Source organism: Dendropsophus ebraccatus, chromosome 2, assembly GCF_027789765.1.
Source record: "Dendropsophus ebraccatus isolate aDenEbr1 chromosome 2, aDenEbr1.pat, whole genome shotgun sequence".
Classification (NCBI taxonomy): domain Eukaryota; kingdom Metazoa; phylum Chordata; class Amphibia; order Anura; family Hylidae; genus Dendropsophus; species Dendropsophus ebraccatus.
In genome coordinates this window covers 88,050,433-88,122,521 of record NC_091455.1, presented here as the reverse complement: position 1 = coordinate 88,122,521, position 72,089 = coordinate 88,050,433, and the positions used below count along the sequence as shown (strand labels likewise).

The 72,089-nt window shown below is 43.3% G+C and overlaps 1 pseudogene; it reads left to right on the top strand.

Annotated features, from left to right (window-relative positions):
• Positions 1 to 38,119: 38,119 nt before the first annotated feature.
• LOC138785029 (U6 spliceosomal RNA) lies at positions 38,120 to 38,184 on the top strand (annotated as a pseudogene).
• Positions 38,185 to 72,089: the final 33,905 nt, after the last annotated feature.

Below are 72,089 nucleotides of genomic sequence, written 5' to 3'. Positions count from 1 at the left end.
GTTTATCTCCCCCTCGGTCAGTCTAACCTATTGATGCCTGTATTGCTTACCCCAGGGTGTTTGATGCTATTTGCTCTGTAATTGCAATAATTGCTACTAAAAAATTGCATGACAAGTCCTGAAACATTTTATTACATCAGACATAAAATTATTGACAATGGTACAAGAATATATTCCTATGGTAATAGTGATATATCTTCCACAGGATATGTGAATGCAGTATGTATGAAATAACTAATTTAACATGAGCATCCCTGGCTTGTGTAAATCTCTCTCTCTCTCTACATAAAGTTGCAGCCTGTGTTAGCTGTGCACACTCCTATACAAATGGTTACGGAACAGACAGTGTTAAACATGTTTCTTTCATTAGAAAGGGTCCGGCATGCATCGCTGTATTAAACTTTAAGACTGCTGTGATATACTTCTATTCCCTGCAGCTGTTCTCCTGCATTTTATGAGGGGATTTAGGAATAGGCTGGCTCAAGCAGTTGGTCTAGACAGTGTTGATTTTGTTCTGATGAAATATGAGAGCTTATCTTTCAACCTATCCTTTTCTATTTGTGAAAGCTACCAGCATGGTTCATTTTGGGGCAAATGTTTTCTAGTCAGGCACAGTTTTGTGGGACTCAAGATTTGTAGATTACTTTATGATTTTAATTTCCTTTGAAGTGGTTTCACGTTGAAAACTTTTCATGCCTTTTTCATGTTTGTTACTTTAGAGACTAGGAGAAAATCAAGTTTTACAATATCATCAATGCCTTACTTCAGAGGTAATCAGCAGTATATCAGTGCACGTCTTACATCTGGAATCCGTAATGTCTGTTTAAAGAAACAGCAATCTTATATACACTGGTGAAGACCGCAGGGATAAAACTGAGGCTCTGACAAAAACAGCTTTCTTATCCATCTAAAAATAGGAAAGTGAAGGCAGAATCTATCATATAAATGATCATATATTATTTTTACAAAGGAGAGATACAAATGTATTGTATAACAGAGACAACTTTTTCATGCGATTATTCTAATATTTATACATAAAAACCAAAGCCTATACTAGTCTGTGTCTGCATTTACATTAGAAATACAAATCACCAATATACACTTATTACGGGAAATGCTTATAAAGTGCTTTTTTCCTTGCACTTACTACTGCATCAAGGCTTCACTTCCTGAATAACATGGTAATGCCACAACCCGACTCCCAGAGCTGTGCGGGCTGTGGCTGCTGAAGAGGATGATGTCAGGGGGATGCTCAGTGTCCCTCCAGTGCCCTGTGTCCCTCAGTGCCCCCCCTGTCATCATCCTCTCCAGCAGCCACAGCCCACACAGCTCTGGGAGTCGGGTCGTGACATCACCATTTTGTCCAGGAAGTGAAGCCTTGATGCAGTAGTAAATGCATGGGAAAAAAAAAACACTTTATGTGCATTTCCTGTAATAAGTGTATATTGGGGATTTGTATAACTTTTGGGGGGCAATACAATACTTTAACCTCTTAAGGACGCATAATGTACCGGTACGCCATGTGCCCGTAAGAGGTGTTCAGAGCAGGGCCGCGCGGTTCCGGGTGCCGCTTGTAGCCCTGGACCGCGGGTATTAGCGGGCACGGTTCGATCGCCGTGTTCACTAATACAGTAATCAGATGCAGCAGATCCGATTACCGGATGCAGCACTTCCCTGGTGTCTAGTGGGGGAGATCGCTCCTCCGGGACGTTGTCCCAGTGGAGTGATCTCCGTTACTGCTGCCGGCCGGGGACCGCTCCAAGATGGCGCCGTCCCTGGCTCGGCACTCGTTTGTTTTCGGCTGCAGCAGCTGAAAGCAAACGAGTGCCGATCTCATTGATCTTTGCAGCAAAGATCTCAATGAGAGATCAAAGTGTATATACTAGAAGTCCCCCAGGGGGGCTTCTGGTATATGAGTAAAAAAAATAAATAAAAGTGTTGTTATTAGTAAAAAGCCCCCTCCCCTAATAAAAGTTTGAATCACATTCCTGATCTCGTTCGGTAAACGGCGTAAGCGCAAAAAAATCCAATGCAAAAGTGCAAAATTGCGCATTTTTGGTCGCATCAAAAAATTTTATAAAAAGTGATCAAAAAGTTGTATATGCGCAATCAAGGTACCGATAGAAAGTAAACATCATGGCGCAAAAAAATTACACCTGACACAGCCCCATAGACCAAAGGATAAAAGTGGTATAAGCATGGGAATGGAGCGATTTTAAGGAACGTATGTTTGTTAACAATGGTTTGAATTTTTTACAGGCCATCAGATACAAGAAAAGTTATACATGTTATGTATCGTTTTAATCGTAATGACTTGAGGAACATGCACAACAAGTCAGTTTTACCAGGGCGAATGGCATAAAAACACAATCCCCCCAAATAAAAGAAATGCATTTTTTTTTCAATTTCACCACACTTTGAATTTTTTTCTGGTTTTGTAGCGTACTTTATGCAAAAATTCAGCCTGTCATTGCAAAGTACAATTAGTGACGCAAAAAATAAGGGCTCATGTGGGTTTCTAGGTGTAAAAATGCAAGTGCTATGGCCTTTTAAACACAAGCAGGAAAAACCGAAAACGCAAAAACGAAAATTGTCCCCGTCCTTAAAGGGTTAATAAAAACTTTCGCTGGGCTTCTCCTTTAACAAAAGATAGACGGACAGTTAAAACCCTTTGAAATGTAGGTCTTTCCTATAGAGCATTTTCCAGGAAAGCCAACGTGGTAGTCTGTACAGTTTTCTATACCATTAAAATTTGCTTGGTCTGCCAAACTTTTTACTATCAGAGTTTCCTCCAGTTAGCAACAAGTTTTAGAGAGTCAACAGTTTGTGTGATAGGTGCTGTGAAAAGAAGACTTCTCTCTGCAGATTTGACAGGTGGGTATCAGTTAAAAAGCTAAAGCTGAAAAAAAAGAAAAAAAGACTTGCCTGTGTCAACACCTCCAATGGAGTACTGAAAAAGGGAAGAAGGTCTTATAGAGTAAAAGGATGGTTTCTAAGTATGCATCACCAACTGTCAAACATGGAGGACAAAGCATGATGGTCTGGATGGTCTTTTAAAGGATCCAAAGTAGGCAACTTGTAAAGGGTAGCTGCCAAACTAAACAAAAAGCTAGCACAACATTTTGATACAATCTTAGGCTATGTTCAAACTACTTTAAAAAAAATGAGAGAAAAGGCATGCAATTTTTTTTTAATGATGTCTGTTATTACTGCATTTTAATTGACCTCAACGAAACACATTGAAGTCTAATGAATGATAAACGTACACAGTATATTAAATAATGAACATTGTTTAACCCACTCAAGACCGAGCCCTTTGATGTCCGGATGTCGGGGTCAAATTAATGCAATGTTCCTCACCGCCTTCTAAGAGCCATAGTGCTTTTATTTTTCCACCTACAGGGCTGGTTGGGGTGTCATTTTTTTCGCCATGATCTCTAGTTTTTAGTAATATCATATTGGTGTAACAGAAAAATTTTGATAGCTTTTTATTAACTTTTTTCTGATATATAATTTAAAAAAAATCAGCAATCTTGTTTTTTTTTTTTTCTTTTCCATTTACGCAATTCACTATGTGGGAACAATAATGTTATATTTTAATTAGGGATGGTCCAAACCTGCCGAGGTTCTGTTTCGTACGAACCTGAACTCTCAGCAATGATTCCTGCTGTCTGCTCGCTCCGTGGAGAGGGTGGATACAGCCGGAGGACCGCTTGGAAAACTGGGATACAGCCTATGGCTATGGCTGTATCCCAGTTTTCCAAGCGGTCCTCCGGCTGTATCCACCCGCTGCACGGAGCGGGCAGACAGCGGGAATCATTGCCGAGAGTTCAGGTTCGCACGAACCCGAACCTCGGCAGGTTCGGACCATCCCTAATTTTAATAGATCAGACAATTACGCATGCTACAATATATAATATGTTTATGTATTTTTAAAAAATAATATTTTTATTTTTATAATGGGCAAGGTGGTATTTAAACTTTTATTGGGAGGGGTTTATAAGGTTTTTTTATAGTTTTAAAAAACTTTTTTTAGGGTACAAACCCACTAGCCGGATCCGCAACGAGTCCCCTTGCTGCGTATTTGCGGCGAGACTCGCTGCAGACCTGGCCCCTATTCTTTCAATGGAAGACAAAATCACTTGTCCAAATCACTGGCGTCCAAATCACTTGTGCCGACGGGCGGGGTTAAGTCACTTATCTCCATCCTGTCGGAGTCTGCTCTAAGGCAGGCTCTATGCATAGATTGCCGATAACAATGATCTATGCTATGGCATAGCATAGATCAGTATATAAAATCTAATAATTGCATGTTTAAAGTGAAAAAAAAAGTGTAAGGGTACAAACCCACTTGCCGGATCTGCAGCGAGTCCCCTTGCTGCGTATTTGCAGCGAGATTCGCTGCTGATCCGGACCCTATTCTTTCAATGGAAGACAAAATCGCAGCAGGGATGTATATCCCTGCTGCGATTTTGTCTGCAGCCCGCCCCATTAACCCCCCGGCCGCCAGCCATTATACATTACCAGGTCCCCATTCCTGTTGGCTTCGGGGCAACCAGTGTCTTCACGGCCCGCCCGGCCAATCAGTGCGCTGCCGCGGCCCGCCCTCCTGTAGCCCCGATCGCCCCCAGCGCCCGGCCGCACCATTGCCCCCATCCCCCGGCCGCACCATTGCCCCCAGCCCCCGGACGCACCACTGCCCCCAGCCCCCGGCCGCACGATTGCCCGCAGCCGCACGATCGCCTGGCGGGGGGGGCGGCCGGGGGCTGCGGGTGATCGTGCGGCCGGGGGCTGCGGGGCTGGGGGCAATCGTGCGGCCAGGGGCTGCGGGCAATCGTGTGGGTGGGGGCTGCGGGGCTGGGGCGATCATGCGGCCGGGGGCTGGGGGCGATCGTGTGGCTGGGGGCGATAGCGCGGCCAGGGGCGATCATGCAGCTGGGGGCTGGTGGCAATGGTGCGGCTGGGGGCAATGGTGTGGCCGGGGCTGCGGGCGATCGGCGCTGCAGGGGGGCGGGCAGGATACAGTATACATTACCTGATCCTGGCTCCTGCTTGCTTCGGCGGCTCCCGGAACGTCCCGCCCGGCCAATCAGTGCGCTGCCCTGCCGCAGCACACTGATTGGCCGGGCGGGCCGTGAAGACACCGGGAGCCCCGAAGCAAGCAGGAGCAGGGACCCGGTAATGTATAATATCTGGCGGCCGGGAGGTTAATGGGGCCGGCTGCAGACAAAATCGCAGCAGGGATTTACATCCCTGCTGCGATTTTGTCTTCCATTGAAAGAATAGGGTCCGGATCCGCAGCGAATCTCGCTGCAAATACACAGCAAGGGGACTCGCTGCAGATCCGGCAAGTGGGTTTGTACCCTTACACTTTTTTTTTTCACTTTAAACATGCAATCATTAGATTTTATATACTGATCTATGCTATGCCATAGCATAAATCATTGTTATCGGCAATCTATGCATAGAGCCTGCCTTAGAGCAGACTCCGACAGGATGGAGATAAGTGACTTAACCCCGCCCGTTGGCACAAGTGATTTGGACGCCCGCAGCATGGCTGCGGGGGTCCCGATCACTCAGTGATAGGAGCTTCTCCTGTCACTGAGTACCTTACACGCCGCGATCTAAAGCAACTGCGATGTCTAAGGGGTTAATGGCAAGCAGCTGTGGGATCGCAGCTGCCTGTCATTACCATCGGCTCCCTGGACTCCGATGTGTGCGGGGCCGCTCTCACTACAGCAGTCCTGCACACATCAAACCTTCTGAAGTCAGGAACGTATATGTACATTCCTACCTCATGGGGTATGTGCGGTAGGAACTTATAAATATATATTACTGATGTGAAGGGGTTAAGTAGATGTCAAAATAATGATCATGACACTTATTCGCAGATTTCCTTTGCAAATTACTTTTTAGTTGTTGACACACATTTTTTTCTTCTTTCACCGTCCTTTCACCATCTTTACTATTAAATTCAATGGTCTTTTCAATTAAAGACACACCCAAAGGCCAATCAGTCCACCTGAACTACAATAATGGAATAATGCACCAAGAGCCGCTGGAACATGTTAAACCACTGACGTTATTTAAAACTCAAAACAATGGCCGTTGTTTTAAGTATCAAACAGCCACAAAAAAATTCATACATCAGTAGAGAATAACCCAAAAAGGTTTTAGAAATACATTTCTTGACACATTAGCTAGTTTGGTACTAGAAAGTAAATATGATCCATACCAAATCAACGTCCCCCGATCTATTTAAAAACATTACTCTAGCCATGTCTCCCCATGATTTGGATATTACACAATTGAGATTCATGAAGGGATACATGTTGTGTTATTTATTAAGGGCATGCCAAGGGTTAATTTGCAGAATATCTTTTTTTTTTATGATAGCGTCTACCATGACCAGAGCTAGTGGAATGTTTGAGCCATTTCCCCTGGCCCTACAATAAAGCTTACAGGCATTTTTGGAATGTTTACATTGCTAAAAGTGTTTAAAGAGGATAACATGTCTCGCAGATATGTATTCCAATATTGTATGGAAAGTAAGCCTTTACTGCAGAGCATGATTCCAGCAACTGGATCTTATGCAATCCTTTTGTCCATAGCAAAAGTTCAGTATAAAAACATACTCAGTTTTAAGAAAATAAGGAAGATATAAAATCTATATAGTACAATAAGTAAATCAAGATGCAAATATGGCACTACTGTGAATGCTAGACGTATTTCTAAGGAGATAAGCAGCATATGCTTTCACTTAATATAATTCAATTTAATAGATTTACTTTTAAAATAAACATTTTGTGACATTGTTTGAAAAGAAATATAAACTTTTAGTATTTAACTAAACTTTAGCCCAAACGTTTGATATTATAAAAGCCTGTCTGATGTAGAGATTTTGCAATGGAACTATGGTTTTAAAAACACAAAGCATAAAGTATATGAAGATGAGTGCTCTAGATAAATAGATTTGCCCCTGTAATCAGCAATGTAAAATTTAGTTGTCACGGAAGACTCCTCTTTCTGCCACTGTGACATGACATTAACTATAAGAGTTAAACACTACTCTATAGTTCATTTCACACACAAACGCCAGGAACACCAATGCTGCCACTACTAAGACGATGATTCTTAACGCCACACAACATACTCATTGGCATCAACAGCTTTCCAGCAGTACACAGGGGACATGTACAAGAAACAACTTATCGTCTATAGGAACCAATCCTTGGTAATGCTTTGGCCTCACTGTAATTATGCTGATGGATCTCTAGACTGCAGAACCTTACTTCAACCCTAAGAATGGATCTGGGCACTCTGACACCGTAGGACCGATGGCAGAGCAGAGGAGTTTGACCCATCAGCAGTCATTGTTAAATACAGTACACTGCCCAGGACCCGTGTCAGAACCTGTGTCAGGACCCGGTCAGGACCCGTGTATTTGTAAGACCACTTGTTACAATATCAGTTCACAGAAGAGGGTGTCTGTACATATAAAACAGTGGCATAGCTACCATAGAGGCAGGATAGACAGCTGCTATGGGGCCCGTGCAGCAGGGGGGTCTGAAGGAAAAGGTAAGAGCTGTTCTGTGTCCTTCGGCTTAACCCTCTATGCACTGCAGTTTGTAAGTGACCCAATGTTTACTTACATGCTGCAACACAAATAAGGGTTAACAAGCAGAAGACAAATAGATCTCTGCTTCACTGCACTGATAACCCCTGACCTCTGTTCTGGCTGCCAGCCGCAATTCAGTAGGAAAATGTGCAAAGGTCAGGGGTTATCAGTGCACCAGCAGTAAAGCAGATATATTATTGTCTTCTGAACTTACACACTGCAGTACATAAGGGGTTAAATTTTTACTGTTGTTACAACTTTCAAAATCCAAATCAACAGTAGATGTGAAATAAAGCAAGTTTGCAATTTACATTCATATTTTTTTCTGTTATCATGCTGTAAAACAAAGCTGAACTCACCAGAAATCCAGGTCCAGTCTCCTGAAAGCAGATTTTCTGACTTGTGCTGGTTGTAAAAAAGGAGACTAAACACAGGAATTCCGGCCGGTACAGAGAGTCACGGCTCAATGTGTCCATCAGTCACATTACTACCATCTCTGTGAGCACTTTGAAAAATACAGTCAGAAAACAGAAAGTCTTGTTTTTCCTGTCATAACAAAAAAAAAGAAAAAAAGAATATAAATTGCAAACTTGCTTTATATCACATCTACTGTTGATTTAGATTTTGAAAGTTATTCTGGCAGTGACACTTAAGCAAAAGGTAGTCTGCTCCTGCACCTATGTATTTAACTATAAGGGCTCTTAATGGGCCCTTATAGTTAAAAATACTGGACTGACAGAGCAAACAGCCATTGGCTCTTTGGCCTCATCACCAGTTTTTTGGCCACATCACAGAGCCTATTTATATATTATAGTGCTTTGTGTTGTGCATAGGAAAAGGGGGAAGCATACAGTTTTTTGCTATGGGCCCCCAGTGAAACATAGCTACGCCCCTGATAGAAAGGTTAACTTTTATTCAAATGACTTAAAAAAAACCTACAAAAACACCACAAAAGCAACAGTACAAAAGCTACAGTAGAGCCACATCAACAGTGACTTGATGCTAGCAGAAAAAAAACCTTATTCACTGTAACACAAGAATCGAGGATAATCTTGATTGTTGTAACTATCCTGTCATGATCACAGATGTACAACAAAAACTGTTGGTCCTGTAAGGCATAGGGGTTTCTCTCATTCTGGGTATGGGACCTCGATGCCCCATTATACCTTATAAGGGACGAGTAAGGGGTTTACCCCGTCTCGAACCTGGGGGAGCTGGGCACTCGTCTGGTGGTATGATCGGGCCCTGTGGGGTGTAACCAATGGCTGCTGTAGTGGCAGAATGCTGTCTTGTTCTATGTGTTGGTATACACACAAAGTATGACTTAGAGCAGTAAACAGCAATGGCTATGTAGCAACTGCTCTGAGTCATACGCTGTGTGTGGAGCTAGCAGTTTTCATATCACCCCCACTGTTGTTCCGTTATTGTTATTATAAATAATAACTTCATTAACTTTTCTTTATTAACTTTGTTAACTTTACTTTACCAGACCTAACCGTATGTGTGCTTTTCACGTTTTAGTGTTTGTGCAGAATAAGAGCATGTTTTGTTGAAAAAATAAATAAATAAATAAATAAATAATAATAATAATAATAATAATAATAATAATAATAATAATAATAATGTGTGGAACACTACAAATATGCATTGCTAGGTAAAAACAAATGATAAAGAAAAACAGATCATTCAACAGCTTGTTGATAGTTTCCATAATTTATTTTACATTTGCTGCCTATATTGTCATGAAATATAGAAGACATGAATGTATTGTTGGGCTTACATTTGCCAGTATTTTCTTCTCTCCCCCCTTCTCTATTCTATATACCATGTAACCAAAATTTACTTACCCAAATTTGTAGATTAAGTACTGATGCATTTGTACAGTGAGACCAGTAAATATCTAGAAAGACATTTCCAAAGGGGTTGACTCCAAAGTCTGTGGTTGAATGGACCTTGGATCCTTGGATCTACAGGTTTTGCTCTATGTAAAATGTAGATTATTGCCAGGTTTACACTTTGTAAAAATGATGGCCATCTTTCATAACAATGACTGTCATTGTGCAAATAACGTCCATTATTTAAAAGATAATGGATGTTATTTGCACAATGATGGCCGTTATTGTGAAAAAAGACGGTCATCTTTGCATAGTGTGAACCCTAGCCTATATTTGAGAGCCACTATTAGTAGGATTTTACCATTCAATGTAAATAGCATATATGTGCTAAGTTAAAGGGCAACTCCACCTAGTGTTAGAACGTGCCAGAGATTTATAATGTACTTCTTTTAAAAAATCTCAAGCTAGAGTTGCCCTTTAATGGCCTAATGCAATATGTATGTTATTTTTTTTTTTTATAGCTGATTCATGTATACATTGCATTTTCATGAACTAATCTGATAAAAATGCAAAACAAGAGTCCGTGGAGCCTCGTTTGCGAGTCTCAAAACACGGGATAGCCAGATATCTCAAGTCTGTTGCCATGGGGTGTCTCCATGATGGGAAGAGCACCACAACACCCTGATAGATAGCCCCTTAAGTCCCACTCAGTTGCGAGTATTAGAACATAAATAGGGAAACAACAGGGTGGCCTCTTTTTTATCAATGTCTAACTCAAGGTGCGAGTATTGCGATCATGACAAGGGCTTGCCAAGGCAGGCATCCATCCACAGACAGCTGTTTCGGGGTATTTGCCCCTCATCAGTGTGAAGCAGAATTCTGGCTAGTTGGGGCAATGACAAATCAAGCAACAAAACACAGTAATCACTGAACTTAAGGAGATCAGTGAAAAAACTTCCAATGAAGTACTCAATCAAGAGTCTCCACTGATGCCCCCAAAAATTTAAATATGCCAAACAAAAGTCTGTGGAGCGTCGGTTGGGAGTCTCAAAACACGGGATAGCCAGATATCTCTAGCCTGTTGCCACGGGGTGCCTCCATGATAGGGGGAGCACCACACCACCCTGATAGATAGCCCCTTAAGTCCCACTCGGTTGCGAGTGTTAGAATATAAATAGGGAAACAACAGGGTGGCCCCTTTTTGTCAATGTCTAACTCAAGGTGCGAGTATTGCGATCATGACAAGGGCTTGCCAAGGCAGGCATCCATTCACAGACAGCCATTTCGGGGTATTTGCCCCTCGTCAGTGTGAAGCAGGAGTCTGGCTAGTTGGGGCAATGACAAATCAAGCAACAAAACACAGTAATCACTGAACTCATGGAGATCAGTGAAAAAATTCCAATAAAGTACTCAATCAAGAGTCTCCACGGATGCCCCCCAAAATTTAAACATGCCAAACAAGAGTCTGTGGAGCCTCGGTTGCGAGTCTCAAAACACGGGATAGCCAGATATCTCTAACCTGTTGCCACGGGGTGCCTCCATGATGGAGAGAGCACCACACCACCTTGATAGATAGCCCTTTAAGTCCCACTTGACCCTTGTCATGATCGCAATACTCGCATCATGAGTTAGACATTGACAAAAATGGGCCACCCTGTTGTTCCCCTATTTATGTTCCAATATTCACAACCGAGTGGGACTTAAAGGGCTATCTATCAGGGTGGTGTGGTGCTCACCCCCTCATGGAGGCACCCCGTGGCAACAGGCTAGAGATATCTGGCTATCCTGTGTTTTGAGACTCCAAACCAAGGCTCCACGGACTCTTGTTTTGCATATTTACATTTTTGGGGGCATCAGTGGAGACTGTTGATTGAGTACTTCATTGGAATTTTTTCACTGATCTCCTTCAGTTCAGTGATTACTGGCTTTTGTTGGCTAATCTGATTTACTTTGTCTATTACAGCTTTATCATGGCTTTAATGCTGCTGTTGTCTTTTCATACTGTATACTGACATTAAAGTGCAGGATCTCCTACTCTGTGGCTGCAAACCCCACAGAGCCCCCCCCCCCCCCCCCCAGTTCTAGGAGAACTGTAAATAACAATATAGCTGAGTGAAATAGGTTTCACTGGCATTTTCCAGCCAAAAAAACCCTAAATGCGGTACACTCAGAGAGGGCTTTTGAAGACCAGAAGATGCATTTCTATGGGATCGTTCTCATAGAGATGCATTGAAGGTGATGACTTCTGGCCTCTTTAGATGCGGAACAGCTGTAGAAGAGGTCCTGTGGGTGCCAGTGGGATTTGAAGGATGTGTAGCACCAGAAAGCGATTGCGATTGAGTATATCAGAAATAGAAATAGAAACAGATTAGAAAAACAAATAATAATAGTGCTTGAAAAGCACTATATTGTAATCCGTATTCTTCTTCTTCTTCTTCCGTTACTTCTTCCTCCAGCCATTTTTCTGCGCGTAATACAGCCCGAACCGCTTTGCGCACACACTCCATTCAAACTGCGTTTCGAAGCCCTCGGCGGTGTGAGGTGTGCTATCTATTTTTCATTTCTATCGGATTTGTCGTTTTTAAGAAATTTACGTTAAACGACCCCAAATTTCCCATAGAAAATAATGGCCCATTACAAATAATGGCCACACTCTAACCGCTAACAGCCAATCACAGCACATATGCAAATAGCTGAAAAATAGCAGCCAATAGGAACTCTAAGGTTTTGTCAGGCAATGTATCACACCATCCACAGTCACATGTCCACTATTGGCCAATAGAAGATGTAATATATGGAAGGTCCTTAATAAATTTTGTCTCACTGACATGAGGAAGATTGTCATGGTAACCGAGCAATGATCTTTACCATTATAAGTACCCAGATCGCTCTTAAAGGGACCCAGGTCGCCCTTGAAGGAACGCAAGTCGCTCTTAAAGGGACCCAAGTCGCTCTTAAAGGGACCCAAGTCGCTCTTAAAAGGACGGGACCCAAGTCACTCTTAAAGGGTCCCATGTAGCTCTTAAAGGGATCCAAGTCGCTCTTGAACTGACGGGACCCAAGTTGCTCTTAAACGGACGGGACGCATGTTGCTCTTAAAGGGACCCAAGTCACTCCAAAAGGTATGGGGCCCATGTCGCTCTTAAAGAGACACATGTCGCTAGAGCGACCTGGGTCCTTTTAATAGCGACCCGGATCCCTTTAAGAGCGAACTGGGTCCCTTTAAGAGCCACCTGGGTCCCTTTAAGAGCGTCCTGGGTCCCTTTAAGAGCGTCTTGGGTCCCTTTAAGAGCAAAATATGTCCCTTTAAGTGTGAAATTGGTCCCTTTAAGAGTGAAATTGGTCCCTTTAAGAGCGACCTGGGTCCCTTGAAGAGCGACCTGGGTCCCTTTAAGAGCAAAATATGTCCCTTTAAGAGCGAAATATGTCAATTTAAGAGCGACCTGGGTCCCTTTAAGAGCGAAATGGGCCCCTTTAAGAGTGACCTGGGTCCCTTTAAGAGCAAAATATATCCCTTTAAGCCTGAAATTGGTCCCTTTAAGAGCGACCTGGGTCCCTTTAAGAGCGAAATATGTCCCTTTAAGAGCATAATGGGTCCCTTTAAGAGCAAAGTGGGTCCCTTTAAGAGCGACCTGGGTCCCTTTAAGAACAAAATATGTCCCTTTAAGAGCGAAATATGTCCCTTTAAGAGCAAAATGGGTCCCTTTAAGAGGGACCTGGGTCCCTTAAGCGTGAAATTGGTCCCTTTAAGAGTGAAATTGGTCCCTTTATGAGCGATCTGGGTCCCTTTAAGAGCAAACTGGGTCCCTTTAAGAGCGACCTGGGTCCAATTAAGAGTGTCCTGGGTCCCTTTAAGAGCGACCTGGGTCCCTTTAAGAGCAAAACATATCCCTTTAAGAGTGAAATATGTCACTGGTAAAGGGGCGCTCTGGAAGTCACTGGTATCTATTTTCGGTTTCGATCGGATTTGTCATTTTAAAGAAATTTACGTTTAAAGAACCCTAATTTCCCATAGAAAATAACGGCCCATTGGAAATAATGGCCACACTGTAAACACTGACAGCCAATCACAGCACATATATGCAAATTGCTGAAATATAGCAGCCAATAGGAACTCTAAGGTCTTGTCAGGCAATGTATCACAACATTCACACAGTCACATGTCCACTATTGGCCAATAGAAGACGTAGAAGATGGAAGGTCCTTAATGATTTTGTCTCATTGACATGAGTAAGATTGTCATGGTAACCGAGCAATGATCTTTACCATTATAAGTAGCAGAGTTCAGTCAGTAAAATAGCAGAGCTGAGGGGACGGTACCCAAGCTGCTCTTAAAGGGACTGTACCCAAGCCAATCTTAAAGGGACGGTACCCGAGTCGCTCTTAAAGGGACGGTACCCAAGTCGCTCTTAAAGGGACAGTACCCGAGTCGCCCTTAAAGGGACGGTACCAGAGTGTCTCTTAACGGGACGGTATCCGAGTCGCTCTTAAAGGCACAGTACCCAAGTCGCTCTTAAAGTGACGGTACCCAATTCGCTCTTAAAGGGAGGGTACGTAAGTTGCTCTTAAAGGGGCATTACATAAGTGGCTCTTAAAGGGGCATTACATAAGGAGCTCTTAAAGGGACGTTACCAAGTCCCTCTTAAAGGGACGGTACCCAAGTCACTCTTTAAGGGGTATTACATGAGTCGCCCCCTTAAGGGACATTACCCAAGCCACTCCTTAAGGGACGGTACCCAAGCCGCTCTTAAAGGGACGGTACCCAAGCTGCTCTTAAAGGGTCAGTACTTAAGCTGGTCTTCAAAGGGTTGTACCTAAGTCACTTTTAAAGGGAGAGTACTTAAGCTGGTCTTAAAGGGACAGTATATAGGTCACTCAAAGTGTTGTCACCAAAGTCCCTCCTTAAGGAACTGTACCAGAGTTGCTCTTAAATGTACTATACCAAAGTTGCTCTTAAAGGGATTGTACCAAAGTCGCTCTAAAAGGGAGGGTATCAAGGGTTAAAGTTTCTCTTAAAGGGAAGTCACTAGTAAAGGGGCGCTCTGGAAGTTACTGGTAAAGGGGCGCTCTGGAAGTCACTGGTAAAGGGGCGCTCTGGAAGTCGCTGGTAAAGGAGCGCTCTGGAAGTCACTGGTAAAGGGGCGCTCTTTTCAAGCACTATGTATTTCCCTGGAAATGCAAATCTACTTATCTAAGTGATTTATAAAAATTGGGATATTTCACACTATTTACTTTTACTAAAGTCTGAAATTAAATATGAAAAATATGGAATTTGCTTTTGGTTGAAAATCTTTTAAAAGGACAAAAGCCAAAAATGTTTTCAGCTGCTTACGGCCTTTGACAGCAATGAAATGCAGCAGGTTACAAGTGTTGAATATGTTTTCTCTCCCTTACTGAATAAAGTTGATTAGTAGATAAATACAAAGATGTTCTTCTGCTATTCGGATGTAATGTAGACATCCAGAGCTGTACAAGCCAATTCTTTTATAATTTAGCTCTTGACCCTGTGTGTCAGATCTCTATTGTTACCAAAACATATGATTTATAAATTGAACATCATTGTGTTTGTATAAAATGCAATAATAGCAATGCTAATGATAGCAGGAAATAGCTCCAGCATTCATATTCAGAACACAAAATTACAACGTTTCAAATGTTTATGTTCAAGTATTTTCAACATGTTATTACATTTTAGAGTAGCACAAAAAAAAAAAAATCTAATTGTTGACCAACTGTCCTTGGGATAACAATACCATTTACATGGGATTGAATGTTGAGGGTGCTTAACATACCATAACTAATCTGTATTTTGTCGTATTAATGACCTACATAAATAGTCTATAAATGCTGGCCAATGGAAATCAGCATAGAAGAGGGAAATTACTGGTAACAAACTGGTAATCAAAATATTTCGATTACTACAGATCAAAAGGATATTCGGATTTGTCAACAATATCTTAAGGTGGCATATACCTTAGAAAGTTGTTAACTAAAAACTTGAACCCTCAATTCACTGTCCCCCTATGCATACATATCCCAAGAATTAAGCAAGTTTAGATTAATTTAGGGTCATAATACACGGGCGATTATCTGCCCAATCAGGCAGATCGGGCAGATATCTCCCCATGTAATAAAGACAACAATCAACTGAGGAGCCGATCATCAGCTTATTGTGTTCTTTCAGCTAGTTTAAAAATAATTGGCTGCCATCTATGCCTTGTTACTTGTAATAGGAGGTGAGTGGTCGGCATTTGATGAAAGTATATCGAAAATAATAAAGTTATTACTTACCTCTCCAGGCTTCGTTGTTGTTCTGTCTCTTCCCCGTTCACCATGGCCATCACTGCTTTTAAAGCAGTCTCTGAAGAGAGGGGTGTTGTTCTGTCTAGGCCAGTGATTTCCTGAGCAGCCTGTCACTACACAGATGGGTTTAGAAGTTATAGCGGTAGCCGCAGTGAGCAGGGTGAAGTCAGGAGGACACAGGGGAGAGTGGAGAGGTAAGTAAAACGTAATTATTTTCTATATACACAGCAAGGGCTGCATGGACACCCCCAGGGCCGCCATCAGGAATTTCGGGGCCCCATACAACCAAAGTGTCTGGGCCCCCCACATTAATAAAAAAAAAATTGTGTGTTCGACCCACGCCTTGCTGAGAGGTATAATTTGGTTCCGATCAATTCTAGAGAACTGGCTCATATACCCCATTTTCCCCAGTGGCTTAAAATGTAACCTCTGTTATACAGTTATAAAATTGTAGAAACTAAATGTGAACAAGGTGCAATTTAAATGTCACCATACAGACACTTACTTGTATAGCTGCCTCTTGTGCTCTGTATGCAGTGCATTATATTCACCCCTGCAACGTACAATTTATAGCGTGTCTACAAGCCCAGCGGGGCTCATTATGATGGAGACTAAAACTTATACAAGAGTGGGGTAGGGGTTCCCCTGTATTACGAATGCTGTTGAGTACTAGGCAATGCCCCGTTTGGGGCTATTGAATTTCGAGGGTCTGGGGGGCTGTTTGATTTGTATATGTTCACCAATATCCCCCCCCCCCCGGTATGCTCACTAACATAAAATATGTTGATAAGGCTAATATAATGAGGCTGTTCCATGTTAGTGAGCATATACAAATCACCCCCCCCCCCAGGCAGACTAGTTTAGCTCACCCAAGACAGTGATAGCGAATACATGGCGGTGAGAACGCTTTCTAGGAGATCCTGTTTGTGCAGCAGAGGTGTCTTTATCCTGCTCTGCATAGACCCTCAAAATTCAATAATCCCAGACGGGGCATTCTAGCACTCAACAGCATTCTGAATACAGGGGAACCCCTACCCCACTCTTGTATAAGTTTTAGTCTCCATCATAATGAGCCCCGCTGGGCTTGTAGACACGCTATAAATTGTACGTTACAAGGGTGAATATAATGCACTGCATATAGAGCACAAGAGACAGCTATACAATTAAGTGTCTATTTGAATTGCACCTTGTTCACATTTAGGTTCTACAATTTTATAACTGTATAACAGAGGTTACATTTTAAGCCACAGGGGAAAATGGGGTATATGAGCCAGTTCTCTAGAATTTATCTCACACACAGACACCAGCACACATGTATACAGACACCAGCACACATGTATACACACATACAGACACCAGCACACATGTATACAGACACCAGCACACATGTATACAGACATACAGACACCAGCACACATGTATACAGACACCAGCACACATGTACACAGACACCAGCACACATGTATACAGACACCAGCACACATGTACACAGACACTAGCACACATGTATACAGACATACAGAAACCAGCACACATGTATACAGACACCAGCACACATGTATACACACATACAGACACCAGCACACATGTATACAGACACCAGCACACATGAATACAGCACAGATAACACAGTGATATCTCTGAGTACAGATAATGTAGATGTCACCTGCAGTCCTATGTAACACCACAGATAACACAGTGATATCTCTGAGTACAGATAATGTAGTAGCTGTCACCTGCAGTCCTATGTAACACCACAGATAACACAGCAATATCTCTGAGTACAGATAATGTAGTAGTCACCTGCAGTCCTATGTAACACAACAGATTACACAGTGATATCCCTCTGAGTACAGATAATGTAGATGTCACCTGCAGTCCTATGTAACAGCACAGATAACACAGTGATATCTCTGAGTACAGATAATGTAGTAGCTGTCACCTCGGGGCACCCCTACTAAATGATGTTCTACAAAAAAGAAAACCGTCATACAGGGACTCACAGGTGACGTCTTCTTGGATCTGAGGCGTCACTTTCCCTTTTCCTCTCCATCCGGCCCAGACCTCCATGATGATTCCTTCAAAATATGTTTAATCTTTTCAAAACCTGCGAGACAAACAATTTAGGCTCCGCACATTTCTAGCAGCTTCCTTTCCTTTCTCCCCCCTGTAGGCTCCCATAGTAACTACGCTGTGTGGGATGCCCCCTCTATGTAGGATCCCCTGCTGTGCCCCCTGTATGTAGGATTCGCTGCTGTGCCCCTATGAGCTAATAATGCCCCCAGAGGTACCCCCATACACTAATAATGCCCCCAGAGATGCCCCCATGAGTTAATAATGCCCACAAAAGTGCCCCCATGAACTAATAATGCCCCCAGAGGTGCCCCCATATACTAATAATGCCCCCAGAGGTACCCCCATGAACTAATAATGCCCCCAGAGGTGCCCCCATACACTATTAATGCCCCCAGAGGTGCCCCCATATACTAATAATGCCCCCAGAGGTGCCCCCATTTACCAATAATGCCCCCAGAGGTGCCCCCATACACTAATTATGCCCCCAGAGGTGCCCCCATACACTAATAATGCCCCCAGAGGTGCCCCATACACTAATAATGCCCCAGAGGTGCCCCCATATACTAATAATGCCCCCAGAGGTGCCCCCCATGAGCTAATAATGCCCCCAGAGGTACCCCCATACACTAATAATGCCCCCAGAGGTGCCCCCATACACTAATAATGCCCCCAGAGGTGCTTCATGAGCTAATAATGCCCCCAGAGGTGCCCCCATACACTAATAATGCCCCCAGAGGTGCCCCCATACACTAATAATGCCCCCAGAGGTGCCCCCATGAGCTAATAATGCCCCCAGAGGTGCCCCCATACACTAATAATGCCCCCAGAGGTGCCCCCATACACTAATAATGCCCCCAGAGGTGCCCCCATATACTAATAATGCCCCCAGAGGTGCCCCCATACACTAATAATGCCCCAGAGGTGCCCCCATATACTAATAATGCCCCCAGAGGTGCCCCCATATACTAATAATGCCCCCAGAGGTGCCCCCCATGAGCTAATAATGGCCCCAGAGGTGCCTTCATACACTAATAATGCCCCCAGAGGTACCCCCATACACTAATAATGCCCCCAGAGGTGCCCCCATACACTAATAATGCCCCAGAGGTGCCCCCATACACTAATAATGCCCCCAGAGGTGCCCCCATGAGCTAATAATGCCCCCAGAGGTGCCCCCATACACTAATAATGCCCCCAGAGGTGCCCCCATATACTAATAATGCCCCCAGAGGTGCCCCCATGAGCTAATAATGCCCCCAGAGGTGCCCCCATACACTAATAATGCCCCCAGAGGTGCCCCCATAGGTACCCCCATACACTAATAATGCCCCCAGAGATGCCCCCATATACTAATAATGCCCCCAGAGGTGCCCCCATACACTAATCATGCCCCCAGAGGTGCCCCCATATACTAATAATGCCCCCAGAGGTGCCCCCATGAGCTAATAATGCCCCCAGAGGTGCCCCCATACACTAATAATGCCCCCAGAGGTGCCCCCATGAGCTAATAATGCCCCCAGAGGTGCCCCCATACACTAATAATGCCCCAGAGGTGCCCCCATATACTAATAATGTCCCCAGAGGTGCCCCCATACACTAATAATGCCCCCAGAGGTGCCCCCATATACTAATAATGCCCTCAGAGGTGCCCCCCATGAGCTAATTATGCCCCCAGAGGTGCCCCCATACACTAATAATGCCCCCAGAGGTGCCCCCCATACACTAATAATGCCCCCAGAGGTGCCCCCCATGAGCTAATAATGCCCCCAGAGGTGCCCCGCATGAGCTAATAATGCCCCCAGAGGTGCCCCCATACACTAATAATGCCCCCAGAGGTGCCCCCCATACACTAATAATGCCCCCAGAGGTGCCCCCCATGAGCTAATAATGCCCCCAGAGGTGCCCCCCCATGAGCTAATAATGCCCCCAGAGGTGCCCCCATACTATAATAATGCCCCCAGAGGTGCCCCCCATACACTAATAATGCCCCCAGAGGTGCCCCCCATGAGCTAATAATGCCCCCAGAGGTGCCCCTTAAAAAAACAAACATCCTACTCACCTAAGCCGCGCTGTGGCTGCAGGCAGCAGCTCTTCCTCCTCTTCGGGCTCCATCTTGCGAGCCGCAGGGACGGGACTTCCGGCAGGCGTGATGACGTCACATGATCACGCCTGCCGGAGAGGTCACGGCCCGACCTCCCATAGGCTGCTAGTATAAAGTGCCGGCAGCCTATGGGAGGGAATACAGGAGGAGGACACTGACAGGTCCTGCTCCTGTATTCTGATCGCTTTAATGTTCCGCCCGCTCATTGTGCTCACTGTGCGGGCGGAACATCAAAGCGATCTGTGCATCCCGAGAAGCTGCGCGGCCGCAGCTTCTCGGGATGCTCAAAAACAAGTGGCAAGGGGGGCCGTGCGGGCCCCCCTAGAGTAGCGGACGGGGGGTGGCGGCCGGCGGGCCCCCCCCCCATGTCTCTTAGGGTCCGGGCCCCATACGGCAGTACCACTTGTACTGACCTATCGGCGGCCCTGGACACCCCTAACAATAATCGATCTATGTAATAGGCTCAGTATGCGAGTGCCGCATAGGCTAAAATGCAGAGATAGGCTTCCTATCGCCTTAGAGAAAAAAGCCTTAGGCTTTTTTTCTGATAAAACCTTTTATCAAGGGAGTGTCCTATTTTACAAACCAATGTTAACGTAGTATGAAAAAATAGCTTTACTGTTATGTATTGTATAAAAAATTTGACTTAGTTGAATGGGCTCATTTGGTGTAGGAATTTCACTTCAGTGGGCCTGAACCAGGCACAAACTGATTTGGATGAGTTGCTGTGCCTTTGTGAATAATCAATGTGATACTCTGTATTCTGCTGATTGGTAAGGATGTCAGGGGTTGGACATCCCCATGTACTAATTAGCTACCCTAAAAATGGGTAATTGGTGTTTAAGTCCTAAACAGTTCAAGACTATGTCCACACAACTTAGATTTAAGATGTATGTGAAGAGAAAAATAGGACCATAATTTTCAAAATATAAATATCAAATTGTGCCAGTATTTTTGCTTCAAAATGATTGGTGTCCAAAAGTATGATCAATAAACTACATTACATGAACATATTGCTAGGAGAAATTAAGCACCTGTTTATCTGGTTTCAGGGAAACCAGGGAAAAGGAAAGACATCTATTTGTCTAATATTGTATTAAACTATGAGTGTTATATTGTGAATGTAAATAAAATATTTTGAGCACCAAAGATATTTTTGCATGTAGCATTTGAAAATCTTTTCTATAGCAAATACTTTGTATATGCACTTGGGAGGACTTGAGTATAGATTAAGCATACTCTTTGACATTTCCATATGTGTTATTCAATCCATCACAGTACATCTGTGTAGAAAATATTTGGCACCATTTGCTTTAAAAATATAGTAAAAATTCATTAATTGCAGGTCATTCAAGTAACACATTAATTTTAAAATCATTGCACATACACCTACAAAAACATTTAGGGGGAAAGTACAGGAAAGTTTAACTATTATCATACAGGCCTGCAATTAATGGAGGAAATCCACTTTATTTTGTTTAAGAGACTGAGTATTCATAGAGCTTAAACTTTTATACACTGCATATACAGTACACTGCATATACAGTACAGTCACAACAGTATCAATTACATTGATATATCTAGGTGTAGATTCTTTTTGCATGCTACTGGTGGTAATCACATAACACACTGGCCCATATTTATAAAAACTGTGCAAACTTAGACTAGACAATCTTTAACCCCTTAAGGACAGAGCCAGTTTGCATTTTTTCACCTAGAAACCCACATGAGCCCTTATTTTTTGCGCCACTAACTGTACTTTGCAATGACAGGCTGTATTTTCATAAAGCACAGTGAAAAACAAAACAAAACAAAAAGTAAAGTGTGGTGAAAAAACAAACAAAACAAAAACTCATTTCTTTTATTGGGGGGGGGGGTATTTGTTTTTACGCCGTTAACCCTGGGGTAAAACTGAGTTGTTATATATGTTCCTCAAGTTGTTATGATTACAATGATATGTAACATGTATAACTTTAATTTTATCTGATGGCTTGTAAAAAATTCAAACCAGTGATAACAAATATATGTTCCTTAAAATCGCTCGATTCCCAGGCTTTTAGCGCTTTTATCCTTTGGTCTATGGGGCTGTGTGAGGTGTCATTTTTGGCGACATAATGTGTTTTTTCTATCGATACCTTGATTGTGCAAATGAGACTTTTTGATCGCTTTTTATTACAATTTTTCTGGATTTGATGTGACCAAAAATGCGCAATTTGGCACTTTGGGATTTTGGGCGCTTACGCCGTTTACCGTGCGAGTTCAGGAATGTGAAAATTTAATAGTTTGGGCGTTTATGCACGCGGCAATACCAAACATGTTTATTTATTTATTTTTATTTATAACATGGGAAAAGGGGGTGATTCAAACTTTTATTAGGTGAGGGGGCTTTTTATTAATAATAACCCTTTTTTAACACATATAATAGAAGCCCCCCTGGGAGACATATGCACACTGATCTCTCATTGAGATCTATGCTGTATAGTTATACAGCATAGATCAATGAGATTGGCACTTGATTGCTTCCAACTGCTGCAGCCAGAAGCAAATTGAGTGCCGAGCCGGGATCTGCGCCATTACGGCGCAGACCCCCGGAGGTAATGGATGTGTGGATCGCTCCTCCGGGACAATGTCCTGAGGGGGGCGATCCGCCCCACTAGACACCAGGGATGTGGACAGCCCGCATTTTAAATGCAGCTGTCAACTTCTGACAGCTGCATTTAAAATGCTGATTAGCAGGCACGGCGATCGGACCGTGCCTGCTAATAGCCGCGGTCGCGTGCTACATGCTGCACCTGGGACCGCGGTGGTTCAGAGCGGGGTCGCCGCGCGGCCCCCCTCTGAAGTCCCCAAGGCGACCACAGGGCGTAAATATACGCCCTGTGTCGTTAAGGGGTTAAATGTGCCACATTTATCAGGCTGTTGGATAATCTGTCACACATAAAAGCTATGTTCACGTTTTTAAACGATCTCCGACTCCACCCATCTATTGGGCCTTTGATTCTGGCATGCAATGAGGCCGAGGCACATACCCATTTCATTCCTTTCTCCAAGGAAGTACCATTGGGTCCTTGACAAGCTAATAAGCTTGCCCACTACCTTTACACACTGCCATCTCCTAACCAGATCCCCTCTTCAAAGACGTATTTTGAAGCATTGTGTACTGAAGAGGGCCCTCTCCGATACTCCCTATCGCTGATTTAAAAGGAATTGATATTGCCATCAGATCATGACCTTCCCCCTTTTCTGACCAAATAAGAGGAGGACCTGCAGTTGTCATTGACCCCAGCCCAGCGGACTGATATTCTCACTTTGGCACATAAATGTTCCATTAGCTCCGGTTTCCAGGAAGCTGGCTATAAAATAGTCTCACGCTGGTATGGGGTCCCCGTTAAACTGCACGCGATCTGGCCCAAGGCTAACATTACCTGTTGGAGATGCAGTGCTGCGGAGGGCACACTCCTGCACATATTCTGGTCGTGCGCTTCACTCACCTCTTTTTTGGAATACAGTTCAAGAAATATCTTGGAAAGTGTCTGGGGTCACTATGGACCTTACGCCGGAACTTTTTCTTCTCCATCACAGCGAGATGTCCACAAAAAAGTACTGTCGGTCTGTCCTACGATTTCTCGTGATGACAGCCCGAGCTTGCATTCCTTTGTATTGAAAGCGGATGGAGGCCCCTCCCATCTCGCTCTGGATATGAAAGGTGATTGAGGTAATGAGAATGGAAGATTTGACTTCCTCTCTCCAGAACTCCAATGCCCGGTTTTATCGAACTTGGCCTCTCTGGACGGACTTCCAGCAAACTGCTGACTACACTGAGCTTCTCATAGAAATCGCTCCTCCAATGAGTTATGAGCTCAGCCTCAGCCACCTCTAAGCCTCCTTTGTGTTATTGTGTTCTTTCCCCCCGTCATGTCCTGTCTTGTGTTATTTCCCTTCGCCCCCCCCCCCCACCCCACACACACACACACCTAATTGTTCCCCTTCCATACACTTTCTTCCTCTACTGTTTTCTTCTCATTTTAGAGCCTTTAAGGCTCTGGAGTAGGCTTACTCCAACTTTTCTCTTTATTTCTGTTCTGATAATGTTTGAAAAAGTGGGATTGGGGTTCAGTGGTGAGACTCCCCGATGCTTTCATCATATACACTGACAGTAGTCTGTCCTTTGATACACATGCTATTCGTTTCCATGGACATTTACTGTTCTCCCCCTTTTTTTCACATTGTGCTATTATGGAGCTTCGTCCCTAATACTGACTTGCCAAAGATGTTGATAAATAAAGAATTTATAAAAAAAAAAAAAAAAAAAAAAGGCTATGTTCACACATCGTTTGACACCAGCCGTTCTGTGACCCGGCCATGTCAGAGAACGGCCGGTGTCAGTTAAGATCATCCTGGCCAGTACTGCAGTACTGGCTGGATGATCTTCACTTTTGATGAATTGGGATGCGGGCGCATCCGTGCGTTCCCGCATCCCAATTCGCGGCTGCACACAATGGAGCTTGGGACGGAGCAGCACGCTCCATTGTGTGAACTGACAGGTTCTCTGCGGCCGCTATTCAATGAGTAGCAGACGCAGAAAACTGACTATGTGTATACACTCCGGCCGAGATTCCCTCTAACTGCACGGCACATAGGTCACATCGGCAACAACAGCCGTCATTATTACACAACTTATGCTGTGTGAACATGGCCAAAGACTGTACATTACACCACCTATTACTTGGTTTGAAGTCCGTCAGAATTTTCAACCAGATTCAAGTGCATTTTTGATACAACTTATGCCATGCCCCCTTTTTGCATAAGCCATGACCTTTTTCATATTCAATGCGAATGTGGTGGAAAAGTGTCTAACATGCAAAACAAATGTGGACAAAAGTCCTGTGAGCCACTTTTTCAGCCAGATTTCTGGTGGAGGCACAATAGTAAATTTGGGCAACTGTGGCCCAAAGAGAATATTCTTTTTCTAATCTACATGATTATCTACATATTGCCATGCTAAAGTTTTACCACCATTGCTGCTTGATTCTTCTGCTGCTAGAACAACAGCACCCCTCTTTTGTTGGTGTCACAGGAATGGCTACTCTTTCACAGAGTGGATTAAATTTTTTCCTTCTCTCATCTTGCTGCTCCTCTTAACACCTTAAGGACCCTTGCTTTACATTTACGTCATGGGAGCCTGTGACTTGGGGACCCATGACGTAATTTTGCCCCAATAAGTCTATTTGCTGTATGAAGTGAGCTCAGGAGCTGAGCGTGCTTTATAAAGGGTGAGCACTGGCTGTGATCAGCAGCTGGGTCTTCACAGTCAATGACTGGCAGTAGCTATCGTGCTGCCACCTAACATTAACCCCTTAAATGCTACTAATTGCAACATTTAAGTATCAGTGACAGAAGCAGCTTGAGAGGAACAGGAAAAGAAAGAAATGAGAGTGAAGCCCAGGGACCATGCTGGTGTAGCCACATACATATGCTATATGTCATGAGGTTACCAGCTTTTAGAAGCAACTTGAAGTGATGAACATCTCTCACTGTGTATCAGAGAAGGCACAGAGATTGTGATATAAATGGACCCTTTGATAACATGTTGCAATTTTGTGATGACAAATTCTTAAAATTTTCTAAGAGAAAAGGTAAGACTGGACACATCATAAGCTTTTAATTTAATAAAAACAACTGAAAAAATATGATATTAGACAGCATAATGTATCACATATCTACGAGTTGCAAGCATATTTGAAACTTTGAGATTGAGGTTGTTTTCGTCAATGGGCTATGAATCAGGTGAAGGTGTGCAACCTGTTTCATTTAACCTCTTCCTGCACCAGAACATACAAGTACTTCCTGCTACGGGTGGGGCGGTTCAGACAGGGGTCGCGCGGTGACCCTGCTCTAAACCGCTGCAACCCCGGCTGCTATCTGCAGCCGGGGACAGTGGCTATTAGCAGGCGTAGTCCGATGCGCTTGCTATTTAGACATTTAAATGCAGCTGCCAAAACTGACAGCTGCATTTAAATGTTATGTGTGCCCCTATCCCTGGTGTCTAGAAGGGGTATCCCCCACTTCCATTTGGGTTTATTAAAACATTTTTTTATTCTGGTGAGTGTTGGAGGGTGAGAGCCATGACTAGTCATCTGGCCAGTGTATGGGCCATGACTAATCAGCACGTTTAGAGGGGATTTTCTGAAAAGCAAAGAGGCTCTTAGAAGCCTATTTGTCTGTCAATCATTCCGGCAGAGGGTGTTGACAGGCAGAGAGCCGTCACTAATTACAGCTCAGGGTACATTCCGGGGAGTAGTTCACGGCTATCTCCCTACCTCGGGCACAAGAATAAACACTTGACAACACACACACTATGGTAAGGGAACATTTTAGCAGTTCTATTAAAAGCTGCTAACAACATTATATGCCCTGCTTCATCAGGTTGAGGACAGGTTGGTGTCCTCAACCTGACAAAGCGCGGTTGAGCGCGAAAACGTTTGTTGTGCAGTGATGCTACCTGCTTTTATCCATCTTTCCCCTTCCATGCTGAGTGTTCCATGTTTTCAATAAAGACCCAAAGCGGTGAGTGCTACTTCTGTATTTACCAGTATTTATACTGTGCGTTTTTGCTGCATACTCTGTTATGCACCTCCGTGGGTCTGTTTTTTGATTTGTGGCTGCAGCTGCAAGCGATTGTACTACACCTATCCGCCTATGTTGCCTGTAGTGCCAGCTACCCACCGTCTTACCTTCTCATTATATGCAAAATACTCCTGACTGGTTCTCCTTCAGGTACTTATATATAAAATGGCTGTACACATCTAGGAATTGTCAATCCATATAGTTTCTGTTGTCTTCTAGTAAATTGTTGGATTTACAAAAGATTCAAGTAATCCACTGATTGATGAATAAAGTTTTAAAGAGGACACCATTGTACTTTCTTCAGATGTACATCAGTCGTAAGAAGACAATGGGGGAAAATTATGAAGGGCTTTGCGCTTATTTTAAGGGGAATAATTTGATTTTTTTTTGCCCATTTTTGGTCTATTTATGAACCAGTATTTGACAGGCAAATATTTCTGAAAATCTGCCCATTTTGAGTATTGACGCAAAAATTTGCATAATCCGGGATTTACGCTTCATTTGTCATTTGCGTTTTTAAAAATGTTTTAAAAACTGGTGCAGGCCTACTTCTGGTCTCTACCAGGTGAATTTGTTTGTAACTTTTTATGCACATTTTTTTTACTTAGACGCATTTAATATTTAATATGCAACTTTTCCATAAATCACACACAATACAGTATATTGGAACAAAGTAAACACCAACCCACATTAGAATAATCGCACACATTAAACTTCTTAGTAATAACCCCAATATATTGAAAATCTTTTTATAGAGGATTGTAGGCACTAATGTAAACATGCGTACTATTGAACTTAACTTTGGAATTGCAAGAAATTGCAACCACATTGTTGCATACACACACTGGACCACACCAGTCAATTATGTATTGTCACTTGTTTGGTGCATAGGATAATATATAATGTTTTGTACATACCTCTTCAAATCCTCTTTACCTAAAGGGCTTGTTTCTTCATAACAGGCAGGAGTTTATTGTGTTATGTCTGTGTTTACCCTCATGGATTTATTGAGCTGCCAATTTTATCAGAATCCTTTTCACCAAGAAAATGGTGGAATTCTATGAAAGCCACTATAGCATACATGTTACCAAGCAGTTTGCAGTCTTAGCTGCTGCTGAGTGATATTACTGGCTGACAAAAGCAAACAGTCTAGAGGTTGATGATTAAAAGTGATGATGGATTACTTTCACAATGCCCTTTCCCCTACTGGGTCCAATGAGGATAGGAAAATGTCACCTTCTGCAGAATTGCCAATGCCATATATCTGATATCTTCAACAATACAAATACTGATTCAGAGTTCAAATTAAATGAAAGGTAGAACAAGATTAGAATCAGAAAGTCTTAAGGTTTTTGATCATATTCCTCTAGCTGTGAAAAAATGAGTACTCGGCTGTATTTAAGCAATATTTTAAGTGCCAGCTACCATTTACATTGTAATACATTATAATCAAAATGTAACTGCTTTAGAGATTTATATAACATTTATAAAATTAGAAAATACCAAATCGTCCAAGAGTCTAGACTTTATAAATTTAATTTATTCATAGTCCTAAAATAAAACGACTGCTTAATATATAATTGGTAAATATACTACATGGCAAAAAAACTGCATAAATATGTTAAGAACTCTGTGTTCCAGTCAGACCCCATAAATATAAAGGTTCTTCATTCCATTGGGACAAAAATAAATGGATCATAATTCTAATCTTATATAGCAATGTATTTCTTATACCAAGTTTCAACAATGTTCTGAAAAGCTTTAATCAAGATGCATTGACATTGCAGAGCCAGTTTGCATAAAACTGACTTGGTTACTCTGGTAAGTCAATCCCATGCAATGGATTTTACATGGATGCTGAAGTCACAAGTTTTTGTCCCTTTTCTTATATTGGACAACTTGGGATGTCATTGAAACATGGGGTGCTTGATGGTGGAGCCAACATTTCAACTGGACTTATGTAAAGAGGTGGACGTGCACCTTTGGTTGTTTCTCATGTTGCATGGAACTTTATTCTCTCTCACATGTTAACTACTTTGTACATGCATATTCACAGTGAAAAATGTCTAAATGGTGGTGAGACAAGGCTGCAATGTCCTGCATAGCCAATACAGAATGTATGGTGTGCTGATGAACAGAACCATGCAATTACTTGCTAAGATGTTTATGACCTGTTAACATTATGATTTAGCAAGGAGACTGATAGGTGTAGTAGTATTTCTTAAGATTACAAAACCAAGTGTCACAGTGGCAAGGGGGCTCCACACACTTCTCCAGGTTAGCGCAGGTGAACTGGTGCTTGTAGTGATTTAATCCCCATTATACAGTAATACGTATGGGTGTGGTGCCCTTGAAGTTGGAAGTGCAGTAACTTAACCAAGCAATGTGGAAAAATGTAACAGTCTTTGATAAACTTGGCAGAAAATTCCTATTAGCTCCATTGGAATGCACGGCACAGTGAAAACTAAGGCAGGAACAGTAAAGGACGCTGAGTGAGCTGTATGGTCACATGCTCCTCCATGGTCGGCCACCTGATGGACAGGTTTTCCATCAGAGCTCTTCAGAAAAAGGAGGGAGCAAGGGGAAAAAATCTCACATATTTTGATGATATTTTGTAATGATAAATTAAAGGGGTTATCCAGCGCTACAAAAACATGGACACTTTTCCCCCCACTCTTGTCTCCAGTTCAGGTGCAGTTTGCAATTAAGCTCCATTTACTTCAATGGAACTGAGTTTCAAAACTCCACCCAAACTGGAGACAACAGTAGGGGGAAAGTGGCCATGTTTTTGTAGCGCTGGATAACCCCTTTAAAGTAAATGATATAACTAAATCATTACACTACATACACAGATAAGAAGGTATGTAACCACTTTAAAACATATATTCAGACATTTCTCCATTCATCAGCTGTGACAATTTTGATTTAATGAAAAGTATGTTATATATGTGGCGTGGTGTCAGCATAGATAGTAGTAAAAATATTTGTTCCATTTTATATTGGTCACCTCTCCCACCCTGCTGAATGATATTTACTTTAACCATGACTGCTTCTAAGGCTGAAGTAAATTGTAGAGATGAAATGTGCTAAGTTGCTTTAAGGTTGAGAATACAGACCTTTGAAAGAATTATAGCCCTTTATGATTGTTTGGCCTGGCTTCTTGTCAGGGAGCTATTAACCTCAGAATAACATTGCCTCAAAGAAAATGTGCTCTTTTTAGAAAGCTCCTCATTAATTTAATTTGTTAAAGAAGAAGAAAAAAAACATAAAAACCATAAAATGTGGGGCTAGTATGGTTCCTCATGATTCATAAATAGTCTGGAATGTTGGGATGTGTTTGGAAACCTCATGACCGTAACCTTCCATTAGCTCTTCTTGACTCCCCGAAGAAAGGTAAAAGGTCTATATATCAAGAGAGTAGAGATAGATCATTTTTTATACAAGGGAATTAAGGAATAACACAATGCAAATTCCTATGAAAAGGAAAATGCGACACATTGCCCAATGCAGACCTGGTGCTATAAAACATCAACACTGACTGACATAATTGTGCCATTATGTTCCGTTATATTAAATTCTACTTCTACAGAACTAAGTTGTTGGAAATTCTGATGGCAGCACATCTGTTTAATGAAATCATTTTCGGGTTAGCTGATGCCCATACATTAAATTAAATACATTAAGTGTGATTTAAATATTAAATTATATGAATAATCATAATTGAACACTCGACCATGACGTCATTTGCAAGGATAAAAACACACCGTGTTGTAGCAACCACTTTAGTGGAAGTATGTAAAAATGAAGCATAAAGTTCTAATTGACTAGTAATAGTATATCAAAATAGTGCAGTGTCTGCATGAAACTTCATAAAAGTGATAGGCAACAACCCCCCCCCCCCCCCCAAACACCAGTACCATTGCGTTGCTGTGGCCATTCCATGTGTGGTTCTTGGGTCCAAATATCTTTACATCTGGAGGAGCAGAGACAATGAGGCAGGGCCTAGAGCATCTGTGCCCTAGGCCTGCAATGCCTCTCTTTTCATGATGCCCATCTCAGGGCTATGGCTAATAAGAAGAAGGGCAGACAACAAAAAGAGGTTTTGTCATAGACATAGCTCCTCCAGATTAAAAGATAATTTTTTATGAAAAGAATGGGACAGGAGCTATTGAGACCCTGGGACCGCACATGGATTGACCGCAGCAATGGCAACAGTTCCGAAAGGGGGGGTGGTGGTCGGGGGTTCTTTCAGATTATCTTTAAAAAAAAAAAGGAAGGATAAAACTGTTTGGGGGAGAATTACTTTTTTTTTTTCTTTAGAATGAATTTTTATTATCCAATACCCAGTTCATCCACATCTTCTTCCCTTGCCTTTTAATTGTCAGACAGTTGCTGGCAGGAGGGTTAGTTTCGGCTGGAGTCTTGGTCCATGACATTATTTTTATTCTGTGCCTGGATTTGGGTTATACCCTGAATCTATTTTATGGTCTTGCTTGACCTTTTTAAGAAGATGTAAAAATAGTTTGGATTTAGATTCTATAGGCTGTATTACATGGCCTGGCCTGCACTGTAAGCGAATGACTACCTGCTGGCCCTTTGGACGATTTGCTGCCCCATCTATATTATAAAAATGAAAGTCTGTCTGTCTGTCCCAAATAGACTTCCAAACGCCTGAACCGTTTGACCCCAAATTTGGCACACAGACACATTGGGTGCCCGGGAAGGTAATTGCGAAGGTCCCGTCCCCACCAGATGTACAGGAGGGGGAGGAGAAAGAGCGCCCCATAGAGATGAATGGGAAAATCTCCTCACTGCAAACACAGGTGATATAATTAGCTGCAGCTGCCCAGAGGAAACGGCAGTTGGGAGTCTTAGCAACCAATAGGATTACTGCTTTCATTTTCACAGGGAGAAATAGTTGCTAGGGAAGCTGCCTCACAACATCCACAAAACTGCCACACCAGACCTGACCAATACCGCCATACTGTGACTGGATAACACTGCCATACCAGACCTGACCAATACCGCCATACTGTGCTGGATAACACTGTCATACCACACCTAACCAATACCACCATACCATGACTGGATAACACCATCATATCAGACCTGACCAATACTACCATACAGTGACTGGGTAACACTGTCATAACACACCTGACCAATACCACCATACTATGACTGGAAAAAACTACTATACCAGACCTGACCAATACCGCCATACTGTGACTGGGTAACACTGCCATACCAGACCTGACCAATACCGCCATACTATGACTGGATAACACCGCCATACCAGACATGACCAATACAGACACACTGTGACTAAATAACACTGCCATACCAGACCTGACCAATACCGCCATACTATGACTGGATAACACCGCCATACCAGACATGACCAATACAGACACACTGTGACTAAATAACACTGCCATACCAGACCTGACCAATACCGCCATACTGTGACTTTATAACACCGCTATACCAGACCTGACCAATACCGCTATACTCCCCTCGAAAAGACAACTGATTTTCTGGCAAGTCTGAATGGAAGGGGAACTGCCCCTTTGCAAGGTGCTACCCTACGCACCAGACCATGGGTGCCTAATGGTAAATATGACCCTGCAGGTATACAGGACACTACAGGTATACAGGACCCCAAAATTATACACTACAGGTGCACGGGACCTCCACCAACTATATACTTCAGGTATACAGGACCTCCACCAACTATATACTACAGGTATACAGGACCCCAAACTATACACTACAGGTATACAGGACCCCAAAACTATACTCTACAGGTATACAGGAACTCCACCAACTATATACTACAGGTATATAGGACCCCAAACTATACAATACAGGTATACAGGACCTCAAAACTACACACTACAGGTATACAGGACCTACACCAACTCTATACTACAGGTATACAGCACCTTCACCAACTCTATACTACAGGTATACAGGACCCCAAAGCTATATACTACAGGTATACAGGAACTATATACTACAAACTATAAACTATATACTACAGGTATATAAGACGCCAAACTATACACTACAGGTATACAGGACCTCCACCAACTCTATACTACAGTTATACAGGACCTTCAAACTATGCACTACAGGTATACAGGATCCCCGAACTATATACTACAGGTATACAAGACCTCCACCAATTATACACTACAGGTATCCAGGACCCTCAAACTATAAACTACAGGTATACAAGACCTCCACCAACTATACATTACAGGTATACAGCACCAACTATATACTACAGGTATACAGGACCCACGAACTATACAGTCCAGGTATACAGGACCTTTACCAACTGTACACTGCAGGTATACAGGACCTCCCTCAGCTATACACTACAGGTATACAGCCCCCCCCAACTACACACTACAGGTATACAGGACCCCCCAACTATACACTATAGGTATACAGAACCCCTCCAACTATGCACTACAGGTATACACTAATTTCACTGATTAACTCAGATAAAACAATACCTTTAGCTTGGCCTCCTGGACACCTTAGAACAAATGTAATTAACACACTGACACTTTATACCCGGGCAGTGCTGGGTACATTTTCTAGTCAACTATAAAACTGTCTTGTTGCCCTGAGTGCACTGATCTGCTTGGCCATTGGCTCCTGCAGCACGCCTTATGCATCTTCATAACGTCCCTCTGTAGTGATGTCGTTAGGTGTGCGTGCTGCAGGAGCGGGTGACCAAATTAGTGCACTACTACAAGACAGTCATATCCTCTAATTGACTGTCCAGTCATGGCCACACTCCCTGTCACCCGTCCTACTAAAATCTAGCAGCACCTGGTGCTACAATCTCTGTGCTTGAGATTTTTTATCTTAGTGTTGTAAACAATGTGCTATGGCTAGTTGCAAAGCTTCATATAAAGCAGATGCAATTAAAGCATAGACTATGTTCTCAATTAGTTGACATTAAGATACTTTGATCAGTAATAATTTTTGATCTGAAAAAAAAAATCAATTACTTCCACAGTAAACTCTGTTTTATTATTTATGAGTTTGGCTCTTTGCTTGCAGAAATGTCTTAATCACCTGCATTATAATCTGATATTGCCTTGTAATGTATCCTGTAACCACCCAGGATGACCTGTATATCATGTATAATGTCATGTTTGTATACCAGAACTATCGTAATTTGTCAGATAGGGATTGATTTTCAATTAAGTCTTGCAATATAAACAAACATGACATACTGTACCATGATTAGCAGCTAAATCTAGTAAATGTCTTTCATACATATATCTTATAGCAGGTCTCTACACAAAATTGTCTTCAGCAATGATTACCAAGCCAACCGCCGAGCCTAGCAAAGTGCTTCGCTACTACTGTAAATTTGTTCATTCCAGAGCCCGCCACAAGGCAGTTCCGCCTTGCTGTGGCAGATGACCCCCAGGTTGCTACCCCTGGTTTGATTTGCTTGCTGTGTCAGGCGTGGTGCAGAGAAAGCAACATAGACAGACATCACCAGAACCAGGCACAGCTTGATAACCTGTAACTCATCAATTCTCTTAATGACATTTGTGGCCCTCCTCTGCACCCGCTCCAGTTCAGCTGTGTCCTCCTTACAGACCGGTGCCCAAAACTGTACACAGTATTCCATGTGTGGTCTGACCAGTGATTTATAAAGAGGCAAAACTATGTTCTCATCTTTAGCATCTATACCTCTTTTAATGCATCCCATTATTTTATTAGCCTTGGCAGCCACTGCCTGGCACTGATCACTAAAGTTGAGTTTACAGTCCACCAATACCCCCAGGTCCTTTTCAGAAGCATTTTTACCCAGTGTTTTATTATTTAGCACATAACTGTACTTATTATTTCTACAGCCCAAATGCATAACCTTACATTTATCCACCTTAAGGCTAGGTTCACACTACGTAAGTTTCCCGCAATAAGCGGCCGGAGATTTACGTAGTTTGCGTACAATGGAAAGTATACGATCTACGGCTGCACAGTTCACACTACGTAAGAACTTACACCCGGATCGTATGCGGCGCCGTAAAATATAAACCAGAACAATGTTTCGGGACGGAAATGCTGTAACTTACGCTCGTAGCATAACATGCGGTCCCGTACGGAGTGTTGATTTCTTTTTTTTTACACTTTGATTTGCTGATCCAAAAGGTTCTGTGGGGTGTCCGGGGCTAGCCAAAGATATCCAAGTAAAATGCCGCTGTCAGATCGCTACATACGCCGCTCGGGAAGCGTACATAGCTTACGGGTGAAAAATATGCGGCCGGACATATACGTAGTGTGAACATAGCCTAAAGGGGTAGTCCAGCGAAAATCTTTTTCTTTTAAATCAACTGGTGCCAGAAAGTTATAGATTTGTAATTTACTTCTATTAAAAAGTCTTAGGAAAAGCAGGAAATGTTTTATTTTCAGTCTGACATGGTGCTCTCTGCTGACATCTCTGGCCGAGACAGGAACTCTGTCTCGGTTTTCTATTAATCCCCATAGAAAACTTCTCTTGCTTTGGACAGTTCCTGTCTCGGACAGAAGTGGCAACACAGAGCACGGTGTCAGATTAAAAATAAAACACCACTTCCTGCAGGACATACAGCAGCTAATAAGTATGGGAAGACTTGAGATTTTTTTAGAAGTAAATTACAAATCTATATACTTTTCTGACACCAGTTGATCTGAAAGAAAAATATTTTCGCTGGACAACCCCTTTAAACTTCATTTGCCATTTCCCGGCCCAAGCTTCTAGCTTCTCTAAATCCCCCTGTAATATGATATTATCCTCCTCTGTGGTGATTACTTTACCCAGTTTGGTATCATCTGCAAATATGGAGATTCAACTCTGTAGCCCCTCTACAAGGTCATTAGTAAATATATTAAAAAGAAATGGACGCAACACTGACCCCTGTGGTACCCCACTAGTAACTAAAACCCAATCTGAATATGCTCCATCAATGACCACCCTCTGTTTTCTATCACTCAACCAGTTACTTAACTATTTGCATATGTTTTTCCCTAGTCCCAGCATCCTCATTATATAGACCAATCTTTCATGTGGCACAGTATCAAATTTCTTTGAAAGGTCCAATCTATAACTGACCTTTTTGTAGAAGCCGATCAGATTAGTTTGGCAGGACTGCTCCCCCCTTATAAACCCTTTCTGGTGCTTTGTGATATGATTATTTTCATTAAGATACTCCAGTATAGGATTCTCTTCTGTGAATACAGCAGAGAAGAATATATTTAGCAGATTGGACTTTTCCTCATCCCACTTCACCTTAACCAAACGTCAATTTAGAGAAACAGCCAAAGTGTGGTCGTATAGAGTAACAACCAGTGAATGGGCGCTGCTATCACACTTACGTTGAGTGTGGTTCCCACCAGTTGGACTCTCTTACACTCTTACAGAATGAGGGGAAAATACAAGTGGGTGGATATAACTGACTTTAAACAGATGGATTCCATATATCCCTAAGCTCAATGGTATAGGGCTAATCTAAGGTTTATAAAGCCTGTGAAATCTTGAAATGTATTGCTATGACCCTATCACAGTTCTTAAATGACTGTGTGTAGTCCTGCTTTTTCATCATTGCATGCATTGTACATTTAGACAAACTATTCTTTTTGTGGTGGCTTCACAGCTTTTGAACTGAAGGACAATAATCCACAGCAGTTGCTTTTATTGGATATGATCTTATTTCCGAGGGAGAAACAAAAATATAGCAATTGGAAAGTTGACCTGCTGATCTACACATAGGAGCCTATTTTTACTCTGGAGCCAAATAACTTTAATCTGGATACAAAACTTCCAGGCTAAATGTTTATTGAAGCTTTATTTTAAATACCATAAACATGACACAGCTAACATTGAACTTCAGCTCAGTTTAAATCTAGGACACAGTCAAATTTCTATTAATATGGTTTCCTTTGGTAAAGTAGACTCATGCACTTATCAAAACCTTGTTGATTCTTTATAATTACAACATAACTTCTAATTCTTAACCTTATAAAAAAAAAAAAAAAACTTCCCCACACATGCTCCTTACATTGGTAGTAAATAAAGGTTCTACGTTGTGTCCCATTGGGTCCATTTATCCACATGGTTGGCCCATTATAGCCTATGGCCGACGTCCATGTTTAATATCATATTCCACAAGTTAAAATGCTTGTTCAGGGAGCAGAAGATGGCTGAAAACTTCTGCTCCCCAGTCATCACTTCAGCCAAATCTATGTCTCAGAAGTGGAAATGAGCAAAGCAGCTAAAAAAATCGTTTTTGTTTTTCGTTTTATTCTTCAACAGATGTTGTTGTTACAGTTTCAAAAATTGGAAAATGACGATTTTTTTGATCATTCAATTTCCACTATGGACAGCAGTGAACCTTGGTAAATATAATTTTCTTCTCAGGCCAGCAGTGGACATCAGCAGTGGTGCATTAGCAGCAGTGTGATATAGGTTGCAGTCTAGCAACCTATCTCCTAAGTTTGTTTAAGGGTCATCAATTTAAGTCTCAATTTTATTTCAATTATTTCAATCTAATCTAATTTGACTTAATTCGATTCAAGTAAATGTTTTCAATTTATTTTAAACGTTCACTGCATTGGTAAACGAGCAACGTATAGCTCTCACAAAAATCTACTAACACCTACCCATAATTCACCCTCCTATCCTCTCCTCTCTGTCCCTATCTCTCTGTTCTTCTCTCTCTGCTCTAACTGCCGGCTTTCAATTTCTCTCCACTACACACAGACTTCTCGCCTCCAGGGAACCAATCACCTTATATATAGGGTCAGGGTGATTGGACAGCTGCAAAGGATTATGGATAAGGCCTTGCTTCCTACCAGTGAAAGTAAAGTAAGCTAACATGTGCGGCCCCCTTGTTTAGCAAATTTTGTTAAGGAACCACTGTGAATTCACAGCACAATTCACAGTAAATCTTGCTTCACTCAGAAGTAAGAGGGTAGGTCGCGGCATCATTTTGCAGCTATTGGGCATGGTTTTGCCCACACGTGATAAGCAGGATATGCATTTGCCCCCTCTACATCTCGGAAAGTTTACTTCTGAGATGTGCAATTGCTGGAAGTGAGCACTCCTTTGAGCATTGATTTTACTCCCCCTCAGATAATTGTATTAGAGATGTAAGAGCCCATCATCACATTTTTCACTAAGCACAAAAGGAATATTCAAGGCAAAAAGTTTTGAGACTGACTCAGTTTTTGATTTTCACACATTTTTCTGCTTCGGTTTTCATAATGGCAATTAAGAAGAGTTAGGGCCCTATTACACGGGATAATTATCCTACAAAAAATTGTTATATTGTTCGAATTTAAACGATAATAGTTCTGTGTAATTGCAGGAAACGGTCGAAAAATCGTTTGTGTGTCGTTGATCGTTGATTTAGATCTGAGCTAAAATTATTGTTAATCGTTTGATTATCGTTCACTAATTACTAACTGCGTTATAAGAGCAGACTGGTTGCTGTAGGCTATATTTACACACACAGGCTATGTTCACACAATGTAAGTTCCGCAGAAGTGCTCGCTTCAGCAGCACTTATACTAAAATTGGAACGATACAGAGAAGATTAGCATGGCCCCTGTTACAATGGCCATGGTTTCTGCTGTACTTTTGTTGTGCTGCAGGCTGAGGGAATCCCTAGTGGTGCTGCAAGAAACTGACATGTCAATTTTCAGCGACCGCTATTCAGTGAATAGCGTTCGCAGAAAACCCTGTCAGTGCACACTATGGAGCGTGTGGCCCCGCCCGCTCCATTGTGTGCAGTGGACAGTTCTGATGCGGGTGCACATGGATGCGCCCGCATTAGAACTCAGCGGCGCTAAAGGTCATTCGGCCGATACTGCAAAGCGAAAAAATAAAGTGCTAGCTGGTCTTACTTACCAAGTCCCCCTGAGTATTTTGAGCCATCTCCTGTCTTTCTAGCTGCTCCCATTCCTGGGTTACAAGTTTTTCTAAAAGCCAATCTGTATTCAAGATAGGATATAAATGACATTTACCCTGATTGGTCCATTTGCTCACTTGCCCCCTTAGCTTTCTTTCATGCCCACTGCTGTCATTACTAATGCACAGTAAACACAGGACTTTTTTTCACAGATTTTGCATCACATTACCCCTATATGTATTCCATACTAGCTGATGATGTAGCATAGCTGACGTATGCATGGTGTAACTATGTTCTGCAGAGCGGCATCTGTTTACTGGGGGTGGGTGGTGTAGTGTAAGTTTAGATCTCTGCTTGCTGACTGTGAATGAAAACATTCTAGTTCCATCCAGACTTGAAGAACATCTATAACAATTACATTATACAGAGCTGTGACACAAAGACAGGTACATATGCCTGCATTCACTGACAGCAAACAGAGATAGAACTATACCTTTTCATATCACAGAGACCTAGGCTCAGGGACGAATATAAGTCTATGGAAGCAGCACAGGTACATGGAGATGATGCAGATAATGTCTCCTGGGGGTTGGGTTATCAAGTCAATAGACAAGCTAACCCAGCCCCCAGAGAGGAGAGCACATGTCCTCAGACCACAAAGGGAAGGGAGAAGCAGGAGCTGAATGTGGTCTGAGTGGACCGTGAGTAGAGAATTTCAGACAACAAGAGTGGATAAGAATGAGAAAAAAACAGGGAAAGGGTGCAAGCAGTGGCGTAGCTACCATAGAGGCAGGGTAGGCAGTTGCTATAGGGCCCTGCAAGAGGGGGTCCCAGGGGAGAAGGTAAAAGGTTTGTCCTTCTGCATAACCCTTATGTACTACAGTGTGTAAGTGACCCAATGTTAACTTCCATGCTGCAACACAAAGAAAGGGTTAACAAGCAGAAGACAGAGATCTCTGCTTCACTGCACTGATAACCTCTGACCTCTGTTTTCCAGCTGGCAATCAAATAGGAAAGTAAAATGTGCAGAGCTCTGTGCAGAGGTCAGGGGTTATCAGTGCACAAACAGTAAAGTATATCTATATCATAAAAATCAAAGTCTGTCTGTCTGTCTGTCTGTCCTTCTGTCTGTCTGTCTGTCTGTCCTCTATAGACTTCCAAACGCCTGAATCGTTTGACCCCAAATTTGGCACACAGATACATTGGGTGCCCGGGAAGGTTATTGCGAAGGTCCCGTCCCCGCCAGATGTACAGGAGGGGAGGGGGAGGGGGTAGAGTGGCGCCCCATAGAGATGAATGGGAAAATCTCCTCACTGCAAACACAGGTGATATAATTAGCTGCAGCAGACACGGCAGTTGGAGCCTTAGCAACCAATAGGATTACTGCTTTCATTTTCACAGGGAGCAATGGTTGCTAGGGAAGCTGCCTCACAACATCCACAGTAATAACTGGTAGACCCCCTACTCCATCTATACAGTACATGTATACAGGACCCCCTACTCCATCTATACAGTACATGTATACAGGACCCCCTACTCCATCTATACAGTACATGTATATACAGGGCCCCCTACTCCATCTATACAGTACATGTATATACAGGACCCCCTACTCCATCTATACAGTACATGTATATACAGGACCCCCTACTCCATCTATACAGTACATGTATATACAGGACCCCCTACTCCATCTATACAGTACATGTATATACAGGGCCCCCTACTCCATCCATACAGTACATGTATATACAGGACCCCCTACTCCATCTATACAGTACATGTATACAGGACCCCCTACTCCATCTATACAGTACATGTATATACAGGACCCCCTACTCCATCTATACAGTACATGTATACAGGACCCCCTACTCCATCTATACAGTACATGTATATACAGGACCCCCTACTCCATCTATACAGTACATGTATACAGGACCCCCTACTCCATCTATACAGTACATGTATATACAGGACCCCCTACTCCATCTATACAGTACATGTATATACAGGACCCCCTACTCCATCTATACAGTACATGTATATACAGGACCCCCTACTCCATCCATACAGTACATGTATATACAGGACCCCCTACTCCATCTATACAGTACATGTATACAGGACCCCCTACTCCATCTATACAGTACATGTATATACAGGACCCCCTACTCCATCTATACAGTACATGTATACAGGACCTCCTACTCCATCTATACAGTACATGTATATACAGGACCCCCTACTCCATCTATACAGGACATGTATACAGCACCCCCTACTCCAACTATACAGTACATGTATATACAGGACCCCCTACTCCATCTATACAGTACATGTATATACAGGGCACTACAGGTACACCAAACTGTGACTGGGTAACACTGCCACACCAGACCTGACCAATACCGCCATGCTGTGACTGGATTACACCTCCATACCAGACCTGACCAATACCGCCATACTGTGACTGGATAACACCTCCATACCAGACCTGACCAATACCGCCACACCAGACCTGACCAATACCGCCATACTGTGACTGGATAACACTGCCACACCAGACCTGACCAATACCGCTATACTGTGACTGGATAACACTGCCACACCAGACCTGACCAATACCGCCATACTGTGACTGGATAACACTGCTTTATCAGACCTGACCAATACCGCCATACTGTGACTGGATAACACTGCCATACCAGACCTGACCAATACCGCCATACTGTGACTGGATAACACTGTCATATAAGACCTGACCAATACCGCCATACTGTGACTGGATAACACTGCCATACCAGACCTGACCAATACCGCCATACTGTGACTGGATAACACTGCCATACCAGACCTAACCAATACCGGCAAACTGTGACTGGGTAACACCGCCACACCAGACCTGACCAATACCGCCATACTGTGACTGGATAACACCGCTATACCAGAGCTGACCAATACCACCATACCGTGACTGGATAACACCGCCACACCAGACCTGACCAATACCGTCATACTGTGACTGGATAACACCGCCATACCAGACATGACCAATACCGACACACTGTGACTGAATAACACTGCCATACGGGTAAATACAACCCTGCAGGTATACAGGACACTACAGGTATACAGGACCCCAAAACTATACACTACAGGTGCATGGGACCTCCACAAAACTATATACTACAGGTATACAGGACCCCAAACTTTAAAACTACAGGTATACAGGACCCCAAAACTATATACTACAGGTATACAGGACCTCCACCAACTATATACTTCAGGTATACAGGATCTCCACCAACTATATACTTCAGGTATACAGGACCTCCACCAACTATATACTACAGGTATACAGGACCCCAAACTATACACTACAGGTATACAGGACCCCAAAACTATACACTACAGGTATACAGGAACTCCACCAACCATATACTACAGGTATATAGGACCCCAAACTATACACTACAGGTATACAGGACCTCAAAACTATACACTACAAGTATACAGGACCTACACCAACTCTATAATACAGGTATACAGCACCTTCACCAACTCTATACTACAAGTATACAGGACCCCAATTATACTACAGGTATACAGGAACTCCACCAGCTATATACTACAGGTATATAGGACCCCAAACTATACACTAAAGGTATACAGGACCTCCACCAACTCTATACTATAGTTATACAGGACCCTTAAACTATTTACTGCAGGTATATAGGACCCCCGAACTATATACTACAGGTATACAAGACCTCCACCAATTATACACTACAGGTATCCAGGACCCTCAAACTATAAACTACAGGTATACAAGACCTCCACCAACTATACATTACAGCAGGGGCGTAACTAGAAATGGCTGGGCCCCATAGCAAACTTTTGATTGGGCCCCCCCCCCCCGCCCGCCCCCTCTCGATCGACCACTACTCCATCAACACACTCAGCTCTACACAGGTCCTGTACACCATATAAATTACAGTACAGTTATATCAGGTGACTTACAGGGGACGTCTTCTCTGATCGGAGTTCTTCCCTTTTCATTTTCTTCTCCATCTCCTTCTCCGAGCCACAAATCCACAGAATCTGCCAGAAAAACATTAGTCTCCTCACACTGGCACCATCCTATATGGCCCTCCTCTCTGTCGCCCCTCCTTATAAATAGCCCCCTTATGTTGCCCCCCTTATAGAAGCCCCCCCATGCTGTCCCTCTTATAGATGCCCCCCATGTTGTCCCCTAATAGATGGTCCCCCTATGTTGCCCCCCCTATAGATAGCCCCTCCTATGTTGTCCTCTTATAGATGGCCCCCTCTCCCCCCATATTGTCCCTTTATAGATGTTCCCCTCTCCCCCAATGTTGTCCCTTTATAATATCCCTCTCCCCTATGTTGTGCTCCTCTCCCCTATGTTGTCCCCTTATAGATGGCCCCCTCTCCCCCTATGTTGCCCCCCCCCCCTTATAGATGTCCCTCTCCCCCCTTCCTTATAGATGTCCCCCTCTCCCCCCTTCCTTATAGATGGCCCTCTCTCCCCCCTCCCTTATAGATGCCCTCCTCTCCCCCCTCCCTTATAGATGTCCCCCTCTCCCCCTTCCTTATAGATGTCCCCCTCTCCCCCCTTCCTTATAGATGCCCCCTTCTCCCTCCCTTATAGATGTCCCCCTCTCCCCCCTTCCTTATAGATGTCCCCCTCTCCCCCCTTCCTTATAGATGGCCTCCTCTCCCCCCTCCCTTATAGATGCCCTCCTCTCCTCCCTCCCTTATAGATGCCTCCTTCTCTCTCCCTTATAGATGTCCCCCTCTCCCCCCTCCCTTATAGATGTCCCCCTCTCCCCCCTTCCTTATAGATGGCCTCCTCTCCCCCCTTCCTTATAGATGGCCTCCTCTCCCCCCTCCCTTATAGATGCCCTCCTCTCCTCCCTCCCTTATAGATGCCTCCTTCTCCCTCCCTTATAGATGTCCCCCTCTCCCCCTCCCTTATAGATGTCCCCCTCTCCCCCCTTCCTTATAGATGGCCTCCTCTCCCCCCTTCCTTATAGATGGCCTCCTCTCCCCCCTCCCTTATAGATGCCATCCTCTCCTCCCTCCCTTATAGATGTCCCCCTCTCCCCCCTTCCTTATAGATGTCCCCCTCTCCCCCTTCCTTATAGATGTCCCCCTCTCCCCCCTTCCTTATAGATGTCCCCCTCTCCCCCCTTCCTTATAGATGCCCCCCTCTCCCCCCTTCCTTATAGATATCTCCCTCTCCCCCCTTCCTTATAGATGTCCCCCTCTCCCCCCTTCCTTATAGATGTCCCCCTCTCCCTCCTTCCTTATAGATGTCTCCCTCTCCCCCTTCCTTATAGATGCCCTCCTATCCCCCCTTCCTTATAGATGTCCCCCTCTCCCCCCTTCCTTATAGATATCTCCCTCTCCCCCCTTCCTTATAGATGCCCTCCTATCCCCCCCTTCCTTATAGATGCCCTCTTCTCCCCATCCTCCTTATAGATGCCCTCTTCTCCCCATCCCCCTTATAGATGCCCCCTTCTCTTTCCTCCCCCCCCCCGAAAGCAGGTTTAAAAAAAACAAACAAACTCACCTTACAACGCGCTCCCCCGTCGAGCCTTTTTCCTGTCAGTCCCCCGTCTGATGCGCGGCTGCCGGGGGTGTCGCGTCCTATCCCCGACAGCGCGCGTATCATAGAGCTCTCTGTGGGCTTGTGCTGCGGCCCGACTTCCGGCACACAGAGAGCTCTATGATACGCGCGCTGCCGGGGATAGGACGCGACACCCCCGGCAGCCGCGCATCAGACGGGGGACTGACAGGAGCGCTGTCAGTCGGTCCCGTGCTCCTCCTGGCCCAGTGACTCCTTTTCCCTATGGTTGGGGAAAGGAGTCGGTGGGTCAGGAGGAGCATGGGACCCACGTCACGGGCCCCCTGATGCGGCGGGGCCCCGTAGCAGCCGCTATGGCTGCTACGGCGGTAGTTCCGCCAGTGCATTACAGGTATACAGCACCAACTATATACTACAGGTATACAGGACCCCCGAACTATACAGTACAGGTATACAGGACCTTCACCAACTGTACACTGCAGGTATACAGGACCTCCCTCAACTATACAATATAGGTATACAGCCCCCCCAACTATGCACTACAGATATGCGAGACCCCTAAAAACTATACATTGTGGGTATACAGAACCCCTCCAACTATGCACTACAGGTATACACTAATTCCACTGATTAACTCAGATGAAACAATACCTTTAGCTTGGCCTCCTGGGCACCTTAGAACAAATCTAATTAACACACTGACACTTTATACCCGGGCAGCGCCGGGTACATTTTCTAGTATATATATATATATATATATATATATATATATATACAGTGCTATGTTTGCTATGGGGCTCCATGAATCCTAGCTATGCCCCTGGGTGCTAGATAGGTTATACATGTTAGACATAGGGTGGTATTGGGAAGGTGGATTGTTTAGAATATTGTTTTGTTTTGTTACACGGATAACACCTTTAATCGGCCGTAAAATGACACACTTCCAAAGAATGGTCTAGTGACCAAAAAAGTGTGTGTGGTTGTGGCATATGACAGTAATATAGGTATAGAACACGGTTGTATTTTGAATCTAATAATGTACTACATTAACCCCTTAAGGACAGAGCCTGAAATGGCCTTAATGACAGAGACAAATTTTATGAATATGACCAGTGTCACTTTATTCATTAATAACTTCGGGATGCTTTTACCTATCCGGCTGATTCTGAGATTGTTTTCTCGTGACATATTGTACTTTACATTTCTGGTAAATTGGAGTCGATACTCATAACGAATCTTTATGAAAAAAAAAAACAAATAATGTGAAAAAATGTGAAAAACTGCATTTTTCCAACTTTGAAACTTTTTTGCGTATACAGAAAGTGGTTATACCACATAAATTATATATTAAATAGCATTAGCAACATGTCTACTTTATGTTGGCGGCATTTATTAAACGATCTTTCATTTTTTTTAGACAATAGGAAGCTTAAAACATTAGCAGCAAATTTCCAAATTTTCAGTAAAATTTCAAAATCAGATATTTTTAGGGACCTGTTCAGGTTTAGGCTAGGTTCACACTATGTAACTGTGCGGCTGTATTTTTTATGCGGCTGTAAATGTGCGGATGAAACTCCGGCCGTGGGAAAAAATAGACATACGGCTCAAAACATACGGTCATTTACTTGGAAATCTGGTTCAACTAAAAATAACAAATAAAATCTTAAGAAAGTGATGCAAACACCTCTGGATGCATCTGGAAAAGCAGGGAACACAGTTTACATGAATTGCTATTACCGGGGTTTGCGATCCTCTGCACTAATGCCGATGTCTCTCATGGTTAATCTATTAAAATAATAAAACACATTTTCGTTGTAATAAAGTGCCTTTCGTTGTTCACTAATTAAATTTAAACTAATCCATCATTTTGCAATTAAATATACTGTTAAAATAAATAGATATATAAATAAATGTATATTTATATATATATTTATTTTTTGACAGTATATTTAATTGCACAATGATGGATTCGTTAGAATTAAATTATTGACCAACGAAACTGAATTTATTTCATCGAAAATGTGTTTTCTTAATTAAATATTAATTAGTACAGGAAGCTCCATAAGTCGTTAATTCATATTGCCGGCAATAGAGCGTTCTGTACTAATCATCACTTTACTTTAATGAAAACATCAAATGTTTTTTCTAATTATGTTATCACAATAGCATTATTAGAAGAAACATTTAGAATTATATGTGCGCTCAGCTGATTGGCTGATCGGCTGAGCGCACATATAATGAGCCTCCCCGCAGCACAGTGACTTCATTGTGCTGCGGACCAGCGAAGAGGACACATCGGGGTGAGTATACAGCTCTCCCCACCCCCTCTCCAGCACTGCACCCCTCCCAGCAAGGAAGGGGGGGTCAGTTAACCCCTTCCTTGCTGGGATGGGTGCAGTCTGACATCAGTCTGACCCCCAAGGGGTTAAGGGGGATGCAATACATCCTCCCTTAACCCCTTGGGGGCCAGACTGTAAGCAGCGATCTGTAAAGATGCTGCATACTGTAAGGTGCACAACACCGCTCACAATGATGGGTGTTGTGCTCCTGTTTGTGTGTTTTTTGTGTGTTTCTCCCTTTTTGTTTTTCAGATATCGGTATCCTGTGGATTACGTCGGATTCCGTGGACTACGTCGATGACCAGCGTTTTTTTAATGTTTTTTTTTAATAAAATGGTCAATGAGGGGTGTGGGGGTGTTTTTATTTGAATAAAAAATTTTTTTAACTTGTGTCTTGTCTTTATTTCTTTACTTTATAGACTTAGTAGTGGAAGCCGTCTAATAGACGGAATCCATTACTAAGTTGGGGCCTAGTGTTAGCCGGTATAAAATGGCTAACACTAACCCCCCATTATTACCCCAGTACCCAATGCCACCAGGGGTACTGGGAAGAGCCGGGTGCCAGTGGTCCCGGAGCGTCAAAATTGGCGCTCCTGGACCGGGCGGCAGCATGCTGGTAAGATTTAGGCTGGGGAGGGCCTAAACCAATGGCTCTTCCCACCCTGGTCTTACCAGGCTGCTGTCGTTTGGTTTTTAAGCCGGCTGGTTATAAAAATAGGGGGGACCCTATGCGGTTTTTAAAAAAATTATTTATTTATTTAAAAAAAAAAAACGCATAGGGTCCCCCCTATTTTTATAACCAGCCGGGTTAAAAACCAAACGACAGCAGCCTGGTAAGACCAGGGTGGGAAGAGCCATTGGTTTAGGCACTCCCCAGCCTAAATCTTACCAGCCTGCTGCCGCCCGGTCCAGGAGCGCCAATTCTGACGCTTCGGGACCACTGGCACCCGGCTCTTCCCAGTACCCCTGGTGGCATTGGGTACTGGGGTAATAATGGGGGGTTAGTGTTAGCCATTTTATACCGGCTAACACTAGGCCCCAACTTAGTAATGGATTCCGTTTATTAGACGGCTTCCACTACTAAGTCTATAAAGTAAAGAAATAAAGACAAGACACAAGTTAATTTTTTTTTTATTCAAATAAAAACACCCCCACACCCCTCATTGACCATTTTATTAAAAAAAAAACATTAAAAAAACGCTGGTCATCGACGTAGTCCACGGAATCCGACGTAATCCACAGGATACCGATATCTGAAAAACAAAAAGGGAGAAACACACAAAAAACACACAAACAGGAGCACAACACCCATCATTGTGAGCGGTGTTGTGCTCCTTACAGTATGCAGCATCTTTACAGATCGCTGCTTACAGTCTGGCCCCCAAGGGGTTAAGGGAGGATGTATTGCATCCCCCTTAACCCCTTGGGGGCCAGACTGATGTCAGACTGCACCCATCCCAGCAAGGAAGGGGTTAACTGACCCCCCCTTCCTTGCTGGGAGGGGTGCAGTGCTGGGGAGGGGGTGGGGAGAGCTCTATACTCACCCCGATGTGTCCTCTTCGCTGGTCCGCAGCACAATGAAGTCACTGTACTGCGGACCGGCTCATTATATGTGCGCTCAGCCGATCAGCCAATCAGCTGAGCGCACATATAATTCTAAATGTTTCTTCTAATAATGCTATTGTGATAACATAATTAGAAGAAACATTTGATGTTTTCATTAAAGTAAAGTGATGATTAGTACAGAAAGCTCTATTGCCGGCATATGAATTAACGGCCTATGGAGCTTCCTGTACTAATTAATATTTAATTAATAAAACACATTTTCGATAAAATAAATTCAGTTTCGTTGGTCAATAATTTAATTCTAACGAATCCATCATTGTGCAATTAAATATACTGTCAAAAAATAAATATATATATATAAATATACTTTTATTTATATATCTATTTATTTTAACAGTATATTTAATTGCCAAATGATGGATTCGTTAGAATTAAATTATTGACCAACGAAAGGGACTTTATTACAAAGAAAATGTGTTTTATTAATTTAATATATTAACTATTAGAGGCATCAGCATTCGGCATCATTGCCAGCTATTTTTGAAGTACTCCGTACGGACAGCCTGTCAATCCTTGGCCGCATGTCCAGACGCAAACAATGGTCTTGTTCATTTTTTACAGGTCCGTTTACGATCGGGCCGTAGATTCATACATAGTGTGCACTGTGCAGCCGTATATCCTATACTTTCCAGCGTACGCATGAACCACCAAAAATACCGCCGCACAATTACAGCCGCAAATACAGCCGCACAGTTACATAGTCTGAACCTGGCCTTAAAGTGTATTTGAGGGGCCTGTATGTTAGAAAGCCCCACAAAGCACCCTATTTCAGAAACTGCACCCCCCACACTCTGCAAAAGCATATTCAGAAAGTGTTTTAACCCTTTAGGGGAGTCACAGAAATAAAAGCTAAGTGTGTAAGAAATTTGAAAATTTTAATTTTCTGTGCAGAGATTTTATTGTAATCCAATATTTTTCATAATTATAAACCAATTACCAGAGAAATGCACCCCAATAATTATTGCCCCGTTTCTGCAGTTTATAGAAATACCCCATATGTGGCCCTATTTCGCTATTTGACGCAACCACAAGCCTCAGATACAAAGGAGCGCCTAGTGAATTTCAACGCCTCCGTTATATTTGGTCATTTCTGACTGTACCACTTCAGGTTGGCAGAGGCTCTGGGGTGCCAAAACCTAAAAAACACCCCTAAAGGGACACCATTTAGAAAACTACACCCCTCAAGGAATGTAACAAGGGGTGCGGTGAGCATTTGGACCTCACAGGTGCTTCACAGATTTTCCGAACAATATGGTGTGAAAAAAGAAAAATTTATTTTTTACACTAAAACGTTGTTCTAGCCTTCAATTTTTCATTTTCTTAAAGGGATAAGAGGAAAAAAAAGACACAAAATGTGTAGCGCAGTTTCTCCCGAGTATGGAAATACCCCACATGTGGCGATAAAGTGCCAAGGGGGCGCAGGACGAGCCTCCAAAGGGAAGGAGCGCCAATTGGCTTTTGGAAGCTGAATTTCACTGGAAAGGATTTCAAGGGCCATGTCGCATTTACAGAGCCCTCGTGCTGCCAAGACACTGGAAACCCCCCACAAGTGACCCCATTCTGGAAACTACACCCCTCTAGGAATCTAACAAGGGGCACAGTGAGCATATGGACCCCACTGGTGACGGGCACAAATGTGGAACAATGTGACGTAAAAGTAAAAAATTTCATTTTTTCACTTTAATGGCACAAATGTGCCCGTCATCAAGGGGTCCATATCCTCACTGCACCCCTTGTTAGATTCCCTGAGGGGTGCAGTTTCCAGAATGGGGTCACTTGTGGGGGGTTTCCAGTGTTTTGGCAGCACGAGGGCTCTGTAAATGCGACATGGCGTTCATCATCCATTCTAGCCAAATCCAACTTCCAAAATCCAAATGGCGCTCCTTCCCTTCGGAGGCTTGCCCTGCGCCCACATGGCGCTTTATGTCCACATGTGGGGTATTTACGGACTTGGGGGAAATTGCTCTACACAAATTGTGTGTTTTTTTCTCTTTTAACCCCTTGTGAAAATGATAAATTCAAGGCTAAACCAACATTATAGTGTAAAAAATGTAATATTTCATTTTCACGCCACATTGTTCCACATTTGTGCCCGTCGCCAGTGGGGTCCATATGCTCACTACACCCCTTGTTACATTCCTTGAGGGGTGTAGTTTCCATAATGGGGTCACTTGTGGGGGTTTCAACTGTCTTGGCAACACAGAGGCCTTTTGAATGCAACATGGCCCCTCGAAATCCATTCCATCCAAATCCAGCCTTCAAAAACGAAATGGCGCTCCTTCCCTTCGGAAGCTTACCCTGCACCCGCATGGCGCTTTATGTCCACATGTGGGGTATTTCCGTACTCAGGGGAAATTGCTCTACACATTTATTGTTTTTTTTATCTTTTAGCCCCTTGTGAAAATGAAAAAATCATGACAAGATCAATGATTTAGAGTAAAAATTTTACAAAAATTACACTAAATGTGGATCTAGCCTTGATTTTTTCCATTTCCACCAGGGGTTAAAAAAGAAAATGAACACAAAACGTGTAGCGTAGTTTCCCCTGAGTAGGAAAATACCCCATATGTGGGAATAATGTGCCATATGGGCACAGGGCAAGCCACCAAAGGGACAGAGCGCCATTTAGAGGCTGGAATGGAGGATGGAGGCCATGTCGCAATTACAAAGCTCCTGTGCTGCCAGGTCAGTAGAAGCCCCGACAAGTGACCCCATTCTGGAAACTACACCCCATAAGGAATCTAACAAGGGGTGCAATGAGGATATGGACCCCACTGGTGACAGTCACTTACGTAGAACATGTGCCGAGAAAATAAAAAATACCATTTTTTTCATTTTCACGTCCCAAATGTGGCCGTCACCAGGGGGCCATATCCCCGCTGCCCCCCTTGTTAGATTCCTTATGGGGTGTAGTTTCCAGAATGGGGTCACTTGTGGGGGGTTTCTACTGTCCTGGCCGCACAGAGGCTTTGTAATTGCATCATGGCATCCTCTAATGGGAATGGCGGCCATACCTATTTAGCTGGGGAAAAGGGACAATTCTAATTTATTTGGGGGTATTAGGCCAATTATTAGTTTATAAGGTTGGAAATGACAGGTGTCCATCAAACTCAATCTGTGTTGATCCAGAGGAAGGCAAAAAACCCTCGTGAGGCAGACGACAGTAGCCTCATCACAGGGAAAAATTCCTTCCCGACTCCATAATGGCGATCAGAATAATCCCCGGATCAACGTGACCCCTGAAATAGGAATAAGGGACAGAATTTAGATAATGTAGAACCCCAATGACGTGTGGTACGCCTTGAAGCGATCCAGTATGCAGAGGACAGGGGGTATCAGGACAGGTGTCACACTGGAAAATGGTGTCCTTCCTGATCCCTCTGTTACGCCACACTCTGCACTTCTTCTGGGGTCTCCTGTTTTCCAGTGTGGGGGACGTCACCTGGAGAATGTTGTCCTGGTGCGATACGGGGTCCCTCATATCCAGAAGCGCTGGGGCCGCTCCATGGCTGCTAAATATTAGGGCTCTATTACTGCTTCTGATATTTTTGGATCGTGACGCAAGCTACAGTAGCTCGGGCAGCGAGGGACCGGAAGAGGGGGTGCTGGTATAAAAGTTATCCCCGTACAGGTGGTGACCTTTATCCAACAGTGGGAAGATCAGTTCCCGGACGATCTTTCCACTTGTTCCGAGGATGGGGGGGGGCATCTGGGGGCATTTGGGGGCTGGATTAAGGTGACCCTTCCTACATACACTCTAAGGGTACGTGCACACTGCGGAATCCCGACAGATAACCCTTTGTGCATTCCGCAGTTGGCACTTGCCGGCGGAGTGATGCAGGCACACATCTCCACACGTGTCATAGACTCCATTCTATGCACGGGCGGATTCCGCTCTCCGTCCAACGTATTCATTCTTTGGACGGACGATGGAATCCGCCTGTGCATAGAATGGAGTCTATGACACGGGTAGAGACATGCGCCCGCATCAGTCCGCCGGCGGGTGCCAGCTGCGGAATGCACGAAGGGTTATCCTTCGCCATTCCGCAGTGTGCACGTACCCTAAATCTGTAAGAGTACCCTGAGGTACGCTCACAGAGTTTGGAGAATTTCACACCATACCGTGAACTCTTATTGGGACGGTACTGGCGGAAAAGACGTGTCTGGGGGGCAGCGTACACTACGCTACCCCCCCGACACGTCACTGGATGATGAGGATGATGAGGATGAATGGAGGAAAGAAGGATCCCCCCATTCATCCTCACTGGCTGTTTCGGTGTCGGAGGCAATAATAACGTATCCCTCTGACGCCGAAAACACGCCGGGGGCCACTTTTATATGGGGATTGGTATATGGGGTATGTAGTGGTGTAGTGTCAAACTTTATTCAATGTAGTGTGGTGTAATGTAGTGTTTTTTACGTGTTTTTTTTTACAGTAAGTATAAAAAAAAAACCTACACCAACAAAAGAGTTGCTGATAAATGCCGCACTTATGCGCGGCACTTATCAGCAGACCGTGGCAGTAGAATATAGAAAAAAAAACACCCTACGCCAAAAAGGAGGAGTTGCTGATTAGCAGCACACTTTCGTGCGATGCTGATCAACACTCAGCGGCGATAGGGTGCGGAAAATAGAAAAAAAAAATTGGAAAAAAAAAAAAACTTTTTCAACATTCTGAACATCCCTGTAGCTGCTGATAAGTGTATTACACATATCAGCCGCTAGAGGGCAGCAAAATACGGAAAATGACGAGGCTGGAGCCGAAAATAGCCGAAAGAAGACGACGGGGACCGCCGGAAAGATCCGAAGACGCGCCGGAAAGACGGAGGACCCGGAAGACGCCGATCAGGACCCCGGGACAGGTGAGTAATGTACAAATACCTGCTCTGGACCCCTCCGCTACCTAGCTGAGGGGTCCAGGGCAGGTATTTATTATTTTGTGGGACTTTGATCGCCGTGCCACCGGCCCGATCGCCGTGAACGGCCGGCCGTCGTGATCGGGCCGGTGGCACGGTGACCACCATTACTTTTTACAGTAATGGCGGTCGGTGCCGTCCTCGGACAGCACCGACCGCCATTTTTTTCCGGGTCATCGGTGAAAAAAGGTTCCGATCGCCGCTATTGGCTGATCTGAATTGATCAGCCTATAGCGGCGATCGTAAGCACGGGGGGTGTTAACCACCCCCCGTGCCAAGAAGCTAAGATGGCCTGCTATGATTTATAGCAAGCCATCTTCCCCGATCGCTGTGTGCGAACACGCAGCGATCGGGGAAACATCGGGCATAAATTTACGCCCTGATGCGCCAAGTACCAGGGCGCGAGGGCGTAAGTTTACGCCCGATGTCGTTAAGGGGTTAAAGTCTATGAAAAAACAACAATCTGCGCACATTATTGCATTCAAAATATAGTCGCATTATACACCTATTTTTCTACCGTATGTGTATAGCCTCAGGGCGCTCTTATACAGTGCAGTTCTCCTTAGGTTTGTGGAGCATTTCTGAAGCCAAAATTAGGTATGGATCATAATGAATTAGATAAAATAATGAGCAAGTATATCTATTCTGCACACCAGAAGTAGTTTAAAGAACTATACTGTTTAAGAGCACCCCTAGGAAAAAGTGAATGGTGCTTGAAGTCATTGCCTGGGGTAAAGTTATTTACACCGCTGAAGTCCATGTTACAACCCGGGTTCCCGCTCAGACCAGGAAACGGCTGGGGGACCAAGAATCAGAGCTGAGGACTCCAGTGCTGGAACCGGGGAGGTAGGTGCATGTTGATACTTTCAACTACCTCCTCCCAGGCTCTTGGGGTGGACTTCTTTAATCTTTAAAAAGCGAGTGGTTAAACAAATCCACATAAACTGTAATAAATGCAAAACACTATTTAACCCATAGCTGCACCAGGACGTTATTGAACGTCCTCGTGCCGCTATGGGAGTTCAGAGGGGGGTCGCGCGGCGACCACCCTCTGAACTGCCGCGATCCCGGGTGCCGCGTGTAGCCCGGGCTCGCGGCTATTAGCGGGCACGGTCCGATCGCCGTGCCCGCTAATTAAGTACTTAGAAGCAGCTGTCAAAGTTGACAGCTGCTTCTAAATACCAGCTAATCTCCATACCTGGTGGTCTAGTGGGGGGATCGCCCCCCTGCGGCGCGATTGCGGGGGGGCGATCCCTGCATCCATACCGGGCCGGGGTCTGCTCCGTAATGGCGCTGATCCCGGCTCGGCATTCTATTACTTTTGGCTGCAGCAGCCAAAAGTAATAGAACACCGATCTCATGGATTCATGCAGTATAACTATACTGCATGGATCTCTATGAGAGATCAGAGTACATATACTAGAAGTCCCCCAGGGGGGCTTCTAGTATATGTGTAAAGTAAAAGAAAAAAGTATTTTTAATAACACAAAATCCCCTCCCCTAATAAAAGTCTGAATCACCCCCCTTTCCCCATTTTATAAATAAAAATAAATAAATAAATTAATAAACAAACATGTTTGCTATCGCCGCGTGCGTAATCGCCCGAACTATTAATTAATCACATTCCTGATCTCACACGGTAAACGGCGTCAGCACAAAAAAATCCCAAAGTGCAAAATTGCGCATTTTTGGTCGCATCAAATCCAGAATAATTGTAATAAAAAGCGATCAAAAAGTCATATATGCGCAATCAAGGTACCGATAGAAAGATCACATCATGGCGCAAAAAATGACACCTCACACAGACCCATAGACCAAAGGATAAAAGCGTTATAAGCCTGGGAATGGAGCGATTTTAAGGAACGTATATTGGTTAACAACGGTTTGAATTTTATACAGGCCATCAGATACAATATAAGTTATACATGTTACATATCGTTTTAATCGTAACGACTTGAGGAATATGCATAACAAGTCAGTTTTACCCCAGGGCGAATGGCGTAAAAACACATTTCCCCCAAATAAAAGAAATGCGTTTTTTTTTTCAATTTCACCACACATATAATTTTTTTCTGGTTTCCCGGCACATTTTAGGCAAAAATTACATCTGCCTTAGCAAAGTACAATTAGTTGCGCAAAAAATAAGGGCTCATTTGGGTCTCTAGGTGGAAAAATGCAGGCGCTATGGCCTTATATACACGAGGAGGGAAAAACGAAAACGCAAAAATGAAAACTGGCTGTGTCCCCTAAGGGTTAATCAAGAATTGCTTGCCATCAGTCAGGATTTGGTCTAGAACAGGGGTGTCAATCTCAAAAACACGGTGGGCCAAAATTAAAAAAATTAGACAAAGTCGCAGGCCAACCTTGATATTTATTGAAGAGGGCATGCAGCGCTCCTGGCACTGTCAGATTAGCGTGCGGTTTTCCTGGCACTGTCAGTGGTGTGCATCCCCCAGCACTGTGCACTATGATAAATGATAAGATAAATTGCTATGACATGGTTAAACCCCAACCCCAATAGTTACCCATTATTTTCCCCCAAGCAGTAGGTAATCCCATAACTATGCCCTATGCAGTAGCAAACCCCTCTAATAGTGTCCCACATAGTAACCAGCCCTCCCAATATTGCCCCACATAGTAGGTAGCCCTACTATTGGTGTCCCTTATTGTAGCCATATAGTATCCAGCCCTTCCAATGGTGACCCATATAATAGTCACCCCCCAAAAAATGTCCCATATATTAGCCAGCCCTCCCAGTAGTGCCTCATATAGTAGCCAGCCCCCAATTGTCTCTTATACAGAAGCCAGACCTCCCCAATAGTGTCTTTTATAGAAGCCAGCTCTCCCAAATAGTCTTATATAGAAGCCAGTATTCTCCATTAGCCTGTTATATAGTAGCCAGCCCTTCCCAATAGTCTTATATAGAAGCCAGCCCTCCCCCATAGTCTTATATAGAAGTCAGCCCTCCCCATAGCCTCTTATGTAGTAGCCAGCCCTCCCCAAGTCTCATATATAGTAGCCAGCCCTCCCCCACAGCATCTTATGGAGTAGCCAGCCCCCCCCCCCCATAGCATCTTATGGAGTAGCCAGCCCCCCCCCCCATAGTCTCTTATGTAGTAGCCAGCCCTCCCCCATAGCATCTTATGGAGTAGCCAGCCCCCCCCCCATAGTCTCTTATGGAGTAGCCAGCCCTCTCCCATAGTCTCTTATTGAGTAGCTAGCCCTCTCCCATAGTCTTATGTATTAGCAAGCCCTCCCCCATAGTCTCTTATGAAGTAGCCAGCTCTCCACCATAGCCTCTTATGGAGTAGTCAGCCTTTCCCCATAGCCTCTTATGTAGTAGCCAGCCCTCCCCCATAGTCTCTTATAAAGTAGCCAGCCCTTCTCTATAGTCTCTTATGAAGTGGCCAGCCCTCCACCATAGCCTCTTATGGAGTAGCCAGCCTTTCCCCATAGCCTTTTATGTAGTAGCCAGCCCTCCCCAAGTCTTGTTTATAGTAGCCAGTCCTCCCTCATAGTCTCTTATGTTGCAACCAGCCCTCCCCCATAGCCTCTTATGTAGTAGCCAGCCTTTCCCCATAGACTCTCCCTTTCTGCAGCCCCAGCCGGTGCGAGAGGCGCCCAGCGCTGGATGCCCGCGATGACGTCACCGCATTTCTGGCGCCTGGACGCTTCTTACATATTGCTAGGCCACAAGCTAAAAACTGCCTGTGGCCTACAAGATTATAATATGGGAGGTCTGAGCGGCAGTTCGGACCTCCCATATTATAATCTGTGATGTTGGTGGGCCAAAATTAATAAAGGAGTAGAATAGTGTGGCGGGCCAAAAATAATGGCACCGTGGGCCAGATTTGGCCCGCGGGCCAGAGTTTGACTTGTCTGGGCTAGAAGCTGACATCCAGCATATTGGAGCAACTGGCAGAAGTCTTGAAAAAAAGGGTAAACACTGTTAATATTGCATCCTAGCAGAATGACCTATAAATGTTACAACCACTATATTGCTAGTGTTGGGCAGTCATTGAACTTTATGCACAACCTGGCAGAATAACCACTGTAAGAATCTGGCTTTATTCACATATGATGTACTTATTAGAGATTCTAGACCCTGCTACAGGTTCCAAAATAAAGTTTAAAAAAGTTCTGAAGTTCCTACATTATTTACAGGAACCAGTAAGAGCTGTACAATGCTGTAGTTCAAGTCCAGTTGTGGAGCACGTAAAACTATGAAAGGGTACTGAATGAAGAGGGTCTTTAACCCCTTAGTGTCCCATGACGTACCTGGTACGTCATAATGCCGCGGGGGGAAATCAGAGAGAGGTCCCACCGGGACCCCGCTCTGAACGGCACTGCTCCCGGCTGTGATCTGCAGCCGGGCAGTGCCTCTATTAGCCGGCGCGGGTCCCATTGCCGCGCTGGCTAATTAAGCAAACCTGACAGCTGCATTGAAGGGTTTTATACTTGATATCCCTGGTGTCTAGTGGGTCGGATCTCCCCCCGGAGATCCGTTTTTCTGCCCGTGCCGGGCCTCAGCGTCGCAGTGACGCTGATCCCGACTCGGCAATAGATTGCTGTGGCCTGCAGCAGGCCACAGCAATCTATCACCAATCTGATGGATCTTTGCTGTGTATATACACAGCATTGATCTCTATGAGAGATCAATGCTGTGTATATACAAGTCCACCAGGGGGACTTACAGTTGATGTAAAAAAAAAAAAGTAAAAAAGTGTTTTTATTAATAAAAAATCCCCTCCCCTAATAAAAGTCCAAATCACCCCCCCTTTCCCATTTTATAAATATAAATTAATAAATAAACAAATAAATAAACATATTTGGTATCGCCGCGCGTGTAATCGCCCAAACTATTAAATTATCACATTCCTGATCTCGCACGGTAAAGGCGTCAGCGCCAAAAAAATTTCAAAGTGCAAAATTGCATCAAATCCAGAAAAAACTTTAATAATAAGTGATCAAAAAGTTGTATATGCGCAATCAGGGTATCGATAGAAAGAACACATCATGGCGCAAAAAATGAAACCTCACACAGCCCCATAGACCAAAGGATAAAAGTGCTATAAGCCTGGGAATGGAGCGATTTTAAGGAACATATATTTGTTAACAATGGTTTGAATTTTTTAAAAGTTATACATGTTACATATCGTTGTAATCGTAACGACTCGAGGAACATGCATAACAAGTCAGTTTTACCATAGGGGGAATGGCGTAAATGCAAAACTCCCCAAAATCAAAACAAATTCCTTTTTTTTTTCAATTTCACAGCGCAAATTATTTTTTTCCGGCTTCGCAGCATATTTTATGGAAAAGTAATGCCTGTCATTGCAAAGTATAATTGGTTTTGCAAAAAATAAGCGCTCATACAAGTCTCTAGGTGGAAAAATGCAAGAGCTATGGACTTTTAAACATCAAGTGAAAAAAGCAAAAGCGCAAAAACGAAAATTGGCTTTGACCTTAAGGGGTTAAAACATAAGATATTCAACGGAATATAGATTTTTTCTTATCCTAAAAAGATCACTTGCTATAAAAGAATATTTACAAGAAGAACCCTTAAACTCAAAGTCCAGATAATTCAATGTGTCCAAATTTAGAATGGCATTAAGTATCACATCAATAAAATGCTTTGCAGAAAGCAGGAAATATACATTACTGTTTGTTCAAGACATTGCTGTGTTTCTTTCCTTGACATATGAGATTAGACAACGTAGTTCCGTTGGACTATTGTCTGAATAAAGACTATGAATAAACAAGTAAAACAAAAAAAGCCACAATTACATGGAAAAAAAACATGTCAGGTTGTAACTATTTTTCTGTTAAACAAAAAAAAACCCACATTCAACGGGGAAAAATTAAAGGGAACCAATCACCACCACCAAACTTATGTTCTTATGTTTTGTTTCTGTGACTCCCGGCTCACTGCAGCCGCCTCCAGCACTTCCGAACCCTTCTCTGAAGTGACAGGCCACTAAGCTAATCACTGGCTGCAGCACCTTCCTGTCTTGGACAGTGATTGGCTGAGCGGCCTTTCACTTCAGAAACAGGACCAGAAGTGTAAGGTACAGCTATGATGAACAGGGAATCCCACTGACAAGGCTGGAGGCTATTTTACACCTGGGGGCTGGGTTCACACTATGTATATTTGAGGCTGTATTTGGTCCTCTTGTCAGGTCCTCATAGCAACCAAAACCAGGAGTGGATTGAAAACACAGAAAGGATCTGTTCACACAATGTTAAAACTGAGTGGATGGCCGCCATATAACGGTAAATAACTGCCATTATTTCAATACAACAGTCGTTGTTTTAAAATAAAAGCAAATATTTGCCATTAAATGGCGGCCATCCACTCAATTACAACATTATGTGAACAGAGCCTTTCTGTATTTTTAATCCACTCCTGGTTTTGGTTGCTATACAGCCTCAAATATACGTAATGTGAACATAGCCTCAGGCTGGGTTCACACTATGTATATTTGAGGCTGTATTTGGTCCTCATGTCAGGTCCTCATAGCAACCAAAACAAAGAGTGGATTGAAAACACAGAAATGCTCTGTCCACACAATGTTGAAATTGAGTGGATGGCCGCCATATAACGGTAAATAACTTCCATTATTTCAATACAACAGCCGTTGTTCTAAAATAAAAGCAAATATTTGGACTGCGTAGTGGACTGCGTGGCAGACTGGGTGGTGGATAAGTTACTGGACACATTATCCCCTATCCACGTGATCACCTGTTCACACTGCTGCGGTTTCAATATCGGTCTACCATGAGGCCCCGTGAGTCTGTGGGATACAATCCAGTAGTGGCTGCACCTATACACACTCTGTGACACCACCTTTACTCTGTGCAAGCAGTTGTGAACTTAGGTAGGCCTTGCGTATGAAATATAGAAATCAGGAAAAATACTTGTGGTCCCACTAGTTTTGGGGGTCTGTGGGATACAATCCAGTAGTGGCTGCACCTATACACACTCTCTGACACCCCCTTCCAATGAGCAGTGAAGTTCTATGCAAGTGTACTACAAATCCCAGCAATACTATGTAGTACCCACTAGTTTTGGGGGTCTGTGGGATACAATCCAGTAGTGGCTGCACCTATACACACTCTCTGACACCCCCTTCCAATGAGCAGTGAAGTTCTATGCAAGTGTACTACAAATCCCAGCAATACTATGTAGTACCCACTAGTTTTGGGGGGCTGTGCGATACAATCTGGTAGGGGCTGGACCTATACAGACTCTCTGACACCCCCTTCCAATTAGCAGTGAAGTTCTATACTTGTGTACTACAAATCCCAGCAATACAATGTAGTACCCACTAGTTTTGGGGGGCTGTGCAATACAATCTGGTAGTGGCTGGGCCTATATACACTCTCTGACACCCTCTTCCAATGAGCAGTGAAGTTCTATGCAGGTGTACTACAAATCCCAGAAATACAATGTAGTACCCACTAGTTTTGGGGGGCTGTGCGATACAGTCTGGTAGTGGCTGGACCTATATACACTCTCTGACACCCCTTCCAATGAGCAGTGAAGTTCTATGCAGGTGTACTACAAATCCCAGCAATACAATGTAGTACCCACTAGTTTTGGGGGGCTGTGCGATACAGTCTGGTAGTGGCTGGACCTATACACACTCTGTGATACCCCCTTCCAATGAGCAGTGAAGTTCTATGCAGGTGTACTACAAATCCCAGCAACACAATGCAGTACCCACTAGTTTTGGGGGGCTGTGCGATACAATCTGGTAGTGGCTGGACCTATACACACTCTGTGACACCCCCTTACAATAAGCAGTGAAGTTCTATGCAGGTGTACTACAAATCCCAGCAACACAATGTAGTACCCACTAGTATTGGGGGGCTGTGCGATACAATCTGGTAGTTGCTGGACCTATACACACTCTGTGACACCCCCTTACAATGAGCAGTGAAGTTCTATGCAGGTGTACTCCAAATCCCAGTAATACAATGTAGTACAGCAGGACCACCAGCCCCAAAATAAAAAAAAAAGAGTACACTGAGCACTTCTTAGGGGTCTGTATACAACACCTAATGTCTCCTTTCTGCCAGCAGCCGATCACCACAGTGTGCTGCTGAAATCATGGTAGCAGCACTGCAAGTCCCAGCCAGCAGTCTGCAGTAATACTATTAAAAAACGATTTGAACCCTTTAACCCCTTAAGGACCAGGCCTGAAATGGCCTTAAGGACCGAGACAAATTTTATGAAAATGACCTGTGTCACTTTATTCATTAATAACTTTGGGATGCTTTTACCTATCCAGCCGATTCTGAGATTGTTTTCTCGTGGCATATGGTACTTTATATTTCTGGTAAAATGGAGTCGATACATATAACAAATCTTGAAAAATTGTGAAAAAATGCATTTTTCCAACTTTGAAACTTTTCTGCTTATACAGAAAATGGTTATGCCACATAAATTATATATTAAACAGCATTAGCAACATGTCTACTTTATGTTGGCGGCATTTATTAAACTTTCTTTCATTTTTTTTTAGACAATAGAAAGCTTAAAACATTAGCAGCAATTTTCCAAATTTTCAGTAAAATTTCAAAATCAGATATTTTTAGGGACCTGTTCAGGTTTAGACTGCGCTCCCACTACGTATATTTCAGTCAGTATATGTATATTTCAGTCAGTATATTTCAGTCAGTATTGCAACCCAAACCAGGAGTGGATTAAAAACACAGAAAGGATCTGTTCACACAATGTTGAAATTGAGTGGATGGCCGCCATTTAATGGCAAATATTTGCTGTTATTTTAGAACAACGGCCGTTATATTGAAATAATGGCCGTTATTTACTGTTATATGGCGGCCATCCACTCAATTACAACATTGTGTGAACAGTCTGTGTTTCTGTGTTTTTAATCCACTCCTGGTTTTGGTTGCAATACTGACTGAAATATACTGACTGAAATATACGTAGTGTGAACGCAGCCTAAAAAAGTGTATTTGAGGGGACTATATGTTATAAAGCCCCACAAAGCACCCCATTTCAGAAACTGCACCCCCCACACTCTGCAAAAGCACATCCAGAAAGGTTTTTTAAACCCTTTAGGGGAGTCACAGAAACATTTTTTTGACAGTAAGAAAAAATATCCCTACACCAAGAAAGGAGCTGCTGATAAATGCCGCATGTGCGGCACTTATCAGCAGACAGTGGCAATAGTCACGGCGGTAATCACGGACAGCACCAAACGCCATTGCTTTCCGGGTCACCGATGACCCGGAAAGCTGTATTCAGCTGCTATCAGCTGATCTGTATTGATCAGCCTATAGCAGCGATCGTCGGCACGGGGGGGGGGGGGGGGGGGGGGGGGGGGGGGGGGGGGGGGGGGGGGGGGGGGGGGGGGGGCTTAACCACCCCCCGTGTCGACGAGCAGAGATGGCCTGCTATACATTATAGCAGGCCATCTTCCCCGATCGCTGCGTGTGTACGCACAGCGATCGGGGAAACCGCGGGCGTATATTTACGCCCTGCTGCCTTCAAGCCCAGGCAGCGGGGGCGTAAATGTACGCCCGCGGTCCTTAAGGGGTTAAAGGGCTGTTTATTTGTATTGCTAGTATATACCCTGCCTACTGGAACACTAAATCCTACACTGACGCTGTCCCTGACCAGCAGCAACTTTGCCCCTGATGTCTCACAGCATGCGTCTGAAGCAAGCACTGCCGGCTGCGGGTTTTATATGGCAGGGTCATCTGATCTAGCCAACCAATCGTGCTATCGACATGTATGGGTCCCACGTCATCGCAGGATGTACCAAAGAGTCTCTTGCATGTTTATTGGCTGAGAAATAGCGCCCAAACTTACAGGAAAAGGATGATGAGATTTTCTTGAGTAACGCGAGATGCTCGCCCGAGTAATGAGTATCATCGAGTACCCTAATACTCGATCGAGTACCAAGCTCGGACGAGCATGCTCGCTCATCACTAATTATGAGTAATATAAGTAATCATTATATAGCCATTATATATTATAATAGCCTGCATTACAATCACACCTTTAAAATTGTTATGCATACATATGCTGGAAAACACTAAATCCTATTTACTAGTTAGGAAAGATTTCTACAAATCAAGGGTTAACACGTCTATTAGTTTTACAGTACAATAATCAAATTGGCCCTTTCACATACACGGCCATAAGCAGCAGAAAAGTCTTCACATTACTGACATATGCTCAGATAACTCGCTTTTACAGTGAATTAGCTACCTTAACAGCTCCTACTGTGTTGCTCAGTTATCTATTATGTTCAATATGAGCTGGGTAACGTCCAAACCTTGAATTGGTTAATTTAATTAGATTTTGCATGGCTCTTTAACTCATACAGTTGCTTTCATTTACTCCAGGAAGAATTTTTTTTATTTGGCTAACTGCATAAATGATCTGAACCTGGCATCTTTATTCTGTGTGGGAAATATGCAAATTTTTCATATCTGTAATATCTTCCCTTCCTGTCCCACCAACGTTCTTCCCTCTGGGTCAATGCTGTTTCTTCTCCCTGTGGGGGTTTGTCAGGGTTTTGGAGAAATTGTGTTGCACACCGTTAGGAAATACTGTATGTCGAAACACTAAATGGACAGGGAAAATGGACAAAAACCTGATCAATTAATTTTTACTGTGTAATACTCCATCTCCCCTGTGGTGGCACTGTAGGAGAATTAAACACATTGCACTATGTGGTTCCCACAGATTACAGTAAAGCACTAGGTTTCCCAGCAGCTCTGTGATCAGCATGTCATTGGGAGACCATGCTGGTGACAACCCTTACAATATTCATGCAACACCATGAAATATATTTTTTAATAGTCTGGACTATATCATCCATGTGATGAGCTTGAAGTGTGGTTTATAGTGACATCGCTGCTATTAAACATTTTTAGTATATTTGATTATTCACATAAAATTCATCTGGAAAACATTGCTTTTGTCTAAAAATTGACACAACTTTGAATCAAGCCCACACACCATCTGATCAGCTGAACTACTTCAAAGAAACAGTCCATTTCTCAGGCTTCTTGATCTCTCTCCTAGGGGTGGTTGCATTGATGAAACCACCACATAGCTGGCAGATCTCATGTCTCTCAGTGATATCATCATTTGGGTTTTCCGATGTCTGTTTAAACAGCTTAATATATTTAGCATAAACTGTTCTTGAAGTGTTCTCTAAAAAATGCATCCATGTGTAAATACAATGTATGATATCATTTCTGTGTGTACAGATGCAGCTAAAGTAATTTTGTCAATGTAGCAGAGCTAGGTTTGTCATTTAAGAGGCCAGTTAACATAACATAGTGTGTTACCATAAAGTCCTAAAGTCCAGCAGTATTAGTGGAAGGGCTTACACTATCTTCCACTAATACTGCTGGACTTTAGGACTTTATGGTCCACCCAAACATCAACTCAACAAACTATTTATGCAGCAGTTATTCTAACACAGTGGTGTATTCACTTTAAATATGTTTGATATGACATATGTAGTTTATCTAGCTGCTATGCATATACATTCCAAGGTATATTTATTTACCTTTTTCTGTGGTTCCGGTTTCCTGCCATTTGATTCTTATTTTTCTGGCTTTAAATATCATATATGACCTTAAAAAACAAGAGATAAAGCAGTCATCCTACCCTACCAGATTATCTTTAAATTCTGTGAAAATTCTGATTATTTACACACACACACACATATATATATATATATATATATATATATATATATATATATATATATATACTGATCTTACTGATTTGCAATATAAGGAAGAACTCTCATGAAACAATATTGCAAACAAAGTTTATTTAACCCCTTAATATCATAATGTAAGCAATATGATGAGATATACAGATGTGGACAGACCCAGAGGGGTTTATTTATCAATGTGCACTTTTTTTGTGTTCTGCTAATTTTCAATTTTCCCGGTTTCCTGCTGCTGAACTTATTAAGAAGCGCTCACCTCCAGCATAGCAGAGACTTCAATGCAGCAAGCAAAAATATTTTTGCCTGGTTTTTCCTATTCTGGACACACCTCCCTGTGCTCAATGCCGTGCCCCCTACTAGGCCCCTCTCTGCCCATATGGTGCACAAGGTGCAAACTTTGAAAAAAAAACCACAGTCTTAGCGCATAGGGGGTCCTTGGGGATTTTTTTAAATCAAATTTGCGCTAGGCACACACTTTAATAAATGTGTCCCATAGTATTTTTTTGGTGTCAGGTGTCCCCGCAATTCAATTAACCATGAACTACAATGTAAAGTGTGGCCGCCGGCCGTACTTTACATGGTGTGCACAGCTATTATTTTCGGACGCAGTTCAGCAAACAGCATCTGAAAATAATAGGCATGTTCATAATTTTATTCTAAAAGACAGACATTAAAATAACGCTGTCGGAACACAGCCTCAGCTACAAAAAAATATGGACGCTGATTTCATTGCAATGCATTGTATGAACAATGGTTGTTCTTTGCATTGACTGCAAAGGTTACTAGAGCCCTCCTTCAACTGTATAGTTTTCCTAATAAACTTATGCTTTCAATCTAACGCTATGTTCACATGAGGTACGGACAACAGCCGTCGTTTGGCACTCAAAAACAATGGCCGCTGTACTTAAAATTGCATTGAAATCAGTGCACAACGGCTTTTGTTCTAAAATACCAAACAATGGATGTTGTACGTACCTTGTGTGAACATAGCCTTCGAGTGAAAGGATATGTTTATTGGGAAAAATATACAGTTGAAAGCAGGCTCTTGTACCCTGTTGGGTCACCTCTAGCCCCGATACAAGAAGTGAAATAGTTGTGCATGGACGCATACAGGTTCCGTATGGCATCCTATGGGTATTTCCCCACAGTTTGGGCCTGTGGATCATGTACACTCATAGGATAGTGAAGTTTGTGTTCCAGCCAATCCAGGGAAGCTTTCCAATCTGGCTAACACATTCCAGAGAAATCCTTTCTGTGCATGGGTAAGCATTATTCTGTTAAAGGATACCAGTAGGAAGCCCCACCATGAGATATTCTGCACATATTAATGAGCTGTTAGTATGACTTCTATACTTGATTGACTATTGTATGGAAATGCTCCTTAGATCATCATACCAAAAGCTGGGGCAGTGTGTCACTTCAAAATGCAACGAAGGGGGTCCTAGGAGCCTTGGTTGTGAGTCTCAAAACACAGGAATTGCCAGATATCCCTTCAGGGAAGGAAACCTGTGGCCAAGGGGTGCCTCCCAGTGCTAAGATCACCAAACAACCCTGATGTATAGTCCCTTAAGTCCCACTCAGTTGGGAGTATTGAGACACAAATAGGGAAAAACCAGGGACGCGCCTTTTGCGTCAAAGTCTAACTCAGTTCCAAGTACTGCGACATGACAAAGGATCACCAAAGTCAGGTATCCATCCACAGAGAGCTGTTTTGCGGTATTGTCCCTCATCAGTGTGGAGTAGGATTCTGGCTAACGGAGGCAATAAAAAGTAAACAAACAAAACACAACAATCACTGAGCTCAAAGAGATCAGCAAAAAAATCCAATCCAAATCCGAGAGCCTCCATTGATAAATTTCTCCCTAGAAAATTTGAATATGCAAGAAAGGGGTCCGTGGAGCTTCGGCAAAGGCAGAGGAGCATATCACAAGGTGTTTATACTTTAACCCAACCGTTGTCAGATCCCATACAGAACCTAAATTCATTGCTGTAGATTATACAGTTCCAGTCCCTAGCAGTTCAGGTTTCTCCCTGCACCCATTTCCTTAATTACTTTGGTCACCCTTCTCTGCATCCTCACAAGTTTAGCTATGTCCTTTGATGTACTGTAGCAGTAACCTGGTGGTTGCTAGGTGTTGGGATGAGCAGTGGTTGCTAGGTGTTGGGATGAGCAGAGGACTTAGGTGTTAGGGGTACCAGCTAGGCACTTGTCACTGTGACCAAGAGTGGTATGCCCAGCCCTGGGCATACTAACACTAGGCTTTGTAAAAGGTAGACCAAGTGTGGGTGCAGAGCCGAGCCGAGTCCAGAGTCTTAAAGGGAACCAATAAGCTTAATTGGGCTGATTTGGTTCCCTGGAGCACTGTATAAAGCTGCTGTGCAGCTCACAGAACGTACCGGCCGCAGCTGCAGGGGCAGCTTTATACAGAAGAAAATTAAGTTTAATCCCCAAGCTTGTGGCAGGGAGAGGAGCGGGAGGTAGTCATCTTGACAGCTCCCCTCCCGTGTCTTGTCACCGCTCTCTCCCCGTCAGCACGCTCGGCAGGGATGAATGACAGGGAGAAGCGTCAGTAACAGGCCTCTCTGCCTGTCACTCATCCCGCCAAGCGCGCTGACAGGGAGAGAGCGGTGACTAGACATGGACACACAGATGACTCCCTCCCATCCTTCTCAATTTCTAGCAATTTCTTTAGTAGTTAAACTGGAGAATTAAAGGGTATGCAGAGAACCAGCATTTTTCCTTTATTATGATAAAGCCTTTATTGTACGTCAATAAAATGAGCAAATTAAAACTGTTATTTTAGGACAGGTTACTGGTGCTGTACCCGCAAGGGTTACCTTAATACAAAGTTGAGAGACCCCTTCAGCTTCTAGGTGGATATAGTGGGACCCTGCCCACCACCAATTAAAATTATAAACTCTCAAAAAGGGAATAGACGGGTAAAAACTCTTCACTGAAACATGCAGGACTTGGTTTTTGCCACACTGAATTCCCTAGCAGAATACAGTGGTGTCACAGAAACATTGGAATGGAATGAGGTGATACCAAATATTTGTTTATTTGTTTATTTAAAATTAAAGTGTCACTGTTGTGAATTTTTTTATTTTTTTTTGCAGAAATCAATAGTCCAGGCGATTTTAAGAAACTTTGTCATTGGGTTTATAAAAATGCATTTTTATCATGAAAAAGCAGTTTGAAGCTCTCCCCCCTGTCTTCATTGTTCTCCTATGGAGAGAGCTAAATAAAAGACCAAAACAGGACAACAAGGATTTAATCCACAAATACCTCACCCCTTATCTCCTTTGACAGTCACCACTGACCTCTCTGAGCTCAGATTACAGCTGTCACCCAGCTCTGTGTTGTGTAATCCTATGTTATCAGCTTTCTGCTGTCGGCTAACTCCCTCCTTCCTCCTCCCCCCTCCCCTCTCCCTAGACCAGACTGGGTACCTCTGATGCAACAAGTCACAATTTTCAGATTTTTTGCAGTGAATGGAAAAGAGGAGGGAGGGGGGGAACCTGGGAAAAGGCTTTTTAAATGCAGATAATGGCTAATAAACCCAATTACAAAGTTTCTTAAAAATTGCCTGGACTATTGATTTCTGCCAAAAAAAAAAAAAAAAAAAGACAGTGACTCTTTAAACTTATAATGTGAAAAGGGATTTTTTTATATATTTAAAATCATTTTATTTAGTTTTTTACTCTTATTTGTAGTACCCCGAAGGAACTTCTATGAGCAATAGTATAATTGCTCATATAGATAAATGCAAAGTACATAGGTATTGCATTGATCAATCAATCATATTTTCACTCAATTGCTAAGGTTGCTGAAGGCAGGTTGATTGATCGTGCTTTGTAAAGGCACCACAAGGAATCTTGTTTATCGGTGCTGGTTTGCAGACGTACAAGGCCAAAAATCATGCCATGTAAAGGAGTGTAAGAAAAAATTAAATGGAAAATTCTTTAACTTTTCATTTTAAAAACTATTTGCAGACGTACAAGGCCAAAAATCATGCCATGTAAAGGAATGTAAGAAAAAATTAAATGGAAAATTCTTTAACTTTTCATTTTAAAAACTATTTGCTAAAGTCAGAACACCCCTTTAATATTCAGGTAATTAGCAATTGGTCTTTAAGTTTGAATAATTATTATTCCTTTGCACTATACATATTTGTGTTTTAGCAAACCTTTTTTTTTTTTTTTTTTAGGACATGAAAAAATAATACCAAGATACAGTCTTCAGATATTGCTTTTCTGTATTCTTTTTCTAGAACACAGATTCTGGTGGGAATTAAACTATGACACAGAATGTAGCTCAAACTCTGTATATGCTGTATCTTATGGAGGAGGGTGATTATATTGTAAGTTATGAGAAGCTGAAAAATAGTACGGTCACCTGGAGCCTGTCATGTTGATCTGTGAAACAATTGAAATTCTATCTAAATTTGTATCCAAGTCTAAAGTGAAGGATAGAATGCTAGGTTGAGGTTTAGCTGTGTGGATGAAAGCTCATTATGAGCAGTGAAGGTAACATATCATGTCACATCCCTTATGATTGGTGGGGTACTGAAGGTTATCTAGATTAGAAAAACAATTTTACATGTGGATTGAGCACATTTTGAGGCCACATAACAGCCGTTCATACTGGGTTCATTCTTCAGGCGGACGTCGGAATCTGCCTGACCATAGAATGGAGTCTATGGCACAGACGGAGATGGGCGCAGCCGTGAGTGGGGACGAGCTGCCCAAACCATGGTGGGTGATCCGCCTGGGTTCTGTAGTGTGCACATACCCTTAGAAAGGGAGGAGGAAAAAACAAAAACGCAAAATTGAAAATTGTCGTGGTCCTTCAGGCCCTTTTTGGGTCTGTCATTAAGGGGTTAATTTCCATGATTTTTGAAGGGGTAATCAAGCACTACAAAAACATGGCCACTTTTGCACAACTCTTGTCTTAAGGTTGGGTGGGGTTTTAAAACTCAGTTCCATTGAAGTAAATGGAGCTTAACTGCAAACCACACCTAAACTGGAAACAAGAGTGGTGCAAAAGTAGCCATATTTTTTGATAACCCCTTTAACAACGAACATTGTTTTGCAACAATGGCTGTTATTTGTCCTTATTTGTACATTGTGGGAACATAGCCTAACACCCACAAGGAGCAACAAAAACTGGATTATTGTGGTGAGCCTCCGCAGCGCTATGGCAGAGGATGGTCGGTCACTTGCTAGATGATAGAGTGTGACGTCACTCCTGTGGTGATTGGCCGAGATACATTCGGACCCAGGGATATGTTGTGAAGCCAGTGCCGGTTGGACATATAGGTATGGTGGCACACCTGCTTTTAGTTTAGAGGGCCAGTTGTATCTTGTTCCCCTGTGGTCAGTGACCTGTCGGGCGGCTGAGGGGTCTCTTGGGTTAGTGTAGTCACAGAGGTCCGGAGTGGAGTAGTGACCCACCCGGACTATTGGCACTGCCAGCCACAGAAAGGAGAAATGTCCCAAGGAGTGTGTGTATGCTGTGTCAGTGTGGGACGAAGAATCACAGAGTCTCTTTATCATAAATAATCTCTTGTTTACTCTGAAAGTTCTTGAGTAAAGGAGAATATACAGCTGTGCATTGATAGGATATGTTTCACTTGCTAGAACACTTGATAATAAGCTTAGTAGTACAGGATCCAGATCTGTGATAGGAGTGTAGTGAAGAGTACAGTCATGCGGACTGAGTTGCATGTTGAGGGATACTAAGAATCAGAGAGGGAGAGGAGGATGTCGCTAGAGTATCAACCCAAATAGTAACGTGCTCTGCCGGGATGTTGGAGGATGAGGTAGAAGAATACTGAAGAAGAAGAAGAAGAGAATACTTGTGCCTGTGTTTTGACCTTTGGATCTTTGCACCACCTCATGCCCACCAATGTCGGGTGACCTGTCCTATCAGGGTGACAAAAGGCCCAGACCCTGTTACCTGGGATGAGCAGAATGCTGAGGCTTCCCTGCTGACAACCGTGCTGCGACATAGAGTACCTAGGCTCTTAACATCTTTGTCTCTATCCGAATCAGTTCCTAGCTTTCTTTGGCTTTTTTGTGGTTACTGTCCTGCACTGTGACTCTCCTAGTGCACGGCATGGGTTGAGGTTATCTCTGACATGTCCTCTCCTGTAAGGGGTTTAACACTGCATAGTGTTATGTAGCGTTACTTGAGGAGAAAATATTAGCAGTGTGTTGTCTTGCTTCCTCACCATACAGGAACCTGACTAAGACTGACTCTTCTTAGAGCTGGGGACCTGTCAGAGGGCCAGGGCTCAAAGGGACCACTGTAGAGAGCGTTCTAGCTTGCGTCCTTCCCCTACAGAGACTAGTGACAAAAGACCTTCACACTTCCTCTACCCATGTGACTTCCTATCTCTAGCATACCTAAAGTGCGCTGTGTGTGGGTGAAGAGTGCGTAAGAAGAAGTAAAGTGAAAGATGACAGGACAGAAGAAGAAGATACTCCCATAGGCTCAGAGATCTATGTGTTACACAAATAAACAATAAGCCTTTCCAACCTTCAGCCGTGCAACAACAAAGTACATATACCTATAATAGCAACATCTAGTGGTGAAAATGTATCACTACTTACTTACAATAAGTACAGGCTTTTGCAAGGGGTGTAACCAATAGCAACACCTGTGGTGGGACACCACATTATCACTTTCTAGAAGAGTGTAAATATTTTCAAGGTTTGTTCTTGGTCTTTTGTTACTGCTGTCCAAGTTAGTGTATAGCTTCAATTGGCACTAAGAAAAAACACAAAGTCAGAAAGAAAAGGCCCAACCTAGCAGTCTTTACACTGTCATGTCTAACCAATGATGAAGTAAATGGGTTGTCTGAGATAAAACAATTCATAGCTTTTACTCAGGACAGATTATCAATAGAAAATGGAGCCAGAAGCACTTCACTTCGTTCAATGTGTGCTGCGGCACCAGTGTGCTGCAAACTCAGCTCCTATTGAAGTGAATAGGAACAAGTTCTACAACATTGGCTTCTTAAGATCCTGCTCTATACTATTTTCATAATAAAAGTGCTACTCCAGGCACGCACAGATGTTGTGCTGGGTTCTGGATTTTGGTAACACTGTCATGACCATGGCTCCTACTCCTACATGCAGCCTACTCCCCATCACTTACCAGCAAGTAAGAGAAAAATCCATCCTGCAACAAACAACAAGCTCAACGTCAATGTCTACAGCCCAATGTCTACCTCTACTGCTGGATGGCTAGTATGGACAGGTGGCTCTCTTAGTAGGAGCTCCATCAATGCACTACTGTGAGATCTGCCATCACTGTCATTGCTCATTACTGCCGTGTAATGAGCTGCAAGCCTGCAAAATTGCAAAACAAGGAAAA